This window comes from Coturnix japonica, chromosome 1 (genome assembly GCF_001577835.2).
Source record: "Coturnix japonica isolate 7356 chromosome 1, Coturnix japonica 2.1, whole genome shotgun sequence".
NCBI lineage: Eukaryota > Metazoa > Chordata > Aves > Galliformes > Phasianidae > Coturnix > Coturnix japonica.
This window is the reverse complement of record NC_029516.1, coordinates 39,090,516-39,162,604: the sequence shown is the minus strand read 5'-3', so window position 1 is coordinate 39,162,604 and position 72,089 is coordinate 39,090,516. Positions and strand designations below refer to the sequence as shown.

General features: G+C 37.0%; 1 protein-coding gene across 2 annotated transcripts; it reads left to right on the top strand.

Moving 5' to 3' along the window:
• Window positions 1-14,297: 14,297 nt before the first annotated feature.
• Window positions 14,298-71,787, top strand: KITLG (KIT ligand). Of its 2 annotated transcripts, XM_015857837.2 has the most exons (10): window positions 14,302-14,556; window positions 39,966-40,079; window positions 49,331-49,393; window positions 53,284-53,463; window positions 55,531-55,693; window positions 56,579-56,680; window positions 64,796-64,905; window positions 65,395-65,471; window positions 66,667-66,750; window positions 67,587-71,787. In XM_015857837.2, the coding sequence occupies exons 1-9, from the start codon at window positions 14,542-14,544 to the stop codon at window positions 66,704-66,706; spliced, it is 864 nt and encodes a 287-aa protein (XP_015713323.1). In that variant the 5' UTR covers window positions 14,302-14,541; the 3' UTR covers window positions 66,707-66,750; window positions 67,587-71,787. The 2 variants fall into 2 exon arrangements, with proteins under 2 accessions (XP_015713325.1, XP_015713323.1); XM_015857839.2 differs by lacking the exon at window positions 56,579-56,680 and having other exon boundaries at window positions 14,298-14,556.
• Window positions 71,788-72,089: the final 302 nt, after the last annotated feature.

Sequence of the window (72,089 nt, the reverse complement as noted above, 5' to 3'; positions counted from 1 at the left end):
AGTTGCCGTAATAGATCGTGTGGAAGGGCGATTAATTTTATTATCAGTATGATGAGGATGGGAAAATTCCGTTTTGCGCTGCCCAAGATGTAGGTGTATGAGCCAAGGTTTTTTACCAACGATAATGGTTTTTAATGTTATGCTCTAAGACAGATGATTAAGGATCGACTGCCACTGGAGGGGCTGACGGCTGGAAACTATAGGCCTTCATGAGTAGAGATGTAGTTTTGAATAGTGAAGTAGATGTCTGGTAATTTTGTCAAAGTGCTTAGCAGTGGACTAAACTATTTTTAAAGCACTTGTTTAAATTTTAAAGCAGTAAGGGATCAAGAACAAACACAGGCATTTCTTGTTTTTTTTTTTTAAGTTAAACAACATAGGCCAGGTAATCAACTAATGTAAATTAGCAGAGCTCTTTCATTGTCAATACAGGAGGCCAATTTACACTGGCTGAGGTTCTTGCTGCAGATTTGTAAAATTCCAGGGAAAAAAGATTACAGTACTTTAAATTAATATATCTTGAAAGAGGAGATGTGGATTTCCCTGTGTGAGTCTCTGCCAGAGGAAATGAACTCCTAGGTGCCATAAATCAAGACAATCAAAACTGGCAGTTAAAGTCGAGCTTTTGTGAAGGCAAAGTGTACTTTTTATCTAAGTTTGCAATGGAAAGGCAGACTGGGTGTGCATCCACGTAGGAGTTCTCTACTGAGAGAAAAGAGCATTATAACTTTAGGACTATGAAAGGGAGTGGAATGCTTTTATAGAGTTTTCCTTCTAGATCTGCAGCTAATACGGATCCAAAAGCTGAATAAGACCTGATCTGGAGGATGGTCAGATCAGTAATGTACTTGACCACCTAAGGAAACAAAATCAGTATAACCAGCCTTATCCTTCTTTCATGGAAGTTAAGGAAATTAATTTTCAACTAGAACACCTATTTTTCTTGTTAGTCCTCAGTTACTGAGTATCTTTTAGTGATGTTAGTAGGTGCTATTTAACTAAAAATTCCTCATGAATAAAGCATCTTGAAAGACTTGGCAGAAACAAAATAAATAGCTCCTTATGAAATGTTGATATTAAAATCAGGCTCTTAATCATTTTCCCAGTGCTTCACAAGAAGGTATTTGCAGATCTAGGGGGATTTCTGAATCCATCTTTTACAGTCCTGCACTGTAATCAGTGCAGAGTTTAAAGAGCATATTCATGTGAGAACATTTATTTTCTAACTATGGACAACTGGTATGATCAGGTGGTTGCTTTTCAAAGCGAGCTTCTGAAAAGGCGTGATCCTTCTTAGCAGGTCAGGTACTGTAGGTTTAAGCCACAAGTGACAAGTTTTCCTTCACTTTTACTTTCCTATTTTAGTGCACGCAGAGATAACAGTTAACTCATAAAAAGCTTTTAACTAACTTCTGTATCAGAAATATCTTATAAATACACATGAAGGATCTAACACAATAAATGCTTATATGAGTACTTTTAACAGAAGCATACTTAAATAAAGATCACTGATAATAACTGTAGTTAAAAAGAACAGACACAAATACCCACTCCGCAAACATGGTGGTCTGAGAGGTTTCTAATTCCACACTGAACAGCAAAAAGGACTCTGTATAACTTGGTTTTCCTGGTGGATAAGTATTCTGAAGCATAAGATGCAAAGGCTGGGTACTGGGAATTAGGTCACCACAGTATAAGCTCTCAGATGAAATTTTTAAAATGTCAGTTTTTATCACATTGCATCTCTTAAAATTCAAAATTCAAGCAGTTTCTACACAAGGAGAAAAAATCCTTGTGTATTTTAAATATAATATCGACACACAGTCAAAATTTTCAGTGCACTATTTTTTTTTATTTTTTTTTTCAAAGAACACACTGAACTTCTTCCATGCTCAGAAGGTGTTTCAAACTGTGTTTAACATTCAAAACAGTTTCTCCCTTTTGGTGTGATTATGTTATATTCTATCCCACAACATCCAGTGCGGTAAAAATGTTGCTTACTTCAAAACTTATAAAATGATGAGGTTTTGATTTGCTTCCAGAAGATTCCCTTTCTAAGGCAACTATCCTCCTCCTCCTGTTCAAAAACACTAATATTTTTATCTATCTGTGTATTTTTATCTATCTATCTATCTATCTATCTATCTATCTATCTATCTATCTATCTATCTATCTATCTATTTTGTGAGTGATATTTAGACACTGCATTAAATATTGTAATTCTACACACAGGGAGGGAAACTATGTTCTGGGTGAAGCATCTTTATAACCTCTGCTCCCTTAGGAAACACAAATATGCAGTGCCACTATATAAGGAACCTCCAGTAAAACAAAGCTTGAGTTATCTTTTTAAAACACTTGCAGAGATTACAGCTGTTCTGGTATGTGTTATCCAGTCTGTGAAATACTAAAACCAATACTCCCCTACTTTCATTAAAATATTTTTATGAGGCAAATGGAAGCACTGAGAATTTGAGGAAATACCAAATTAATGGTTAGTTTGTTGTGCAAGTTTGTTATTCAGGACAATTAATGTCTTAATGCAGCACCACATGTATTAAATGAAAGGGAATGTGTAATCAGGTGTTCTATAAAATTAATCAGACACATAGCTGTGGTTTCAACAGACAAGTATACGAACCATTTATCAATTCTGGAATATTCGGGGGGGGGGGGGGGGGGGGGGGGGGGAGGGGCGGATGGAATTTCCCACTTCTAAGTGAGAAATCTAGGAAAAGCCCACTAAATTCAGTTCTTCAGCATAAACACAAGTCTGAACTTGAGCTGCCAGTCTCATTTGAATAGCTAGCAGCCAAGGTTGGCTTCCATTCCTCAGCAGAAAATGAGCCACCACCATTCCAGAAAGCCAAGTCCATCCTGCCTCCTTTCCTTTCCCATCATTAGGAGGCTGTGCAGTGTCTATAAAGCAGAGACAGTATGCTCGTCTTTCTCCTTCACTTTCCACTTCTGCATTGATGGCTCTGAAAGCTTTATGGCGTTCACAGTTCTGCAAGTACCTCTATGGAGCAATGAGGTGCACTCTCATGTTGTTCATGCTCAGCTAGTATTTTTGCAGACTGCTGAAGTTTTACTGAAGTTTTCCTGGGAAACAAGCCATGGAGAAGAAACAGCAATTTTTGCAATTTTTATTTTAAACTCAAAGCAATATTCATGGGATAGAGGGGAAAAAAAAATCTAGACTCAATTGTTTACTTGTACCAGCCTTAGAGGAGGTATTAAAACACTTAGTACAGATACAAGAAAAATGTAAAATGAAAATGGAACATACTAAGCAACCAGACTGTTTCCAGCTCCATGTATAATTACTATAAACCTGTTTCTACTCATCCTGTAGATATTCTTTATGTCTGGAGACAGAGTGGAGCCTCCTTCCAGTATGCAAGTTTCCCTTGTATATAATTCCTTTTCTGCCAAGTAAGAAACCAAAAGACCTAAAGTGATTACAAGACACGTATGTGGGCCCAGAATTCCACAAGTGAATGCTGCCATTTGTCTCTTCCTAATTACCATGAATTCTTCCTTTGTGCATTCAATGGAGATGGGATTAACACAGCTATTCTGTTTAGAAATCAAACCTCAGCATCATCACTTGCAGTGCTGTTGCAGCTAAATTTATGGTATCTTATCTTGCAGAAGAATCTCTGCTGTGTTCCAAGCCCATTTGCTAATGTCAGCATAGCTATTGAAATAGCACAAGTTCATTATATTGTTATTGTACATACAGCATAGCAAAAAGCCAAACAGAAGGTCAAATTCTGATCATGTGACTATGTATATAAATCAAGACAGTTTCCACCAAGTGAAATGAAATTGCTGGAATAGTTGGTTAAAGAGAAAATTTATTACTGTGGCACTCACTGAAACAGTGATTATAAATAACTACACAGAGACATACAAAGGGTAGAATATGTAATATTGTACTTTTACATGCTTGGATTTAAAACAACAACAACAAAACCAACACCAAAACAAATCAAAACAAAATAAAACAAAGCAAAACAAAATAAAATAAAACAAAACAAAAAACACAAAAACCCTCAAATGGGAAAAATCAAGAATACACAGAGATTTTCCATTACTTTACTGTTCAGTACATCATGGAGTCTGAACTGCTTGAAACAGTATCTTCAAAGGAATATTTCAATAAGGAACTCATTAGTTTTGTAACCTTTTTCACCACTCCACGTACCTTAAGAATATACAATTGTGAAAACAGATTTCTTAAAATTGGCTGCAGACATTTGCAATCCCCTTGATCTACAGTTAGTGTAGTCTTTGTAAAACTAGCAGAAATGAAACCTGTTACCAAATCTGTCCTGTCACACTTCTCTCCATGTCAGAGAAAGAACCATTTTTCAACATCATTCTTAGTTCTTCTGTTTTTTAGAGCACTGAATCAGGAAGAGCTGCATGAGATTGTGTGAATATGAGTCTGAAAGATCCAAAGCATCAAACATGTTATTTCTCCCCCAGATTAAAGGAAAACAGAAAGAGTTTTAGCCTGCTGAGGATCTAGCCTGTGTCACAGCATTGTCAAGGGGTAATTTTCTGTTATTAGAAATGTATGGGCACATTCACATACATTTTGAAATATCACATATTTTCAGCATTATTCTCCTGCATAAGAAAATTTTAATTCATTCTCAGTTCTCTCCAGTATAATTTATTCAATTTTTAGCCTACCTTTACCGTGTAATTAGGTCTTTTCCCTGAATCTTGGCACAGTAACATATGATTTATGAAGTCCTTACCACACCTATGGATCCTTACAGCAATGAACTGATGTGCCACTATGCTGTATCTCATTATTGCAGAGAAGCATCACATACCAGTCTATAGGGAAATACCTAGATATTCACTTGTTGGGAAAATGCTAAATTAAAGGATGCAACGCACTCTGTTCATTAGCATATTAGGATGAAGTGATTCCTTCCATTATTCCCATGCTGACAGGCTGAGGTGCAGCCTCAGCCTCACACTCCTGTCACCTGTTATTCTCTTCCGAAAGCACTGCATATCCTTGTAGTATGCTGATTAAGCTCCTCTTAGGAATGATTTCTTCCCACTGCTTCATTTGGAAGATGGCTTCAGAACAACAACCTCGTATTCTGTAATTCTCTTGTTTTCAGCTCAAACAGATTATTGACCTGCCAGTATTTACTTATTTTTGTGTGAATACTACTAGCTTCTTGATTCTGCTTACACTATTAATTTCCTCAACCTCCACAGAAACAAACAACTTCTTTCCACAAAATAGACTCTTCATTCTCCTTCATGATCAAAATTGAATATCCTTTTCTTAAGGAGGAGTTAACATCTTCATCCATATGCATCCAGAAGTGATAGACATATAATATCACCTCTAATAGTATTAGAGACCTTATGGGGGTCATGATTCAATACTTCCCGGTTGTTGCAGGGTACATGGTGGACCAGCTATAATATCTGCCTTTTCCACAGCTAACAGTGTCTCTGAAATATTAAAAACATAGCTAATCTTGCTCTAATTTACTTACAAAGATTCTTTTCACTGAAAATTGTTAATCTCCCCATTTGTGATTCCTGTCTTCTAGAAGTGGATGCAATATTTTATTTTGCAAGATGAATGTTTCAAGAAAGTAAACAAGCTGCAGAAAATGAAGAAGGCAGATTGAATATTTCTACTTGTTGCTAGCAGCAGTGTACTGCTGCAGAGCTACAGGATCATGTACTGCCAAGGAAACAGCAACTAATTTCAGGGCCAGGTCGAGTTGGCAAGGATGTGCTTCTCCTTCCCCTATAAACGTCCAGGTCTTGGTTTAAGAGAGGAGGAGGAGGAAGGGCCATTCTAGAACAAAGCACCAAAGATCCCAGGGAAAGAATACCACTATGTGCAACAGAATTTGTTGGTGGCAATTTCTAGCAGCTGGCTCCAGTCAAATTTAACCAAATCATTTCCGGTACTGGCCTGAAATGTTTGGTTCTCATCTCTAGATAAGCTCTGTTTCTGTCTTTCAGAATAAATATGTCTTTTTCCAGTCTATTTTAATAGGGTAAGCTGTGATAAAAGGTAGAGAACAGACTTTATCAAAGTAATGCTATTTTTTCCCCTATAAAAGTCATTTGAAAGCTTAAATGACTTGTTTACAGAGAAACAGATATGTTAGATATAAGACAAATAACAAAGAACAAAAATATATTGTGCTCTTTTGTAAATTATGCGATGATTAAAGTACACAAAGGAATTAAGTATGATTTCAGGGCAGCTTGTTTGGAATAAAAAAAATAGCATTAAGATGTAAATCTTATTGAATTGATCAAAATACAGTTGAAGTACAATCTAAAAAAGTTAAATATGTCTAGAAAAGTGGAGAATAAAAATATCTGCTTTAGATTTTCTCTTTTTCTCTTTCGCTATCCAAGTGCTTTCTTAAAACATAAAAAACAACAACATTTACTAAGCTTGAAATTTAGCTAGAAGGTATGGCAAATCATCCATCTGAAGCAGCTGACAAGGACAGTTAGATAATATTGCATGATACAGAGTGAAATGAAGAATATGAAAGTCATCAAACACAGTCCCCCACAGCTTGAAACTATGGGGAAGGAGCTGTCACATGAGTCTGTTCCTCTTGAAACAATACTTTAAATTCATTTTACCTCATAAAGGAAAAAAGTAAACTGAACTACATTTCCTTTCTAGAAACACTCTTTCAAATTAGTGAGTGACTTAATAGGTTGACTGTATTAGACGGAAATTATTACTGTTTAAAAAGTCTTAAGAAAAAGGAATAGGAAAATACATCATCCTTTCACCACACAGGTGGCACATTTTTCACATCTAGTAGAAGTGCAATATTGTGGCTAACCACACATGAAACAAGTCCGAGAAGTGACTCAGACTTACATGTGACATTGCACTACATTTTGGACTATTTCCAAAACAGTGTGGGGAAAAAATATGTATTTCATCTTTGCACTTTCTGATTATCTATCGTGACAGAGCTCAGAGCTAGTGAGCAGGTCAGTAGTATTATTTTAGCAAAAGTGAAAATCAAAATAGTTTAATTCTGTATTTTCTTATTCACGTCAGTTTGAAAGTATTGCTCAAACCCAATTTCAAACATTTCTCATAATTCCAGCTGGAATCCCCACTTTTGAACATGGCCTCTCTCCCCCACTGCACTGAAAACATAATCACAGATAAAATAGGGAAAAAACATTAAATCTCAGCTTTTCCTTCTCTCTATTATTTTCAAAGGAATACCTAAAGCAAATTCATCATCTCCCAAAAAGGTTTGGACAGTGACTGATCATCACATCCTTGCTTCTCCAGCAGTTGAAAAGCTACAGCTTAGTGTTCCCCTGTAGGAACACATGGGGATAATAAGCACAGAAAATCTGTCACTGTACCTCTTGTTGACACTCAAATCTCACTTGGTGAGATCCAATAGGAGTGAACCTTCAAGTCAAGAAGACAACACTATGAGGTAATTTCTGCATTTTCTCTTTTCTTCATAACAATAGAATGCTTTGATTGCAATTCCAAACCTCAAAAGAGAGGAAATTTCAGAATTAAGGTTGACTTTTACTGCACAGGTGTTGTGGTTGGACATTTCCTGAACACCTGCTTTTGCAATTTTTTGTAAAATATAATTTGCAAATACTATTTTTAGTGAGTGTGTCAAAAGAGGTAATCCAAACCACAGCTTTTAGCGCTGGACCCATTCTCTTGCCCTGGGGAAAGTGGAAGAGGATGGCTTGTGTCCATGTAGCCAAACTTTCTTCTTCCCCTAGAACAGCGGGAATTGTTAGAAGCAGTTCCTGGCTTACGCTCTTCTTCTGACTGAGCTCAGACTTGGAGAGTGCTGTATGGCTGGACCAGAAGTGTGCCAAACAGTGCTAAAAATTAAACACCACAGACCACTGCATGCCAGTACTTGAGCCCGTGCTTTGTTCTATTTTGTTTATTAGTGTACGTATTGCCAGTAGGTTGGGCAGGAGGATCAAAAAGCAGCATGGAAAGAATTGAGTTATTTATGGTAAAGCTTGTACAAATTTTGCCCGAGAACAAACATGTATAAATTAACCTTGAATATATTAAGCTTCAAATTAAAAGTAGGTTTCCAAGTATGAGATGAGTCAAATTCTAAAAACAACGTTCCCATAAAGCAGCAAGGGCAAGAGACTTAACTCATTTTATGCTGGAAATGGGTAAATCTTCAGATGGACTACATGATATTTCTTGTCTTGATGGCAAGTGACTGAACCTAGGATGCCCTTTTACTCCTATCTCCATTTTAGTCCTTCCTGCACTCTTAATGAAATCTGTCTACAAGGGAAAAAGTAATGACACAATATGGCTCTGAAGTAACTATTTTATACAGTACCTGCCTTTTTTCTTTTCTTTTTTTTTTTTTTTTCATACAGAGTGTACTATATGAAAAAAATTGTTCTTTTTCATTGAATAAGAATATTCTGTTTCCCATGTAAACAGTGCATATTTATGTCTAATCACACTTACACAGCTTTTTGTCTTCAAATGAACACTTCCTACCATGAAATTCCCCAGGGGCTGCAATTACTGTGACTAGGAGGACATAGACTAATGCAAATCAAGAGTTGCATGAAACAGATCTGGGAACACACAGATTTCATACATTTGTCACCTCTAAATTACTGAAATCAAAATAGGAATATATTGAAGAAGCGCTTAATCATAGTACAGATGCTAAATGTTAGTATTACTTTTTTAATGGAATTGTACAAGCATAATAACATGTACTTTTTCTGATAATGCATAACTATAATTAGTGCATTTAGTTTCATAAATTAATCTCATGACAGGGAAACAACAGAATTTTAGACATAATAAGCAATAGTTGTCTTATTCTGTAATAAACATCTAATTTTATTGTAGATGTCCAAGATGACGCATCAGCTTAGGATCTGCCTAGTTCCAACATTGCCTGGCTTGGTGACCATTCAGCATAATTGTCTTTTTTAAAATTATTATTATTTTTTTTAAATGTATGTATTTATGTATGTATATAAGCGAAAAATATGGTAAAAAAAGTGACATTTTGAATACATTACTTATAATACATTTTCATGTTGCAGATAGTGTGTATTACACTATGAATATGCTTTTTGGAAGCATGAGTTCCAGTACTTTGGTGTAGTCGTGCCAACACCTCCGAAAGTAGTGACAAAAATTATTGTACCTATATGACTGAAAGACTGAAGATACTAAAATATTCCCTACAAATCAATATCAATATTTCAACTCTAGAAGTCATACCTCCTAGGGCATCTTGAGGAAATAATTACCTATAGGATAAATAACTGTTCTTTTCATTCAGCACGTGAGAGGATACTGAAGGGTAGACAGATGTCAAACTTCAGGAAGAGCATTCTTCAGAATCTGGACTACTAACTGTATCTGTTCAATGGGACTGAGCAGTGTTCTCCAATCTTCTAATCAAATTCAATATAAATACCTTTGCAAAACCAAAGTAAATTGTCCTTGCTGGTTTGGTACTCTGTCATTGCAAAAGGATAATAAAGACACTGTTTGGACCCTGGTAAACAGAACCTTGCTGAACGCTTCAGAACGGATATTCACTAACAACTACCAGAGCATAGTGTACTATGGATACAAGGCACCCCAAGGCTTGGAAAGCAGCCAGTTTGCCATTCTTGATTCAAACTCTGTCCCCTTTGGGACTGAGCACTAAGACCAGAGATGGATAAGCACCATTTATCCCTGCACTCTCCATCAATGTAAAAGGAAACACAGGCATGCCATCAGAGTAATTGCAGTGGTCTCCACCAGGTCTCCTGGTCTAGATGAAAAAATAAATAACTTTCTAGATCACAATGTAATTAATTCCTCAAAAGCAGATGTAATGTTTTTGAGAGTGATGTTAGGTGAATCAGACCCATCTCAGAACAGATGTGGAAAAAAATACGAGTTAAAACTGAAAAAACAGTATCTTTCAGTTGCTGCCGTCCTCTGATCTTCTTGGAACCTAGTTCCAATAGTTTACAAGAGTTTCAAGAAGCCTCAGATTTCTGCGAATGCCTATAAACATCCGGAGGTCCATCAGAAGCCAAAGGGCTTCTGCCAAGGATTACAGAACTCTGGCAGCATCAGCTTTTCCTAAGTTGTGTACTCCATGTACCAGTGGTTTTTTTTTTGTTGTTTGTTTGTTTTTGTTTTTTTTCTAGATGAGAATTCCCCACACAAGTGAGCTCTTCAGATTACCATTTGTGACTGCTTTAAAACATTTGTATATAGGACACTCATGTAAGTCAGGAAATGGCCATTTACTTTTCAGTAGCTAAAACTATACTTTTACAGGCTCTGATCAAGTTTTAACAATGTCAGTGTAGCTTCCTATTCTGGACTTAAACTCACTGAAAAAAAAAAAAATAAAAAAATCAGAAACATTTCTTAGTTAAACAGAATATCTTTGGCATGCTAATTAACCTGCTGTAAAATCCTACTGGTAATAAAACTGCCGCTTTATGGAAAGAAAACCAGCAAAGACAGCAATGGGCAGAAGTAATTTTAGGCTTTCATTGTAAACCCATCATTTTTTCTCTTCTCTAGTATTCCAGATCAGGATGTCAGTCAGTGAAAAAAAGTCAACAAATGAAAACAAAGTTTTCTCTCTAAGAAAACTGCTCTAAGTTTCTTAACGTGCTCCATATGCTAACTCCATAGCTCCTCTGGGCAAAGTGGTCTTATATAACATCATACAGCTTCAACCTTCTTCATCAGCATTTCTTAAACAGATTTCATAGAATCATAGAATCATTAAGGATGGGGAAATCACTGTGCTCATCTAGTCCAACCAACAACACATTATTACCATGCCCAATAAACCACGCTCCTTAGTTCTGCATCTACACCTTTTTTGAAAACCTCCAGGAACAGTGACTCAACCAGCTCCCTGGAAATCTTGTTCCAATGCATCACTATTCTTTCTGAGAAAAAAAATTTTCCTAATATGCAACCTGAACCTCTTCTGAAGCAATATGAGGCCATTCCCTTTAGTCCTATCACTAGTTATGTGGAAGTAGAGGCTGATACCCGCCTTAATACAACCTCTTTTCAGGTAGTTGTAGAGAGCAATGAGGTCTCCCTTCAGCCTCTTTTCTCCAGACTAAACAAACCCAGTTCCCTCAGCCACTCCCCGTAAGGCTTGTGCTCCAGTCCACTCACAAGCTTCATTGCCCTTCTCTGAACATAAATAATTGTGCTAACCCCCTTCCACCATCTCCCTTCTCCCCTCCCCTCAATCTCCCCCTAGTTATTATTTATATATTTATTTATTTTAATTTGGAGATATCTCTATTCATCTAGAAAATCACATTTATTTCCACTCAGTCTCTCAACTAGTTTGCCAGAAGAACTACTTAAGTAGTGATTTTACCTCAAAACTACATAATTATCTCCAATTCCCAGTCCATACTAATATATTATGGACAGTTACGTGAAAATTGCAATCCTCAGATTCATATTTAGAACAAAATTATATTATGGAAAAAAAATGCACCTGCACCCTCTGCACCTTCAGTGTGAACTGAAATAAAAGTGGCTTCATAGTGGTGTCATAGGGTCAGACTGCATACCTGGCATCTGTGCCAGCTAAAGTCCCAATGCACTCAGGGCGTGTAACAGATTAGATGAGATTAGTGTGTTATCTTTGTAATATGCACCGTTGTTGCTTGTCCTCATTCTTTCATAGGAGAAATCTTTCAATTTTCCAAACTGTTGTAGTTTTTTTCTAACTCCACACCACCATTAGTTGAAAGTGGATCTGTTTTTGCTTATTTCCCAGTTCTGGCTGCTTCAATGGTCAGGCTTTTGACACACCACATAAACTCATTCACAGGGGTAAGCTCATTCTGTTGAGCCTCAGCTCCTTCTCATGGCTGGAGCTGTATAAAATGCAGCAGATATTCTCGAAAATTCTAGCATAAAAAGCAGTTAGCAGCCATTTTCACCTGCAGAAGATGGTGAGACTTCTAGGTAAATGGGAAAGCTTCATTTGTGCTTCAGTTGTCGCTATTTCCATACATGCAGAACAGAACCTCTTGGGAAGGACAGTCCTGTTCAGTGGGTGGAACCAAGTCCTATGAAGAGCTCGGATGGCCGGCGCCATTTCCATAGCTTCCCTGTGAAGAAACAGGTTTTCACAGAGCTGTGAGAGGAGTCTGTACTCGCCCCTAGGCATTTAGAACTGCAAATGAGGTAAACCTTAAAAGGCTGTGTGCGGTTTGCAGTTGTACTTTGGAAACCTACCACACAATGCTTTAACAGTCCTCGGCTAACCTGCACGTACCTGGAAAGTCAACAGCCAGTCCTGTGTTGAAAAAGGGCAAGAGTAATAAAAACATGCTTTCTAATGGGTTACGGACATAAGTAATTAATGCGTTTAAACTATTAAACTCTGAATTTCAGGGAAAAGAATTACCAAATTGCACTGAGGCCAAAGACAACAGTCATATGCATGTGAGTTGTCAGCTTAAAGGATGGGATGAAAAGGGCATTTGTCCTTCATACCTGGGCTTGGATAAACACAGCGGCAAGTTCAATAACTCATCCTAGGGATGGACAGAAGAGATGCAGGATGAGCAGCTGGTAAAGGAGCCTGTAGGGCTCAGAAGTCTTGCCCTGTTTGCATGGCAGCATTGTGTGGGGCAGCCATTTCAGCCTTCTTGCTTTGAATAATGGTGGACAGATCTCCAGTAAGAGAGAAACCAGAAGTATTCTCCATAAGGTAGGTGACTGCTACCCTGGGCTGCTCTTTCACACTTCCCAGGGATTCTCACCAGGAGACTAAACCTGACATCTGTTCTGAGGAGGAAATATGCTGTAACATTTTAATTTCCTGGCCCTGTTTGTTAAAGGGCATTATGGCGTAAGTAATATTGGCTAATCACCGCTAGGTGAGATACAAAATATCTTTTCACACAGTTCTTAAGAGCTTCCTCCCTTTCACTGCTTGTCTAGTGCTTGAATCACAGCCGCGTAGAGATACAAGGGAACACGTAACAGTCTGATAAAGCTGTGAAAGCAACACAAAAAGTACAAGGTAATTCACCATAGCAATCAGTACGAAAGGGGAAAAGTACAGAATTCACCTACAGCCTGATGCTCTAAATGAAGGCTATTATCGCAATATTCTGGATTTGATGAAGAAGCACAAAGAGACGTCTCTCTGTCTGCACTGACACCTAAATATGTAGTGGAGCTGAGCCTTAACAGCACATCTTTACTTTTATCCTTTGAAAACTTATCATTCATTCCGTGTTAAAACCAGTGGAGCTTTTCTAGTGAAAATCTCGCTGTGCATTCTGATAGCAGTCTGATCTTTAAGAGATAATCGTCCCTATGGGCATACTGTCCCTTCTTCATTCAATCTCTGATCCTCACTAGGTGTTGCTCTCAGGAAGTGGCAGTTCATCACCTGCTCTTCTGAGTGTCATGCATGCTCACACTTCAGTCTGTGCTGACAGTGTTTTCCCACAGCCAACGCTACTGTGTATTTACACATTACACACATTCTAATAGCACAGCACCTGCAGGACCACCTTTACGCAAGCATTAGGAGGCACTGCTCAACAACTTTTGTGGCTGGCGCAGGTAGAAAGCATCCTGATGCTTTCCTTTCGTTCAAGTGATCGGTGCTTGGCTTGTGTCACAGCAGGAAGTACCGCAAAGGGAATTGCCGGCCCGGAGTCGCTGCCGGGAGCTGCAGCGCGGTACCCTGGCACGGAGCCGCAGGGAGCTCTGCCAGTCCTGCGGGGCCTCCGCCGCCTTGCCCTGCCCGCCCCACCGCGGGGCTGCAGCCCGACTCCAGAGCCCAGTTCACCGTGCGCGGCCGGACGGCGCCGGGCTCTCCTAACGACCGCCGTCGGGGTCTCCTTTAGCGGCGGGTCGAGCCCCCCGCGCTCCCGTGCCGGCTCCGGGCGCCGCTCTCCCCTGCGGCCGCCACCACCGCGGGGCGCCCGGAGGCGGCGGGCGAATCCCTGCGGCTCCGCCCGCAGCCCTGCCCGCCGCTCTCCCTCCAACCCTCGGCGGCCGGGCCGGGCGCGCTTCGCTCCCTCCCGCGGCGGGAAGGGGCAGGCTGGGCCGGTTCCTGCCTCCAACTTCCCCCGAGTTTGCTCGGGTTTCCCCCTCCCCGTGGGACCCGCCTCGGCTCCAAGTGTTCCAGGAGGGAGGGAAGGGAACGAAGGGAGGGACGGTGGGAGGGAGGGAAAAGGCGTGTCTTGCCGGGGCTGCCGCCGCCGCCGCTGCCGCTGCTGCCAGAGGCAGATCCGAGATATAAAAGACCTGGCCGGCCGCCGGCCGCCGCTTTAGTCCGTGCCGTGGCGAGAGGCCCGCAGCGGAGCGACAGCAGCTCGGGGCTGGCCGAGGGCAACCCCAATGCGTGGACTATCCGCCGCTGCAGCATGCTGGAGCTACAGTTCAGCTGAAGGGAGTTTGCACACGGCCGGCTGGGCTGGACTGCAGCGCTGCCTTTCCTTATGAAGAAGGCACAAGTGAGTGCGGCCGGGGGGCGGCCGGGAGCGGGGCTGCCGGGCGGGGGCCGACGGAGGTACCTGCGGGCGGGGCGCGGTGAGCGCTGCCGGCTGTGCCCGCGGCTCGGGGCGGCTATCAGCCATCCGGAGGCTGCGGCCGCCGGGCGTGGGGCGGGAGGGAGAACACGGCGCCCGGCCTCCAGGTGAGCCGCTGCGTTGCGAAGCGGACCGGAGGAGGATAATAATAATAATAATAATAGTAAGAAAATAAATAAATATTGTCGGGTCTTGTCCTTGGCTCTCGCAGAGCGTGGAAAAGTTCCAACAAGCGGGTCGGATAGGTTCCTTTGCTTTTGGGAATTTTGGGAGGCACTCGGAAAAATAATAAATCAGTTGCTTGTGTTAACGCGTGGGCTACGAGGACCGGGTGTGAAAACGCGGAATGATCGGAGGCAGGAGCGCTGAAGCCGCGTCGGGTCCGTGCTGGAGGTTGCCTCCGGCATTCCTCCCTCACCCTCCTCCTCACTCTGCACAGAAGAACTGCTCTGTGCCCTTGCAGCGTTTGTGCCACTATTTATTTATCCAGGTTCTGTGCAGATTGCAACTGCTGCGAGTATTTTAAAAGCGAGGCTAGGGGCAGGAGACAGTGGAAAAGAGTGGAAAAATCATCTCGTAACAAGAAGCGGTTGAGGGGAAGTCTAAAAAGTTTATTGCATCACTCTGCAAGGTGCCCGTGTCCGGGCCCATCTCGCTGGGAGTCGGGTCCCCTCGGTGCTGCGGCGGAGCTCGGAGGGTGCTGTGCAGACGTGCACTCGGCGCAGATCCGGCTGTGGGGCTTCTGCCTCCCCGCCCTCCGTTCTTTAGAAGCAAGATGTGCCTTCCCTGTCTCTTGGCGATTGCCGCATCCCCCCCACACCGGCAACCCAAGGACTTAAGCGTGCAGCCACTGGAAGAGGCATAAGCATTTAAAACGGAGAAGCACCTTGCTAAAGTCTTTTCGGCAGTTAAATGCTTTTTCAAGAAGTGACAGGAGCTAGAAATAATTATTTTTGAAGTGTTTAAATGTCATCTGACCAAAGCACTGGAGAATGGACCTGTACCTAAGGAGGTATTAGTTGCTGACTGGTAGTTTTTGTGATGCTGAAATACAATGAGGTATTATCTGAAACGTTCATTTCTGAATTCTAACAGCGTATCTCCAGTGTTGATGTTCCATTTAGATGACTAAAGGTGCCTTAAACCTCCAAATTGTTGTTTCAGACCTACAGAAACTTGGTTCAATATGCCGAGTAGATTAATGATTGGGATCTCTCACTGAACTGTAAGAGATATGCGTGCAGAGTTGTACGCATTCTGTTGATACTGGAGTAGATAGCAATGAAGTTGTAACACAGCCCACAGAAGCGTGTGCTGGGCTGTTCCTTCAGAGAAGGAAAAAGCTGTTCAGCAATCAAGCAGGGATTTACAAGTGCAAGCAGTCAAGCGTTTCATTTCCTATGAAAGGTAAACTACTAAAAGCAGCAGAGTACTGGAACAACTTCTCGTCATGGTGGTGAAGCATCTGTCAGCCTTCAAGCAGTTACGCTTCCTGCTTTTTGGAGACACTATCAGACTCTCAGCTTTCCAAAGGACCATTTCTTTCGTTTTAAGGATTAGCAAGCAAACGTGATACCAAATCATTAATCATTCCAGGGGATCAGAACAAGATACTTCAAGAAGACTTTAAATTAAAACCATGAAGACCCTCGTGCAAAGAGAGAGCAAGTGGTGTGGATACAAGTAGCAGAACTTAAGCACATTGTGGCATTCAGCGCATTAAAGTGAACTGTAATCTTTACCCTCTCCTATGGCTACTTTTCCAATTGTCTGGACTGTTAGCTGTCATAGATAAGAGAATAGGATTGGAAAGCAAGAAAAAGAAGTTAACGTTTCTTAACATAAAAATATGTATTTGACCTGATAGAGAAAGTAAGAACTGCTACCTTGTTAAGCCTTGAAAAAATCAATACCTGGGTAGTGCTGGAAATAAGTCGGGCATTTGATGTTTAATGATGTGTTTTACGGGCACAGTATGTAAATAGTGCAGCTGTAGGAGCAACTGAGTCACATGTCAGTGCAGCTGAAGTGCTGAAAGAGAGGAGTCATGCTTAACATTGGAAGTAAATAGGTTGGTCAGTTTATTTACACCAGACTCAGCCTGAAAGACATGGGGAACTGCAGAAGCACGTTCCCCAATAATGTCAGTCCCAGAAGGATCATTTCTGAAACTGCACAGTTTAAGTTAATAAACCCTTGATTTAAATATACCAGCATCTCCTACATATATATTAAAGTGGTAATACTCTTAGAAATATGATTAAACATTTAGGGTCCAGTCACACAAATCCTTTTTCAATGGGACTGTTTCCATGAATTAATCTTATTGAAGGATTACTTGTATGAGAGGATTTGCAGGGTATATACTTAGTAATTAAAACTATTATCGGAAGTACGTTTGTCATTTTGCATGCCAGTATTGCAGCACATAAAATACCACTGATGTCTGGATAGCTTTTTATGTTTGAAGTAAGAAAAGGTGACGGAAGCTGCTGTGATACAATCTTGTAAAAACATGTAGCAGGTTTCTGATTTCCCTGTTCTTTGTTTTACTTGAAGTCAATCTAAATAAGATTAAGTTGCTGAGAAATATGCTGTGAGGAGGGGTCAAGCATGGGGCTAACTCAGGCAGCTTTCATTGCTATGAATTGCTTGATATTTGGTTTGGGCACTTGATCTTTAGCCATGAGTTAGATGTACAACTCTCAGAAACCTTACTATTAGAAGAGCCTTAGACCCGAGTTCAGCTTTTTACCTCTGAATGTGTGCTATTCCAGAAGATAAATAACCTCCTAAGTTGTCCTGTCCAGAGCACATTTGTGTCATGAACTGGGAGCCTCTGTAGTGTTTATTATAAAACAGTACCTGAAAGAAGTGTTAATACGCAAATTACTTATTCCTGTCTGATATCAGCAAGCTACGATAGAAATGCAAGGCAGATATTGATTCATTTGTGCAAGCTTATGGAAACATTATTTTAGTGGAAAGTATCAATTCTGGTCTCCAGTCTTTCTTGCTCATTCTATAAGAAAACACGAGGCTCTGTAAGACACTTGCAGCTCATGGTAGGCATAGATCTGCTGCTCATCGGATAGGTCAAGAAGTTTGCTGGAGCCAGGAATATGTTGTGCTATTCACTTTGAGTAATAGACTAAGTAAAGGCTCCTTCCCCTTTTCCCTGGTTTTCATTCTGTTTATGGGAGGCTGTTTTGTGAATACGGCAGCTGGAGAGAACATCTTGGATGGTTTATTCACCATGAACTGTCATCTGGAAAATAAACAGCTGATAACCCGTAAGACTTAAAGCTAGAGGAATATTTTGTGAGGCATTTGGTGGTTTGTTTCTTTTCCTTTGCCTTCTTGCATCATGTGTCTGCTAGCTTTTATCCCTGTGAACTATGCGGCACTTGGCTTTGTAGACTGAGGCCTCTAGCCCAGTCCATTCCAGACTCAGTACTGCTATTGCACAAAAATACAATTTCTCTCCTTTTGTGCAAGAAATTTCAGGCTTTCAGGTACAGCTCTGCTAGCTGACAGTGTCATTCTCCAAATTTTGTTATGCGACTTAATGGTATGCTGGCTCATGTAATCGCCATATTGTACGCGAGTTAAGAGTTGGCAAGGCACAGCCCTTGGCTTAGGGTGGGCAATGCTCAGTATGCAGTATATAAACACAACGCCCATTTATTTGAAGCAAGGAAAGAAAAATCTCCCTACGTAATTCCATTTGAGTGGTGTGGGAGCTGACAGATGAAAACGAAAGCATTTGTTCTCTCCCTGGTCTTCAGTATGCCAAGCCTGAAACTCATCAGCTTTTTAAACACATTGCAAATCCTTGTTTCTCTTTCCCACGCGCTTGTGGACAAAGGAGATGGAACAATGTAAGGTGAGTGAAGAGGTGTTAGTACTCCTCTTTGTTTTGGTGGATCGTCCATTGTTTGCATTGTGCATGGCCTCATATGGGAATCTACAAAGGCAATGTTCAGAAGTACTATCAGTGCTGAAATGAGTGATGGCTGGAAGGTCATAAAATAAGGACTTTTTGCTGGATGATTTTAATTCTTTGCAGTTGTAAATAGTATCAAAGGCTTATTAGTATGAGACTGAAAACTAAAAGTATGTTACAGTTAAAAAGAAAAAGTAGTGTTAGGTATTTTATTTGATTAAAATAAATAGCATGCATAGTAACTTTGGTTGATGAAAGTGGGTATGCTAATGAAGACATTGTTTCTTCCTTACATCTAAATAAAAGTCAGCTAAGGATTTCAGATTAATGACAGCTTTGGATTAAAATAATGCAGGAAATAAATGATCCTCTAGTTTCATATTCTTATCTAATAATCACTAAATGATACATTGTTTTTGTTTGTTGTTTTTTTCGTTGTTTTTGGTTTTTTTTTCTGTTTAAACAATATTTAAAACATACAAGGTAGTTGGATGGGATAACCATTTTAATTTGTTTAGGAATTTTCTTCTTTATACATATTCTTGCACAGTTGCTGTGCTGAGCAGAATTAAGTTTAGTTGCAAGGTAAAAATAGCATCAAGTTTATGTTGTTACTGCTGGTATTTCCTAATGGAGGCCCTTGTGGTACTCACTCCCAGTACCATAGCTTGGAGTACACTGGTTTGCAAAGTGGCAAGTCCTGAGCTTCCAGATATTCTGTTAACAATTGAAACCATGCTAGACATGAGACATAGTAGTGCAAGGGTAAGGAGCTGCAGAATGGCCTTGCAGGCCCAGTTCAGTGCTCTCTCAATAATCAGAACTCCTGAAGGGTTCTTTCAGTCAGGTCTACCGCAGTCCTGCTAGGCCTACATCTTCACTACTGTTAAGGAGCACCTGTAAATATGTATGAATTTTTTTATTTTTATTTTATTTTTCCTCCTCCTCTCTCTCATCTTTGTTGCTGCAAAACTTGATGAACGGAAAAGGTCAGTTTCAGGAAATACCTTCAAAGTCACATTTAGCTCAAGCCCGAAGAACTACCTCTTCTCCTGTTTGTGGTCCAGTACTGGTATAAGAGTTATTCACATGGTAATATTCTATTGAAGATTTTCTTGGTAACAGGCCAGGTATCTTGGAATTCCCTTACCCATACTGTCTAGGTTTTAGGCTGCAGAGAGAGGGAAATCAGGCAGAGGTGAATGCTGGCAGCCTTGGAGCTGAGGCAGAGCTGAGTTGCAGACTTCAGCATAAACTGATGGGTTATGTTTAGGATGGACTGTCCCAAGAGGGTGAATACGTGGTCTACAGAGATTAACTCTGGGTTTGTGAGCGGTTTTGTTTCAATTTAGATAGTGAAAAAGCTATTTAAAAGAATTTACCTGAACACACCTACTGGAGTGAGATGGACCCAGGTTCACATCATTTCTTGGGTAGGAGCTCAAGTCTTTAAGATGGATCTAACTATCCAGTATATCTTGTTCAAGCTGTTCTATTTTGTATAAGCAATTATGCACCATGCCAGAGGAGAAGAAGAAAAAAGTTCAAACTCTGAATCTGAAGTGTAAGTTACATTTTGCTCCAAATCTGAATTAGTCCATGCAATGAAGATTTTAATTCTGATGGTCTAAGTCATACTTTAAGACCAAATTAAGTGAGCTGCTAGGTTTATTCCTTCAGTCTCAAAGGTGGCTGACAGATGAGCTAGGAATGTAGGATGGATTACCTTTTAGGCCATAAGGCTAAAATCACAGTTTGTGAATTATGCCAGCCTCTAGACCTCCATTCAGAACAATTTAGGAGTCCACAAATCAAAGTCTGTAAACATCAGTTTTCAGTCCTATCTCTATTTACAGCTTGGTGTTTCTAAGGGTGGCTATCCCTGTACCTGAACCTAACCTCAGCACAATCTTGTTAGCTGTCACAGGGACAATAAATTCTTATCTAGTATTTTCAGCTGGTATGTTGCTTCTCATTCATCCTGCTGCTGGGCTCTATGGACTTCAGCTCACTGACAGCTTAGCTCACAAGCAAATTAAATCCAGTCTTCTCTACCATCTCTTCTATGAAGTATCTAAAATAGTTTTTAGAAGAACCCCAAGCACAGTTTAAGAATTACCTTACATATAAGAAGACTATTTATTGTATGATGGGACCTAAACCCTGCATTTCTTTGTCTGGGATGTTGATAGCTCTACTTGCTGTGAGCAGGATCACATGCAGTGATGGTGCTTTCCTCCAAAATGAACACCCTCCCTCCCCCCCCCCCCCTTTTTTTTTTCTTTTTTTCTTCTTTTTCTTCACTTGTAACTTTTAGAAGTTGGTAAGGAGTCCAAATATCTCACCCCATTTAACCCACATACTCATATACACAGGGGAGCTCACACTGTACAGAAGCAGCTGTACATATTAAGTATTCCTTATCCAGATGTCAGTTTACATAAGCACAAACGTACTTGCAGTGCAGATCTAAGGGGGATGTGAACATCTTCTGCATAAGATATTTGAAATTCTGCATGTAATGTGGGCACAGATGAAACTGGGGAATGTCCAGGTTCAGCCTAGTATGATTTGTTCAGAAATACATGTGTATTTCTTTTACAGTAGAGATATAACCTGTGTGTGAACTCACACCATACTTTGACAGAAGAAATGCAGAGGATAAATGAGTATTTTAATGCAACAGAACCTCATCAGAATAATGATTTATCTGAGCCCTACACTGGATAATCTTAACAGTTTTTGTCAACTGGACCTATGATTTTTTCTTTGTGTGCTATTGTTATCGATTATGGAAAGTGGAATTCACTGACAGATAAAGTTAGTTCTTCATTTTCTGAGGAAGAAACTAATAATTTGTTTTCCCCTTCAAAAAGGGGTTTGAAAAAATAAGTATATTTTATTTCAATGTGGAAGGATGAGGAAAATAATAAACATTTTTCTTTGCTACCTTCTAGTTGTTAAAAAGCAGAAAACTAATATCTTCCATTTTTGCTTGCAGTGTCATGCATTATCTCTGATGGATTCATAGGTCTCTTTGCTAACACTCTAATTACTTTTGATTTTTTTTTTCTTGGCAGTATAAGCCAGATTGTAAAACTGATTTTTGCATGTCCTGACAACGTATTTCCATTTAAAACAGAAAATGAACCCTGTGCGATTCATACAGCAACTGTCTTTGTAAGAGTTGCTCTTTACAAAACAATTTACTTGCAATATGTACAGTACATTCTGAAAACTCAGAGTAATGCATTTATGTACAAGGCTCATTATTTCAAAATGTACCTGTAAATTTGGAAGTTTTGGGCTGTGCAGGGAACTGGGCATTTTACTTCCTCCATTTCACATTGATATAAAGAAATTCCTCACATTTCATAGAGATTTCATAATTGCACATAAAATGGGAGTACTTTGTCAGGATGCTGACATTTTTGTTTGAGCTGAAGTGATCTGAAGGCAGCAGGGATTTGGTTGAGGACAAGGCATGACGCATTTAATTTAACAATATGCTGCATGTATGCATAGAACTTCACTACTGAAAAGAAGTGCTTAGAAATTTAGAGAGGTTAAAATGTACACATGCTAACAGTTTATGGTTAAAAAAAAATAAAAAATCCTAAGCTCAGACCTCAAATTTCCAGCTTCTATTTGTCAGCTAATTAAGTGAAAGATTTGTCTCTCACATTAAATGTCAGGCAGACAATATTAAGCATTATGTCTTTAAACTGATATAGATCTACACATTGGTTGTTCTTGAAATTTGTTTTTCTTGTACAACACTGAAACACGCAGGAATAGGAACATTAGTCAGCCAAATGAATTTAGGAAGCTTGTATAACACTGCTTGGCACCCTCTTTCGTTTGGATTAAAAAATATGTTCTTGAATAAACAGAGCTTTTTGGTGGTTATTTTAAAAGGGTAAAAAGATTCTCCAATATTCGTAATTGCTGTCTTTTTGAAATTACAGTGTTTCAGCAGTGTGTGGATTGCATTTCCATTCTAATGGCAAAAACTATCAGTGCTGCACTTGATGCAAATTTAAATAGCTCTGATGTGTATTATATTCTTTATTTTCAAGGTAATACGAACCTTATTTATAAACTGTAAGTTTAAATGCTGTCACTGAAACTACTTTGATCTTCTTTATTATAATCCCTGGAAAAGAATGTGCCCTAGATGTGCCATGCAGTCTCTAAATCTGTGTCTTTTAAAAATTCTGGCCGTGAACATACTCTGCCCCAAACTGTTTTGATACATTCCTTCACTATTTTTTTCCTTTAATAGTGTAAAACAGGACAGCAGGAGTCCTCTTTTCATGCTACCAAAATAAGAGAAAAACTTGTCTTCTAAAAATCAAGGAGGGGTAGATTCCATTGCCAAGCAAGGTGGTGTACATAATTCCCTGACAATTCACTTCTGCCACAGAAGGAAAAAGAATTTGTCCATTTCCACATATGCAACCAACATTTCTGGAATTACTTTTCTATCATCACGTATTACTACAATTCCAGCTTCTCTCTCCATTCAGACAGAGAACAGTGCTATCCTAATATCTTCAGGCATTTTGACTGGTCTCTGAATGTAAGTCACACAGTCTTAAGCTATATTAAGAACTTAACATAAAAGTTCTGCACTTCTGGAATCCAAAATCCAGAAGTTTTCTCTTTGACTGTACTGTTACCTTCCATTCACTCTAAGCTTCATCTCTAGTAAATGTTTTCTACAAGTTCCTGGCAGTCTGTCAAGTGGTCATTTTTATATCCTATCAGCTTTCTGAGGCCCACTTCAAATATTAATCTTTGAAATAATATCTTTTTACTGTATTTTATTTTGTCTATGAAAATTTAGGATCTCAGGATTAGAATGAATTCCCTGTTCTGTGCTATATACATATATATATACACACTGATCTGCTGCTTCTGGAAGTGACACTACTTCTTCCTCCACAAGTTCAAACATTTCCTTAGCATATTAAAAAAATCTTTACTTTTTTTGGAAGAGTCTTATATTTACTGAGATCAAAGGAAATTCCTGTAAACAAACTTGTTATCACTTTCTGATCAACCTCTTAGCTTTATTATGTAACAATATAGGAAATAACTGATTTAGCGTTTTAATGTGACATTTACATCAACTGGAGTGAAATTCTATTCACTTTTTTTTTTTTTTTTTTTTCTCTCATCAGCATATTATTTAAAAGAATCTCTTCTCACATATGGTCTTTAGTGATCAACTAGAGATTTATCGGAAATGATTGTCTGCAGTACTTTTGTTCATTTCACACTGCAAGAGAAAGCTATTGACACCTACAAATGGTCTGAGACATATGTAATGTTAATTTGATTGTAGCCTGCTGGTTGATTTATATTGAAACTAACCCCTTGCACTTTGCACCCAAGAATATTATTTCAGTTTCTGCTGAACTGTATTTATTTGAAGTGCTAATTGCCAAACTATTGTGTGCTTTTTGTCTTTATTTTCTGTGACAGGTTCCTTTTCTTAGTATGTAGGCTCTATTACTTATTTCAGAGTAAATAGCTCAATTCCTGCAAAACTGTGACAATTGCTTTTTTTTCTTGTCCATGTTGACAAGTATCTCTTAAGCATACTTGTTGGAAAACTGCATCATCACTTGTGAAAACATCTAACTCAAGTCTTACCCTGGAATTTTAGAGAATAGGAATTGTAGAATTTATATTCTGAAAAGATATCCATTATCTCAATGATGAGATCTTTTCTGTAGGACTCATTGTAGAAGCCAATGAAATTTTGTGGTAGATAAAGTAAATTGATGTCTGTTCTTCAAAAAACACAATTCTAGGAAACATCTAAGAATTGGGTATATAAATAATATAAAATATCATATTAGATCATTTCAATATTCACAGGAGTTTTCTTACAAGAACATCCGTAGGAGATTGCAGCTCAATGTGCTTCACAATTGTTTTACTGTTGAATGTGGATCTCTTTCATTCCCATGAATGATTTTGGCCAAGTGTAAAGCTCTATAACAAGTAAACCTAGACAACTGCACTTTTTTTCTTTTTTTTTTTTTTTTTTGTAACCCTTCTGAAAATCATCTCTAAAATTAAATAGCTATTCTGTTCCATCATTGCAAATGTTGTGAGAAGACCTACATTTCATCAGTTACTTGCTAAATTCAGAGGTTTGTATTACTGATGTCTTAATTATATATAAAAATTAACGTTAATTGCATGTTGGAAGCATACACGTTTAGTAGACATTTATATTTCTCCAAAATTGTAGAGACATAATGAGTACCAAGTTCTTTTTTTTTCTCAGATTATTTTTCCTCCAGGTATATATGCATTGCCATAGCCCTACCAAGCCACAGACTGACTGACTCAAACTCTTATTTTGTGTGTTTTACTGTACAGGTTTTGTAATTTAAGGAAAGCTTCAAGTGAATCTTCAGGCTTTTGCTTGGGTATTTGTAGTTCTCTCTTGTTAGCATGGTTCAGACAAAAACATCATGGCAATCACTGAATGGCATTTATATTAATTCTGTAGACATAATTCCGTGACAGTGAAGTTATTTGGTATATTCATTGTGTCTCTTTGCTCTAAATGGAAAGGTTCTACCTGCATATAAATATATATCGGAGGAATGTGTCTGGTCTGACTGGAAACATAGGAGACTGTGGATTTAGCAGTTAGACTGTACAACATAATTGCTGCCCCAATGTCTCTTCACCTGCCTCACTCCACAAAACAAAACCAAGAAGTACCTCCAAAAAACCAAACATGCATACACACAAAACCCAAACACATCAAACCACTTGAATACTTGAATATTAGTTATAGTTTGTGTGGAAGGCTCTAGGATTTGGGTCAGGCTATAACTTACAATTTGTGTAAATTTTTCAGTAAAGGCAAGAAGTTCATAACTTGGTACAAATAAGTAATCCTGGTTTTTGTGTTTTTGTTTTTTTTTTTGGTTGTTGATGTTTGTTTGTTTCTCAATTTTCTTAAATATACAAAAACTCTTAACTCATTTTCTCATTTTTCATTTCCTCAGAGTTAATGAATATGTCCAGATCTTAAAAAAGATTTTTTTTCTTAACAGCTTGACTCTATTGTTGTGTTGTCAGTAGCTTTGTATTTAGATCAGTCAATAGTAGGAAGGTAGGAACTCTATATTAAGAGCTCAATAAAAAGAATAGAAAATCATAGCTCCTGTAAAATAATTGATTTTAATGTACGAAGATTCATTGTGTTTCAAAATAGGCGAATAATGAGAAAGTACTGAAGCAAATTACTTAGATTTTCTCTCCGAGAAAAGGTTTAGGAAGAAAACTAACAATCCCTACGTTGTGTCTCTCTGATCATAACACTGAGGAAAAAATCATACAGGGATATAAACCAAGGTGTATTGTTAATTTGATGCAGGGCAAAAATTTAAGAGTTAATGTTCTTTAATTGTTAACAGCCTCATATTGTTCAGTCTGGAAGAAGGGTTCACAGATTGATGACAACATGTGCAGACTACATAAATTACTCAGGTTAATTGATATTGAAAGAGATTCTGAGGAACTTTTAAAAGGTTTAGAGAAGATAGAAGAACAGATGGCATGATGGCAAGTGGAGTTCATTGTGTTGAAGTGTAAGGGGGATGCATTTTGGAAAGAATATTTTGAAATAACTGTAAGTACATTAATAATAGTAGTTTTCATTAGATGCAAAAAATACTTGCAAGCTCTCTCCTAATGTATCTGTAGTTACACTTGATCAGGGGGAAAAGCAACAACAACAACAACAACAACAAAAAAAAAAAGGATGAAAATTCTCTTTATTTTACCTGTTGTAGAAGAAATCAGCCAAGGTACTGGAATGTAATGGAAGCAAAAAGAAAAAAATAAGCGTAATATTTTTATGATAGTGAGGGACAGCCACCTTAAACAAAGCCCTGGTTGTGCACTGTATAAATAACCAATAGTACTGAAATGGTAGTCCTAAAACGGACAAAAATATTATATGGAAACAATATATATGAGGAGGGGAACAGAAAGCTGAGGGCAAATAACTACTGAGAGAGATGTCTAGAAAGAGTAATATGCGAGAAGTAGTGGACAGTGATTACTGAATGCAACTGATCTTTTCATTATTGCAGAAGCAAAGAAATACTTAATATAGTGGGAAGTCAGAAGATACTATAACAGGCTATGCTACCTTCACACTTGTCTGGAAAGCTTTTTGATGGCAGATGTAATGTAACTTGAAGTGCAGCTTGATAGAAGTCAGCCCAAAAGGGTCACTAGTAACAAAAGGAGTAGTTCCAGACTTCTCATCCTTGCACATCTTTTATGCCTCCACTCATTCCTCAGGGATTAGTTTTCTGTCTCTGAGCTGAACTGGCCGGTCACTGATTCTGAATTTACGGACATGGTGAAGGGTCGGATGAATGTCAGAGCAAGGGAAGCTACAGAAAAGGAAATGCTTACAGCTCTCTTACAGCAACAGGGCAGAGCTGTAATATTGCTTCAAACCATCTCATTATCTCCCACTGAATTAAAAATTTTATACACTTAAGTAGGTTAAAAGATGTGGTTACATTAGTTTACACTGTGACTATGAAAGCTTTGTATATTCTAATTCATGCAATTAGGGCGATATTTCTCATACATGCAATATATTCTGTAACTGTGACTGCAAGACTGATTGTGCACAAATCTGACACCTCTTAGTTTCCAAATCTTCCCTCCTTCAATTGTACAAGTCAGTTTTGGCCTAATTTTAAACTCAGTTTCATATAAAACCATCTGCCAAAATTACCATCTGTAACAATTCAGTCTGTAGTTTTGGGAAAAGGAAACCCTTTGAAATATATTGTAAATGAACTCCAATTACTGAAGTAATGACAACTGAGACATTTATACTGAAAGATTTTCTTTCAGTGTGTGACTATGAATGGTTAGAACTCACAAAATTTAATGCAATGCTGACATGTTGCATTGATCTAGCTACTGAGTTTCCACTGAACATCCCTGATAAATACAGGAATGTACAATATTTCATAATAATTAGGAGAAACACTTAAATCAGTGGGAAATATTACAAAGTATTTCCTCCACTAATTCATAATGAAGAGGAAATGAAAATATACTTGAGTTTTTGATTCAGTGCTGCAGACATTGGCTCCTCACATTACAGGGAAAAAAAAAAAAAAAAAAAGATCAGTCCCATCCCCTTACTTTTTGCCATTTTCAATTTACATTCTGAAGTTCTGAAGTGACTTTATATAGTGCTTTGAATTCCTAAGAGGGTCATTTGGGAAATTTGCTTTCTGTAAAACAAATATGTCTCATGGAAGTAATGTAAGAAAACTTTTAAAATTAACAGTGTCACAATACATTTTAATAAACCTTGAGAAAGGAATTGATGATCATTTTATGTGATAAGAAAATGTGCAGTTGGAGAAATAATTGCTTAGATATTTTTGACATATGGAAGTGTTTTCAATTTAGATTGAAAAAAGAAAAAAAAAAAAAAAGAAAAAAAAGCAATTGATCTTACTAATGTCCAAGTTAATGGCTTTAAGACAGGGCATAATGTATTTGTAATTCCAGCTTGCTGAGGTAAATGGCTTATTGCCTTCCCAGTACTTAAATTGTCTTACAAGCATACTTAAATGTTTTGAAGATTAGTTTCTAATTTGATGTGTCAGTTGTCTACAGTCACAGAAGCTGTAACTTCAAGGCATTTGAGATTAACCTCATCCATTGGTGTAGTACTTTAGGTAAATATTCTTTTCCCGAAAAATAGGTACTTAATTTCCTTGTATTCTAATAGCAGTATAAATGTAAGTTTGTGCTATTCGTTCATAGATCACTACCTTAACGCTAGATCTTTCAGTATGGTTTTGATTATGCATAGAAAAGCACCTGATTAAAGTTACACAGGTATTAAAAAGCTGTGTAAGAACTTAATTGTTTGTTTGTTTGTTTTCAAAGTAGAATGATTTGCTAGTAGCATTCATGAGTAAGAGAAATTTGAGTTGAATTCAAGATCTGAAGTTTAAAAAGTTTATTTTCTTTTCTTCTCTCTCTCTTTCTCTCTCTTCTGCTTCTCTTCTCTTCTCTTCTCTTCTCTTCTCTCTCTTTCTTCTCTTCTCTCTCTTCTCTTCTCTTCTCTTCTTTCTCCTTTCTCATTATTCTTCTCTTCTCTATCTCCGTTCCTCTTCTCTTCTCTTCTCTTCTCTTCTCTTCTCATTCTCTTCTCTCTCTTCTCTTCTCTTGCTTTTCTTCCTCTTCTCTCTCTTCTCTTCTCCTTTTGTCTTTCTTCTCTTCTTTTTTTTCTTTTTTTTTCCTTTTTTTTTTCTTTTTTTTTCTTTTTTTCCAGCAAGAAGATGACTTTCTGGTTTTGTTTTGCTCAGTTTTTTTTGGAAACAGCTGAGATAAATTTGCATGAATCTCTTAAACGTTTCTCGGAACATTCCTAATGAATACAGCTTAGTTTGTCAGGTTCAGTGATAGGAAGAAGCACAAAACCAAGATCTACTAGAAACTTGAAAATGAATAGATTTAAATAGGTCCAGGGAGAGCATAAGCCTGGCAGTGTCATTTCTGATGGGCTCACTGAAAGTTCATTTGATGAATTTTGACAAATGTGGAATCATATGTTCCAAGTTTTTGAATGATAAAGTTTAAACTTAGACATTTCCCTGGGTGGTATCATGACAGATCTTCTGTTTTGCTAACTACCACATCAAGAAACACTACGTAAATGGAGAAACAACAATAGGATTTTTGTCATGACAAATAAATTCAACATGTTTAAAGTCCGCAGGGTTTTTACTGCCTCTTCTGATAGTTTTAGAAATTTAGCAGCAAAGCTAAATGATGCTGCTTCCATTTTTCACATTTGTTGATTTTTAGCATACTGGCTTTTAAATGTCTTGCCTGCAGGGGCTTTTAATTTTTCTTTCTGAAACATTATCTTCTGGAAACCTCCTGGAGTTTTTGTAAAACAAAAACAAAAACAAAACCCACAATAACTAAAAAAATTATAAAATTGCTATAGATTTCTGTTTAAAAGTCTGCAGTGGCTGATTTTGGGGCCACGGGCCTACTTCATTTTCTAACAACAGGTGGTTTGTTGCAAACAGAACATGAAGTGGAAAGAGTTATTTATTAGTTTTAAAACTCAAGTAATATCTAATATACATTACTACATTAAATTGTCCTCTTGTTATTCACATTTGTAGCATGCTATGTCTTTTTTTGATGTAATGTAGCATCAATTTTACAACCACTCAAGATTGTAAAAGACTATAAAATCCATAAAACTGCTTTTCTAAATTATGAACCATATAGGTACATCATGAATGGGCATTATGGTAAATTTATTGATTAAAAATAATTAGAAAATAATAATAATAAAGTAGAGTAGAAACTAAAGTTTCACTGCAGAAGAACATGACCTGAGCCCAGTTCCTACAGCTGAGATTTGTAATGATACTCCTTCATCCTGCAGTAGAATGTTGCAAGAATACTTTTCAGCCTTGTTACATGCTCCAAAGTAATCATGTAGGTTTAGGGTACTACTTGTTAAAGTATATTTTGAATTCTGAAAGAGTTTCAGTTTTCATTACTTACATACGTTCAAATGCTTAAGTATCACTGATTATGATGGAAGAAAACAAACAAACAAAGAAACAAAAACAGCAACAAAAGGTGGGAAAAATATTCCCCCAAAGATCCGGATTTGTTGTAATTGCTGTTGGAACATTTCACCACAGGTTTGCCCAAATGTATGATTTATTTATTTATTTATTTATTTTAACTAAATATCTTCTAAATGCAAGTTTAGCTTCTTCAACAACATTTTCCATGGGAGAAATGTATTACATAGTAATTTAAAGTTAGCAACTAAGTCTTTAACTAAGTTCAAAATGAACACTCAATTCTAGTGCACAGGCCTTTTCCAGGCCTTTTTAAATTGTTGCAGGGGCTATTGCCTTGGAATATATCCAAAGAAACTAGCTTTTGTATGAGTAAATTAGGAATACATTTTATGTCAGCTGCTGTTATCAATAGAAGAAACTGCTCTGACTAACAAGGAAAAATCCCATTTAAAAGTTACATGACATAAAGTGTTGATTTTAAGTTGTTAGATCTTCTTCATAAGTAATCACCTGGCTGGGTAGTGCAATTGTAGCAATGATGCTCTGTGAGAGGTAGAATAATTTGCTATTCACATCTGCTGTAGAGAAGAGCCCATGAAACTAAGGCATTATACAGAATAAATCAATACATTTTGTGATCTTGGAGAAGGTACGATGAAGTGAGTCACATGTTTGTTTTCCAAGAGTCTGGTTTTTTGAAGTTAGGCAGAATAGGGACTCAGAGAATGTTGATCAGAAGAAATAGATCAAGGGAACAAATCAAATAGATACAGGTATAACTGTGTAAGCAAAGCAGCAGTGTTGCTGTGAGAACATACTGATACAAACTGCCATTGGTACGTGCTAACTGGACAGTACAAGAGTCACCAGAATAGTGAAGATCTGGAACAAATTCAGACAAAAATAGTTTTATAATTGCTTCCATTCCCACTTCTCCACACTTTCTATTTGATATTATCCAGAAAGAACTGTCCTGCTCTGCTCTTTGCTGCCATATCTTCATCTTGAGCTCTGTGTCAAGTATTGGGCACCACAACATAAGAAGGTCAGAAAAATATTAGTGTCTAAAGGAGGATTATAAAGATCGTGAAGGGTCTAGAGGGCAGAATGTGTGAACAGTGGTTATCATCCCTTCATTTGTTCAGCTCAGAGAAATGAGAGTGATGGGAGGTCCCAAGGCAGCATATATTTCCTCATGAGGGGAGGAGAGGGACAGCATTAAGCTCTGCTCTCTGGTGACAGTGAAAGGATTTGAGGGAACAGCATGGAGCCATTTCAAGGAACATTCAGGTTGGAAGTAAGGGAAGGGTCCTTCAGGCAATGGGATGAGCTCTGCAATGCACCAAGCTTGCTAGAGTTGGAAAAGAGAATTTTCAGTGGTCCTGTGTGGAGCCCGGATCTGGACTTGATGACCCTTGTGTCAGGGTCCCTTCCCTGATTTGATTACAAACGTCAGCTGTTTGTGATATCAAATGAATGAGGCATCACAGCATTCTACTAGAGTAGTGCCTACCCCAGGAGTTACCTGAGGCACACAGGTGCTTTGATAGCTGACAACTGCCCTGGGGCTATTGCACTCCAGGAGTGCTATTATTATTATTATTATTATTATTATTATTATTATTATTATTATTATTATTATTATTATTATTACCTGTTGAGAAGGACTGTCTAGATCTTTCCCTGTATCTTAGAATACAGGTAACCTATTATGATATGCTTGGGCTAACTGGGTGGACTGCAAACTGAACGGATCTGCCTGAAGTTGGTCACAAGATCTTCACAAAGTTACAGGGACTGAGATAAGCTGCTGGAACTCAGTCCTGTGATAAAAACCATATAATTTATGCAAACAGCTTTCACTGACCCAAACAGTGTTCTTTAATCACATTTAGGCTTGTAATTTTAAGGAAGTAGTACAATTAAGGTAGGTAGATCAAACACACAATCTTAACTGTATTGACATCTAACTTTCTGTCTCTGTTGAACTATAATTATTTCTATTACATTTCTATTAAACTATTTAAGTTTGTGTAAGAATTTTTTTTTTGTTCCCAATTTTCACTTTTCACAAGTTCATACCCTTCAAATTTGTAGTTCACTTCAGTTTCTGACAGTTTGTGTGCACAAAATACTTGTAATCTTTTTTATCTGATATAACTAATTAGCCATTAGGGAGGACAGAGACATTTTAATTATGTACATGAGTTTCATTTTATGCCATGTTTCAAAATCATTAACACTTTCTCTGTACTTGTTTACTACTACCTTACTGTTCTTGAACCACTCACTACTCCTGTAGTAGTTATGCTGATCCAAATTCATTGCACTTTGTAGCAGAGAGTAAGAATTAAAGATCCTGTAGAAAATGCCTGCAACAGCTCTTCTTTCACTTGCTTTGCTGGAGCTTGAATGTCTAAGGTTAAAATGGATTGTCCTGTATATATTTTCATTATAATGCCATAGAATATTCAAGACAGTGGATTTATTATTTTTTTTAATAGATTTTAAAAACAATCTTTAAGTATTTTAATTAGGAGAATGACTTTTAATTCCTCTAGAAAGTCTTACAATTCACCCCTGTGTGCATCTTGTCCTCCATGTCAAGAAAAGCTTGTATTTCACTTTGCTTTCCTTGTACGTCACTTAATAATACCTGCGGATTTGTGCTGGAAAACTCTTTCATAATTTTTCCAAGGAATAAATTAAAAAAAAATATATATATATATATATATATATTTTATTTTTAAACCAACTTCCTATTTTAAGTTTGTGGGAGGTTTTGTTGAGTCTTCTGTTATTTCTTGTTGGATTCTGCAAGTATTTTGCATCTTGGTGTCTTTCTTCTTTAATATAATAAATAAATATTGGGTTTTATCACACTTCAGTGGGACAGAAAAATTTCAGATTTCAAGGCTGATCAGTGATGAATGTAATGGAAATTCATGAGAAAGAAAGGAAAATTTCTCTCTGGTACTTGAGGCCTAATATGGTCTTCTGTGCTGTGTGTGGGACCCATGGACTCCTCTTATTTACTGATTTTGACTTAAAAAGGAAGAATTCTTAAAAAATATTATTTTTTATTGTTATTATTATTTTATTTTATTTATTAAACCCTTTCTTCCCTTTTAAGCTTTCTTGTCTGCAGAACTTCTGGTACTTAGCAGAACTAGAATGCCATCTGATGGGAGAAAATCAGTAAATCTTTATATGGACACTGTTAACATAAGCTTCAAAGGCAAAATCCATTTATCATTACCTGTCTCTTGGTAAATTCACTTCCTAGTGTTTGGGAACTAAAGAAAGTGGCTGTCATCCAGGACAGATTTAGGATACAAGGGAACTGCCTGAGTCCCTGATTGTTAAGTGAGATTAAAGAGTGGACAAAATTTGTTATGGAACAGATAATACCTTTTTAAGAGTTAAAGCCAACATTTTTGGAACAGTGAAATATTTTACATTGGTATCCTCAGAGGGATAGGAAACAAATAGTTCACACATTAGAAACACTATCTAATAGTCTGACAAATGTAATTACAAAATACTTGGATTAAACTGATTTTCAGTGGAAACTCTGTAACAATCTTCACTTTTTGCTTATAATGTCCATCTCAGCTCTAGTTGAAACACACAAACCAAAGCACAGCAGGACAGTGCCTTACTAAGTGCAACAACAGCATATTGACTGGAGTAGCCTGCTGCTTCTGCATCTGTCAAGGAGAGATGGAAAGGATAGAGGATGATAGCAATAGGCCTGAGGTTGCAGGAAATCAAGTCTACATCATTCATCATTTTCTCAGAGGAGTAAGACAGCATAACTTAAATATGTCTATCTCAGGAAAAAAGATGTGCAGAAAGTGCAGAACTTGGGAAAACTTTATCTTCCTGGATGAAGATAGTATATAATGAACAAAAAGTAATCCTATGCTAGCATTTAGGAGGTTTACAACTAGTTTTGTCCCTTGACCTGATTAGTGATTTCTAATTCACTAACAATAACTTTCTAAGTTATTAGAAAGGAACGAGATTTGTAAGCATCTGGATACAGAAAATGGCATTTTCTTTTTGCATGTGACTAGTAGAGTCCAGCAATGCCACCTTGGTTTTCTGCCACAACATGGACCAGAGATACCAGTTTTGTCAGTTGCCATTTCCAGAAGTCACCCACTGGAAAGCCAACAGTCCTGCAAAGGTTAGGGAAAGAGCTTAATGGTTTTAAAAGCTGTGGAAATTCAAATACAGGATGCTGGACAGATGAAATAACTGTGAGAGCATGTGACCCGTTCAGCTCATCTGAGTGTAGAGGGCACCAGTGCTTGCTTACTTTTGTAACACCGAATCATTATTTTCCTTCATATTTACACTGAAATACATTTATATTGCACATTTTAGACATTAGTCAAAATTCTGTAGAAAAGTATTCTGTATTTTGTATGTAACTGAATACATATTCAAATATTTCACATCTAAAATGCTCCACAGCTTACTCTGCAAAAGTAACTGTCCTTCACAAGCTGCTGTTTAAATCAGAATAAAAGTAAGTTGCATTGATGTTCCCTGATGAATTTTGTTTACTTTTGTCATCATTCTCCCTACTACATCATTGTTGAAACAATGAAGATTAATATCAGTTACTAGAAAAGTATGTATCTGCTTTTTGTAATAATAACAAAGCATTTAGTGTGTGATCCAGAGAACTGTAGTTGTCTCACCCCAGCAGGGTGACTCACTTGGCTGGAGAAAGGCTCCATTTTGTTCAATGGACTGCCAAAAGGTTGTTCAAGAAAACTCACATATTGACTGCAGAGCTTCCCAGAAGTCAGGGTACCCAGATGGAGGAGCATGTGCCAGACAAGGATACACATAAACGTTCTGATGCCTGCGTGCCGAACGTCTTTTTTTTTTCCCTCAGAGTAATGGCTTGCTAGTATAAATGTATAAATCTTCTGAATAGTAAATGTCAGAAATATTGGTCCATCTAACAACAAAGATATCACAGGTGGGAAAGTACCTCCTGTAGTAATTAGGAGGTAGGTACCATAGGAACAGATCACAGCTCCCGTGAGTTGGAATTACCCTGTCTGGTGGAAATTTAACCTACATCTGTCACTCACTAGTTACCACTCTAATCTGTAGGCTATAATATTCAGTCTTCTGAAGGACAGTGGTGGTTGCATGGTGGACTTGGTGCATGGACTTCGTGCAGTGGTCCTTCTAATTACACTGAAGCTGATTTCTGGAAATCTGAAAACTCATCATAGGAAGCTTTCACTTCAAAGGTTCTTCCCAAAATACTTAACTGCTTTCAGAACTAGGCGTTCCTGGGTAGATGACATTTTTTTCACCCCTTATGAATTGTTTTGAGCCTTGAGCAACACCTAGCAACAACTTTTAGCACACCCACTTAAAGTGATTTACTTAGTGCTACCATTTGCATGGGTGGAGATACCACTGAATACTATGGAAATGGGAAGTGGGATTATACAAATGCTCTTCATTCACTTCCCTGTGTTTTCATACTGACTCAAAATTCGTAATTGTTTAAAGACATTTTTTTCCTATTTTTATGTCTTAGAAATAACTAAGTAGATCATCAGACATGTGAAGTAATTATTTTACTCATGATTCTGGACACTCTATTTTCATTTTCTCTTTGGACATTATTACAAAAACTTGTTAAGATGTAAATATGAACATTAAGTTAGTTATTTAGTTCATGACTTACAAACCAATATGTCTGTAGCAGAGGTTCACAAGCAGCAAAATGGCATGCAAACACTGTATGAGGAGGTAATGAGAGATATTCTACCCTAGAAATAAAAAGAAATTTTAGAAAGCTTGGCTTAGAGTGAATTTTGTTCCACACCATCAGATACCTCTGCTGCAGCTGTGTCTTCTTTGTGGTTAATTGGATGGTTTGCTCAAGAAACTGAGTGAAAAGTTCCATGGCTAACTTGATCTTAATGAAAAAAATGTATAATGAAGAATCTGTTCATCCACACAGTTATTCTCTCTTGTGCTCAATTATTTTTGCTTTTAGTTATTTCTATTCATGTTTGATGATTTCTTATCTGTTATAATTATTTTCAGTATGAACTAGATATTTGGAAATATCCAGACTTTCCAGTGCTTTGCTTATTTAATAATAGGGCTTTCCTCTTGCTGCTTTTCCACTTCAGGAGTCTGCTGACCATTAATCAGAGTAATTGAGTATCTTTGATAACATATTGTGAAAAGCTACAAGAGAACTCATTCTTCAGCCTTTGTCAATGCTCAGAAGTGAATTACAGTATCACTGAACAACCAAAAAGGAAATATTATTGATTTACAACTAAAAGCTTCAACACTCTAGACTGCAATCTAGGTCTCTAAAATGCTTTAAATTGAGTTATGGATTGTGGCATATAAGAAATAATAAAAATCATTTGCAGAATGATCAAAAGTGTGTAAGATAAGTGTTTCATTTGAATTATTCTCACTGGTCTAATCATTATTTTTCCGTTTTCTAAAGGCAACTTAAATATTTAGCTTATTTAAGAGATTTCAGAACATGAAAACAATTGGAAAAACTCATTTTTGAGCCTAAAATAGAGCAAAGCCCTTTAGTGTACAGATGCCTCCTGCTTACTATATATCTTCATCTTAATTTTAGTAGATGCTGTGTGCGTAAATTCTGTGGCCAGCTTTGAAAGTTCCATTTTAGCTTGGAAGCAATTTTATATGGAAATGTTATGACTGCTGTGTGGGTAACTCTCATTTATGCTTAGTAAAGTGTAAAACTGGAATCTCTGTTTATGAAGCTGTTTGAGCTTCCCTTTTATTCTGTCCTTGATTTAATTCAGTCTATTCAAGTTTTGCACAAACAGCAGGTTTGGTCATTAGTAAATAACGCAAAAATGGCCTTGCTCTTTGATCTGCACAATCTAGCTCTTTGATCTATACAGCCCTTACACACAGTATGCCTACAGGCATGTATAATATAAATATTTTCTACTAAGTGCAAATAATGAAAAGATTTTGGATAATAGATGTGTTGAAACTAGGAGTATTTATCAGATTTTCTGTTGCTGTTGGATGACATAGGGCAAACAAACAAGAAAAGCCTCAAATCATCTCTAAATTTGCAAAGCATTTGTTTCTAAGAGCAATTACAAAAATAACTATGTTTTTAATTCATTTTGCTTACATAAGCCAAAATGTGTTGTATTCTTATTGTTTTGCATAATTATAAAATTTGTACTGATTTTAAATTTCATGTACAGGCTGTCCTTTTTGATCAAAAAGTATGAAAACTGACCAGATACATCAGAGCTCTGATTTTATTTAGAATGTGCTCTGCTTGTTTTCATGTTACTTGGTAGAACTGGCAAAATAAAATAAATATTAAAAACGCCATTGAATGAATTTCGTTCTTTTCTGATTTTTAAATTGTTACATCAAATTCTGTCTTTTGACACTGATGCAAGTCATAGAACAAATTCCAAATTCTTTTTGCTACTTAGTTTTGAGGAAGAAAATAAAGAAATCAGTGATTTTTGGTATGAACTTTATCTTCCAACACTATATAAGAGAAATTTTCCTGATACTCAGCAAGTGTTGTTGGTGGTGACTATTTAATTCTGAAGATAAAAGAATATATTTTTTTACATTAAAATGGTATATAGACAGTCCATTTTTGGAGCTAGCTGTCCTGAATTTTTGTCTTTCTCATAACAGTTTTGTTTCAAAAATTGCAGTGGGAAAGTAGTTTCTTAGCTGAGGTCACCTTCAGTTTTTTTCTCTGATTCTGTGGTTTCTGTGAATAGAAAATGTTTCCTTGACCACTTAAGAGTTTGTCTTGCTGAGATTCACGCTCTTACAGAGTAATTTTGCAAGATCTCCAAGGTCTTTTCAGAGACTGCCTATCACTGCTAGATGCAAAACATGAAACAGTTACAAAGTGCGCTTGGCCAGATTACTCAAAAGGAGGAAAATCAGCAGAACCAGGCACCAATATTTCAGGTCTCACTACCCTTTCATCAGAAAGCCAGGAACAGACATAGAGTCTGTGACTGCTTCATAGCATCTCCTGAGAGCTTGGATAGTTTATATGTGTATAACTGCAAAGCATATATTATATAGTGGTTTTGCAAGAGTATTAAGTATCTAATTTCACATGACTTCTAATATATTCTTGTAGTGTTATTTGTGCCAATATAACCAGCATTTCTGCTGTTTCTCTACATGGGTAGTAGCAGTCCCATGGCTTTAGAGCTGACTGAATCAGAAGTTGCCCTACCTGCAGGTTAGTGCAGGAGAACAGAGACAACAGCTGACTCCCTTGATAGGACTGGTGTAACCATCTTGCCAGTGATGGGAGAGAAGAAGGTGGGAGGACCAACCATTTTTACCAGCAGCAGCCCACACGGAAGTTTTGCCTAAACAAGTCAGGAAGATGTAATCTAATGAAACAAATGATCGGTTTTACTTGAGATATATTTAAGATCTAAGAGAGGGAAGAGAGATTTCCTTATCATTTAACAGCTCTGAGGTGATCATAATCTTCAAGCTTCCTCAGTCCCTCCAGGTTACTCTAATGATGCTTGATCTTTAAGTCTAATTTTCTCTCTTTGCTTTCCTAGAAAGCTTCAACCATGCTGTTTATTTGCTCTGGTTTTAAACTGAAGAGTAAGGTACCATGTGAAGGCCAGGCTGATAGAAGTGGGTCTTCTGCCTGACCCAGAGGGAAGATGGACCTGAGTCGTATCACGGTTCATGCAGAAGCAAATACTGGTCCCAGTCTTGCCCTTGTGGAGGCCTGAGAGCCTGCACAGGCAAATTCTCTGCTTGCAGTAAATGTACACCATCATCACTTCTTGCTGACAGTTTCAGTCAGCTGGCACAAGCAGCTTCATAGCCCGAGGCAACTTTTGATTATCCATAACTTAAATGCTTTAACATTCTGGAAATAAAGATCTACAGCTTAAACTTGGCACAGGGCTCTGTGGAAAACCAGCAAAGCAAAAGGAACAGCAGAAGGCAGGGAAGTTCAAGAGATGTAGCCAAGGAGATACCCAGGTGCATCACAGATATTTCTAGTTAGCTTGCATTCTAGCTGAATCTCACAAGCCTGTGAGTATTGCATTACTCTTCCTAATAGGATTTAGGGAGGGAAGGTAGCACCAAAGCCAGGCTGCTGTTCCCGATAGGCGAGGGCATGTCACCTATCATTTTGCTGCTTGAGATCTTGGAGTTCAGCTGTGGTTTTGCATACAATTTATGTATGCAAATGTAATGGCTGTGATTACTGACTTTGACCTTTTATCTGTTATCAATTTTTTCCTTATCATCCACTATCACATTAGAGGCATACGTTTATTTCATATCTAATCAGGTGAAAGACGAACATTTAGATATATTTATTCTGATGATGAAGAACATAGGAAAGTTTAACTCTTCTTTGAAATCTATTGACCTTGTAGAAGCTTACCTAGGTAAGTCCAGAAGGATTCCCTGCAAGCAATCTGATGGCTCAATGTCAGGTTTTCCATTATTACTCTAAAGGCACTTATTCCAGAATTGATCAATTAAGTGCATTTGCGTGGAGTCTTGCCATACTATAGTACTATAAGTACATGCTTATGAAAGCTGATAAGTATTGTTGCATTTAGACTTCATATACTAAAATAATTATTACTGTTTTTTATTTCATGTTTGGAGATTGTTCAATTTTTTAAAAATTTGTTTCTTTTTATTGAATACAGACTTGGATTATCACTTGCTTTTGTCTTCAACTACTCTTACTTAATCCTCTTGTCAAAACCCAGAATTCCTGCGGGAATCCAGTGACAGATGACGTAAATGATATTGCAAAATTGGTAAGTAACAGTTATTTTAAGTTATTCTTCAAGTTATACAATAATCATGGGATACTGGTGCTTAGGTTGTTAAGGAAAGTTAACAAATCTTGATTAGAATCACAGGAATACTTAAAAATACGCGTATCCATTAACAACTGTCAATTTATCAAAATAAAAAACTTCGTTGCAGAGAATGGAGAATAGTTTCAAGAGTTCATTGACCAAGTTGAAGTAGATAGGCATGTGTGTTGTTTAGTCTCCAAACTTACATAAAAACTGGCAAAAGTCTTGATTTCTTAAACATCCATGGGAACAAATGGTTTCCTATGCAGATGAAAGATTACTATCTTTATGTTGCTGATATGTGAGAAGAAGATTGGTGGCAAATTAAACTAAACCAGAAGTCTTTACCTTAGGTTCATGAAAAATTGTGTCATATATAAAAAATATTATGATATTAGGTATTTTTTGGCAATCTGGCCATAATGATTGAACAGCTCTTGCATTCTTAGGGGTAAATGGGCTGCACAGAATATCCTGTATTTCTGTCTCTACTTTTTCATACCTAGAATCTAAAGTACTGTCAGCTTCTTGTGAGAATCAGACTAATTTAAGTACATTTTGAACGTAACTTAGTTAAACAATGCATTCTCCAGAAAAACTGCTTCTTTTTGTGTGAAGTCAGTTGTGTTTAGCTCCACTGTAGGCACGGATTATGCTGACTTAAAGTACTGCAGGATCTAACTCAAAAGATTTTAAGAAATAATATGCAATGAACACTTAAAAAGAATAGTTGCATTTACATATTGTCTTCAGCTGAAAATTAAGTCTTTGTTGTGGAGAAACAGTTGCAAGACCGGAGTTCATGTTATCAGACACTGAATTTAGCGTCTCTTGCATTTGTTTCGAGTGTAGTGCTCCTAATTTGTTTTCTTTGGGTGTTGTTATGTGCCTTGGCTCATAGTGCAAGTCTCTAGGGGTCTTCTACAGCCCTTGTCAAATGTTTAGTGTTTCACATTAGTTCCTTTAGGCATAAGTCTGAAGTATTGGCATGTTTATTCAAAATAATAATTCATCTCTTGAAAGAACATTAAGCTTTGATTCAAAACTGTTGAAAGCACTACAGAACAGCAAAACTCCTCTGAGTGCTGGTGAAACTGTCTGGGACATGATTGGCAATAACTCTGTCAATTATGTATCTCCAGAACACATGCTTTAACTTTCCCTTTAGAGCAATTTAAACTAGAAGAATGTAAAAATACAGACAGAAGAAAAAAAAATTGAATGCAGCTTGAGCAATCACACTTGCCTTTTGAGGTAAAGTATATCAAAATCCTAATACCATAAAAATCAAGTTATTTTTTGTTTTGACTATGGTTTTCTTTATTATATTCCTCCAATCTTATCCAGCAGCTGCAGTTCTTGCACATATCTGTGCAACGCTCTGTTTTCATATCCAACCCTCCTCCTTGTCCCCTCACCCCTCTTCACATGCATCTTTGTTGCTAGCTGTCACATAACCCCTGGGCATGTTGGCTCCCTGAGCAGTGTACTGTGCTGCTGCCAGATTTATATCAAATCCCCTTTTACTTGGGCTAGGAAGGAGTACACCTAGTTTTGGTGCATGTGCACTGCATGTCCTGGAAGAAAACTCCCGATTACTGCCCAGGTCACACTGCTCTTTTGCTGCTGCCAAGACTGAGCAGAATATGATAGGACTGAACTCCTCTGCCTCTCCACGGTGAGGATGCTGAATTGTCCTCCTGACTAGTATAACTTCCAGATCTTCCCCACTGAATGCAAAACTTGGGTGAAACTTAACTAACAGGTTCAAAGGTGTTTTGGTTGGGAGAATTAGCAGACAGATGCAGAGAATGCCAAGGTTGAAAAGAAGACACCTGGGTTTTCTTTGTTTTGAACTGTGCATTTGAGAATGTCTTTCCTGAGGAACTTCTGTTTTGTCTGTGTATGTTAATTTTAGCACAGATTTTTCATTTAGAAATCATTTCTATGAACCCTGAATTGAAAGAATAATGTTGAAATAACTTCAGTATCTTAAACTGATTAGAAGAACTCTTGATTTTAATTAAAATAATGATGCGAGCATTTCTTTTGGAAGTGCTATACCATGACAAGGTGACACTGAGAGAAAATAAAAAGAAAGGAATATATATAAACAGGTTAAAAGAATACATAAAATACTTTTAAAACAAAATACCATTACATGACAGTTTCATAACAGAAAGCAGAAAGTAGCAGAGAATGCTGACTAGCCACATTATTTGGCTAAAAAGCACACTGTTATTCCTATTATTAAGGCTGTTAAAACTATATTTGGTACAAATTTCCTTTGAAATTTCTGTTATAAAATCATTGCTGTATCATGCAAGTTTCATCACTGAAAGCAACAATTCCCACCTGAATTCCTAAGTGATATTTTTCCCTCATCTCACCACCTTCCACTTCCATTAGTGTCTGGAAAATATCTACATAAGCCACTGTGTATATGCTGTGGTGGAGTTCCTGAATTACTTTTAAAATTTTCTAGCTGAGGTACTGGCTTGGCTTTCTCAACAGTGATGCTTACATTCAGTACAAGTAAGAGCCTATAGTTTCTTCTAATACTTGGACAAGACCACCCATAGACAACAGTAACTTTTGAGCATTCTTTAAATTTATTTATTTATTTATTTATTTATTTATTTTTACTATATGTCTATTTGGATTAATTAAGATAAAATATTGCTTCCAGAATGGATGGATAGCAATATTTTTTTAAACATGATTCTAAGGACTATTTGGTTTACATTTATGTCTTTCATATGCTATATGAAATATATCCTTAGTGTATACAATATGGAATCTGTGATTTCAAATTTATGATTGCTGAAGAATTTAGGTTTGGCAGAGCTTATGACTCTTGTAAATAACTATAAATATTTTGTGCCACTTCTGTGTTTTGAAAATATATATATATATATTGAATTGAGAAATGTTATTCTGAAGATTTAGATCTTCAAAATCAGGAATAACCACCATGGTTGTCATCATGGTTTTATGATCATCGGTATTCCACATCATCACATCATGTAGTGTACTGGGAATTAAAGTGTTAATGCCCCAGTACACTACTTGATGTGATGATGTAGAATACCAATGATCATAAAACCATGACAGTTGTCTTTATTCTTTATTGGTCTTTCTGGTTCTTATTTCTTCAGTGATCCAAAAAGTCTGTGCCAGTGTCTTACACAGATTTCTTCCCATTCCACATTGAGAACAAACTGTAGGATTTCCCAGAGTGAGCTGGGGATTTCACAGGAGTTAATGGTATACGTACAGTCATTACCCTTAGTTATTGTGATATTGTTATACAAAGGCTTTTAGTAGATCTTTATCACATTTGCTGTGAGCGATATGGCAGGCATTTCTAAAGGCTTTATTCTTGGCCGCACCAACACGTTCTTTAGACTCTCTTGTTTACAGTCATTTGTCTAGTCCAGTATTTGTGTAATTTACTGTTCAGAAGCAATACACAAGTCTCATCTTTTACCTTAGGATATTGACCTTTCTCCTGTCTCATCACAAATACTCAAAAATCAACTTAGATTCAATATAGCATGAATACTCCACTCAGCAGTGTTAAAAGCTCTTCATTTCCCCAGAATGTTATCTTTTCCTGGGCCTTTTCTCCTCATTGTTTAGGAATGATACAGGATCTCTCCAGGAACTCAGGTCTGCGATAAAGGTGTCTGTTTTAGTTCTTGTCATTTCACAAACTCTTATTAAGTCCACTCTTAATACCTTCATTGTTTTTTTCCTGTCCTAGTAGGAACAAATGTTTTTGTAGCTCTCTATCCATACAAATAAACCTATCCTTAAGACCATTTGTGAATTAAAATACAATCTACTGAAAAGTCTTTTTGGACTTCAGCCTCTAATTTCTTCCTTCTGTCTGTTCATTTTACTGCTTTTACCACATATCTTCTACTTACTTCCTTAAAGCTGTTCCTCTGTTGTTTGATTACAATGGCAAGCTTCTTAATTTGGTCTTCAAAAGCTCTATTAAATCAGCTTTTGAAGTTCTAATACATCTGGCTTTGCCCTCTTGTTGTAGCATCTCCTCAATATTTGCTTGCTTTCTGTTAAGCTGTTCGAGGCTACAGGAAGGGTACTCCTTGATGAGCTCTTGGTAGATTCTCATCCTCTTCATATCTCATACTAAGACTATTTGCAGCATAAATCCATGTCCTTTTTTCATCTTCCTTCTCTGTTCTGTACTACTTCTGCATTTTCCCTATAATTAGCAAAATGGTGCCACAGTTCCCTACAAAACTGTACTGCCTGCAGCTTGATCCAAGCTATTTATTTGCTTCTCAGATTTTTGCTATAATTACTGTCTACTTTTGGGCTGGGCTTGACTCCTTGAAAGAGCATACGGAGTCCAACAGAAGGTGGTTTGATCCTGAAGGGATATAAGCATAATATAAATGTATAGTAGTGATTAAGGTAACAAAAGAACTGGTTCTGCAAAACTAGACACATAGGTCTGTAGAATGATAGAAATCCCTTGAGCACAGCTGTAGATGTGTTCAGTTAATATTCTGCATTTTCAGAACATGAGAGAAATATGCTTCAGTCAACACTTGCTTTGAAAATAGGTCAGGTTAGTCTGCTGAACTTATGCTAGTGAAGAATAGTGCAGTATCTGAAAATGTGGGTCATTAGCCTAATCAACTTTATGTTGAAAAATAATCTGTGGACAGATGTATGTAACTTGTTTCCAGAAGTGTTAAAATGAATTTTCACTAGCATCATACTGGACTCTTAGCAAAAACTAGAATAAAAAAGAAAGAGCTTCAATAAAATCAAGGCTTCTGAGCTGTAACTAGCTTAAGATCAAACAGACAAAAATAATTTGTAATATTTTCTGTAAGGTTATATCTATTAAAATCTTTATAATGTAATTTTGTAGAATGAAAAATGTTTCCCTAGTAAAAACTGTTTTAAGAAGCAAAGAATAATTCAGCACTCTTTTAATTCATGCATTTATTTATTAAGTAGGGGGAACTTTAAAAGAGCAGAGTTACATACCTATAGAGAATGAAGGTATGTAGAGAGTATTCCTTCTTTACCAGTAATCACTTTAACTCCTGCATCTTTTCTTTTAATGAAGGTGTCTGAAGGAAAACACAATACTTGATGAATAAATGTTCTCTATTATGAAATGATAATTGCAGCATCTGTCAGTAAAACTTGTCCCCATTGTTCTTTTCAGCATAGTAAGTCAACAGAAAGCTAAGGCACTGTGTTGCTGTAATTGTGCTTTTGCACAAGAATTAAGAAGCTGCTCAGTGTATAATATATTCTCAATAAACATGAATATCAAGACTAAATATAAGTAAAATTTTAATTGAGCTATGCAGCATGTATACAATGAACCTATGAATTTTGTGTTCCTTCATTAACAAAGTTTAAGATATCTATTAAACAAATAACATAAATCAGTGACGTAAACAAAGTATAAATGATCCACTTTCCTAAAGCACTTATTAGTTTTGAATTTTTGAAGCCTAAACAATAGTCAACATGTATCAACCAGACTTTTTGATAAGTCATTTCAAACAACTTGATTTTACATTGCATCTTTTCTGTAAGTTTGGACTTTGTCATAAGCTTCTTTTTAAATGAATAAAACTGTACTGAGTGAAAGGGTTATAAGAAAATGATCCAATGTTGTTTTTCTGCAGATAATCTGCCACTATGACTGTAGAAAGTGTGAACGGTAATTGTTAACATGCTGTCTTAAGCCCAATGATAAAAAATTCATTAACTGCTTCATTAGCGGATGAATTAGAGTGGATTGCAGGGATGATAGAAAGTGCAAGACTGGGCAGAAAAAGAAAAGCTGAGGACACAAAGAATGGAGTTGCAGAGGTATTTAAGAGAAGCAAAAGGGAATGAGGAAGAGAAAAATGAGAGGTAGAAATGCTAGCCAAATGAAAAGTATGTTTTTTCCATTGTATGCCTCTGAATAAAAAAGGAATCATTATCAAATGGTAATATTTACTTTAATGACTTTATCTTTGATTTGTGCATAAAAAATATTTATATGTATGCTTGTTTCCTTAAAATTTTCAAAACAACCATATAAAGAGAAATTCCAAGGGCTGTAGCCCTCAAATCAAAACCCTTGACTTCAGATGTAGGTCATCTCTCCTCTGTTCTGTTGTTACACCAGCAGAGTAGTTTACGAAACCTAAACCATTTTCACAATATAATCTTTTATCTCCCATTTATGCTATCATGATCATATTTCAAAAAGTGCATTTTGGTTATGCAGTGTTAACAGTGCTGTGTTAATTATTCAAACTTCTGCATGTCATTCAAACATACATTTCCTCATCTGGGATTTTGTTACAAATGGGAACGTAGCAGTTAATATTGCTGTTATATGAACTTGAAGACAAAAATCCAGATTCCCTGTTCTTCATGTTGTGAAAGAGTTTTGTTTTTTTCCCTCAGTGCCTGGTAGGATTTCTACAACCACAGCCACCCACTAAATCAGAGAACTTTTTTTGTGGCATTTTAATTGCAAAGCAGGGTTATTTTAGTTGTACACATTACTTTCCAAGATTATCACTAGATGTTCTCTATAATTAACAAAAATATTACCCTTTTCTAAGCTCATAACCATCTTCTTGTCAGAAACCTCTCTCAGAGCTGGTGTGCAGAGAACTTTCTGCAATTTTGCACAGGTAGGAAACTCAGTGCAGCCAGGCTTGTCCCTTCTTCTAGCTTCCACTTTAATTACTGCATGAAGAAAATTCAACAGTTAAAAAGCAAGTAATTGGTTCTGGGCTGTACTGTTGGCAGTTGTTCTTCAACAAAATGTGACTCATGTCAGCAAAGCAAGACAATATGAAATGTACAGTGTTGGTACAAGCATGTTCTCACTCCTGCATCAGGATCTCTACAATATTTTCTGTGAGTAAATTGGTAGGCCAAGCTTGGACATAAATAGAATTCTCTCAGTTTGAATGAGCTCCAACTTTTAACTTCAGCGGGGCATCTGGAATGTGGAGTTTAATCAATAAAACTTTAATAAGTTTTTTTGTCTTGAGGCAGGGCATTTGACAACTTCCCCCCCTCACTGATCTTCATTTTTATTAGTAAGTTCATTCTAAAATATATTTTCTGATTCAAAGTCTGTCAAGGAGTATCTCTTCAAGACTGAGCTGTATTCTCTATTTATGTTGGGGGAGCTGTAAGACCTCTTGGGCTGTTACCTTTTTTAAATGTGTACGAAAAGTGCTTGACAGACTCTGATGCCAGTAAAGTAGATTGTATACATAATGCATATCAGTTCTTGTAGTGTTCATTGATTTGGAACAAATTTAATCTTCCAGTGACCTTTCTTCAAGAATGGTACTTTTGCTGACATTGCTAAGTGCTGAATCCCACTAGAGTGAGTAGAGGAAACTTTGCACATGCAGTAACATCTTCAATATCTTTGCTGCTTGAAGTGCTTCTAATCCTACTTCTCTAGGCACGCAAAGGAAGTTGCATAGAAACTGTATTATCTATTAATGTGTTACAATCTCAGAGTGGTTTTAGAGCAAGAAAAGATTATTTTAAAAGTGGATGAGGATTTAGAATAGATCAGTCAATTTCAAGAAGCTCTAAAGAAGCAGTAAATGCATTGTGATAATTTTCACAATTTTTTTTTTTTTTTTGTATCTTGAATCAATTACCCAAAACCCCAGGTAAATAGAAATTGACAGAGATTTTAGAGGCAATTTTGCTTCTGCTTTATGAAAGCAAGGTTATAAAATTTTAAATAATAATAATAATTTAAAAAGAAGTTATCCTAAAGAATGGAATTAATGAGGATCATCTGTAGAAAACTTGTTTTTTATTGCTGTAGGAAGAAGGTAGAGGTCATTGAACAGAGGGTCCATGTTTCAATGCATGTTGAAAATAATAAAAAAAAAGATTGGAATTTGCTAGTGACTGCTGAATAAATTCATCCAAAAACCTGGAAATTTTTAAACTGTTGTTTCAATTTTTAATTGAAACTTATTTTTAATTAACAAATATAACATTCTGTTGTGCCAAACAAAATATTACCTAAAAGCTACACAGAAGTCACTTTGATTGTTGCTATAGCAGCAGATTCAAAACAGCTATGAGGAAAATAATCTTTAACCCAAAGAAGTAGGAATGCTCTGTTGAATGAAGTGTAGATTTTACTTCAAGAAGTAAACTATGTATGTGCTTGTCATCTTTTGTCTGAATGGATATCAAATAATGATGAAAAATATCTATTGAATTTCTCTAACAAAAATGGAAATAGATTTGCTCTATCACTAAGTATTGAAGTACTGGTGGACCTTTTGGAAAAGCTCCTTCCAGAGGCCGTGGATTATGGCAGCATCTCCCTTGCTTTATCTCCTCAGTCAACACATTCCCCAGATGATCAAGCATTTTTCAATGTAGAGTTAGATTCTGTCTGTAGAAGAGTCAGTTGTATAGCTCAGTAAGACCCATTCCTCCACTCATAACCTTGCTTCAGCATGCCAGATGCTTACCCACAACTGCAGAGCTGTGCTCAGTTTATGTGTGTGGAAGCCCTCCATTGCCCTAGGACATTGCTATGACATGATTATATTGCTCATTGTTAGTAGGAAATTCAGCTTCAAAGTTAAAGCCACGTTTAAATGTTTTTGGTTTGGTTTTTTTTTGACCAGGTGCAACAGTGAGCACAAGGCAGGCAGGTATTTCTTAAGTTTAAATGCTTGTTCAAGTTCTAAGTTATTTGACAAGAAAAGGCTTAGTCAGAGACTACTGGGTACGCTTGTTTTGGGAGGTTTAGGTTAAGTACAAATTGTCACGTAAATTCTCCAAACAGTTCAAGTCTTGCCATTGAAAAATGGAAATGCAGTGGAATTTCTGCTGTAATGAATAACCTCAGACCATTGTTTCTTCTCACCACATCACTGACTTTAATTCTGCTGAGAGGTGGTAGTGTTAGACATGACTGGATCAAGTCTGGAAGCATTAGGGAAAGGTGGAAAGATACTTCACTTCTGAGCAAATAAGAGTCAGTAGCAGTTCCACTGGAGAATAAGTATGCAGGCTTTTGCAGCTTGCATTTAGGTTGCCTAAAATCTTCATTTGATACTTGATATATTTTGTTGAACATAGTGACATAAAATATCTTGATTTGTGTAGTGAGTAATAATGTTTTTGTTATCTATTTATTGTAGGTTGGAAATCTCCCAAATGATTATCTGATAACCCTTAAATATGTCCCGAAGATGGATAGCCTGGTATGTACAACAACTTTATGTTAACGCTAGTAAAACTGCCACTGGAAACAGTGGTGTTGATAACATTTTGTAGCTAGTCCTATGGCTTAATATGTTACAGTTAAAGGATGATTATTTCCCTTGTCATATGTATTGCAATTATACATTTTAAAAACAAGAATGTAGAAAGATTCCTACTGTAACTTAAAATGTTAATAATTGTAGGAATTTGAAAAAAAATTTCTTCATCTTCAGTATTTTAATATTTTTTTCTGGAAAGGAATCGAACTATGGTGACAGTGGAAAATTTTCCCTTTCTTAAACAGCCTATATCTTTTTAATTTTACTTTGCAATATCCTCCAGAGTACCATTCTAGTTTAAAGTTGTGGAAATGCCATTAAAGCACAGCAAATATGCACTAGCCAATGGGAAGAAGCTCAGGTTCAGAAAGTGGCAATGTCAGTAACTAAATAACCAGAGAAATTTGGGACACAGTTTCATTCAAACACTCTTTCTATATTGTCACATATATAGTGATGCTTTTAAATAAATGTCTTCTGTCTTCTTTACAGTTTTTTAGTCTTTAATCTTAAAACCCTTTTTGCGCTATATTATTGTTTTGTTCTACCAAACAGTTTTTATTTTTTTCCTTAATTTTTGTAATACATTTAAGTAGGATTTGTTGCAAATGTTCTGTTTGCTGCTGCATGCACTGCAAAAATAAATAAATGAATAAATAAACAAAAATAGAAGTTATGCTGAGTGCATATTTCTTGAACTTTATACCTTAAGCAGAAAAACTCAGCAGGGAAAAAAAAAAAAAAAAAAAAAGGCTATAGAATTCCTGTGCTAGGTCATACGTAATACAATTAAAACTGATGGAAAAAAAAAAAATTGAATTTCTGAAAATAGCAATTACCCAGTAAGTCTGGCTGCCTACCATCCCCTGGCTGCAGTGCATTTTAAAATCCAGCTATTTGGATGCTTGCTGCTCTAAGCATTGCTTCAGTGGTGGGCAGCCCTAGCCTAGGTTCTGCTCCCTTCTGAGGGCACTGCAGCTGACCTGTGTAGGCCCTGCTGTGTTATAGCTGTTCTCTCTGCTGCTCTCTTGGGAAGTGTTTACATTCTGGATGAAGAAGACCAGGGAGCCCGCCTGAGCAATAGACTCCTGGTCGTTCTCACTGCTTACTTCTTACCTCCCTCCGTGGTTCAGTTTTGGCTGACAGTAAGCAGTTTCTGCTTCTTTAGTTTAAATGCCATTTCATCTTGCTGCATCACATCCAGAAACTTAGATTCAGTTTACATTTACGATGAGCAGCCAAGAATTAAATAGGAAGAAGAGAAGTTTAGAGCTGGGATTTCCATATTCGCTTTGCTTGTATATCACATTCAGTAGTGATGAGGGAAGGTGCAGCTCTTGGCCTTGTGCCTTCCCAGGAGGAAGTATTCAGTGGTATTCACGTCCCACTTTGCCAAATTCCTCTCTGGGGATTTCAGGTTGTGTTGCACATACCACACCAAAGGCTGGCTGAATAAGTAGGTTTTACTCCGGGATCTAAAAGTCCCTGCAAGCTGGGAAAACCATGGCTTTGAATAAGTCAGATGTCTTTTGTTCAGCTTTTGAAATAGCTCTCTCTGCAGTTTTTTTTTTTTTCCTCCTTTTCAACAGACTTCAGTCTTCACTGTATGCACAAAGTGAGAAATGTACCCAAGGTAGCAAATTTTGAATGTAGATGACTAAAGGTGGTAAGTCAGAGTGAATGCAAAGCAAATGGAAAGCCAGTGTAGTGCACGTAACAGGAACAGACTGACCTGATCCATTAAATAGAGGGCTGTTGCATTATGCACTAACTCAATGCATCTGAGTGGAGTTAAAAGTAGTTCTGAATACAGTGAAGTGCATAGTTTAACCTAAAGATTAAAAGGCAAAGACAGTAGTATCAGGGGCCAATTTCCATGGAAGGGAGAAATTCCAAACTTTTGAATACAAAAATGAAAGTGCCATGAGTACCTGAATGTACAGAGGAAGTCAGATTTGTAAGTAGACCGGGATGTGAATGCTGGTCCAAATTTACATGCAAAAAGCAGTTAGTTCTCCATTTCTTCATGGCAAACAGTATTGTATTTGCTGGGTTTAACAGTTTGATATTTAGAAAACAAGCACTTGCACAGCTTGATGTTACTGAAAAGAAAACTAAAATTTCTGTGAAATAGAACTTTGCAGGGCAGAATAGTTATTTTGGAGGACATTCTCATGCATTTGCAAAACCACAGGAACAGCAAAGCAGAATCTCTACTGGAATTGCCATATCAACTCCTTACGCACTAGGAGAAACAAAGAGCTTCTGCTCATCTGTACCACTGTAGAACACACATCCGCAAAACCTCAGAAAGGTTTGGAGGTTTACAGCTCAGAGAAGCACTGTGTTGATGTTCCTACACCAAATGTAATTATACATTTCCTGAATGCAGTAATAGTTTTCTCTTGTTAGAAGTGCATGAGACAGCTTCAGTACTGAAAACTGAGAGTTATTTCAGAAATTGACAAAAAAGAGATAAGGAGTAGAAGCAGATTCAGCATCAGATGCTTTCTGTGTGTAGTAAAACATATATTCAGTTGATAATACCATCACCATCCTACATGCCATAGAGTATTAGTTTTAAAAACTATTTTGGATCTTGGGTGCATCTTACGGGTTGCTGGACCAAAATCTTTGTAGCTTACAGACCTGAGTCATCCTGATACATTTTTAACAATTGAAAAAAATATCTCCATATATGGAAGTATGACGTAAATTCCCATATCATTTACTGTTGATAACATAACATTTAAGGGTAAGAGATTTCCTTACAAACATTGCAATGTGACTAATACATAAGGGTATTTTTTTCTTTTCCTTAAGAGTTAATTGAAGGACTTGAAGTCTGTTCCAGTGGGCAGAGATCATAGTATCATAGTATCATAGTCTCGTGCGGGTTGGAAGGGACCTTAGAGATCATCGAGTCCAGCCCCCGGGATTCGAGCCTCTGTGTAGCAGAGCGGCACTTCTACCACTTGCGCCACAGGGGGGATTCGAACTCTGGGCCCCAGTGTTGCAAGGCGGCGTCCTAAGCCACTGCACCACCAAGATGTGACAAATACCATCATAGACTGTATAAAAAATAAAATAAAGTAATAAAATAAAATAAAATAAAATAAAATAAAATAAAATAAAATAAAATAAAATAAAATAAAATAAAATAAAATAAAATAAAATAAAATAAAATAAAATAAAATAAAATGGTGACAACTCAGAAAAATAAAGACTTCTGGGTATTGAACCTTCCTATCAGAAAATGCCTTTCAGTGAAGATGCTAAGAGGAGTTGACTGAGCTGATTTCCTCAGAGGTGGATAAATGTACACGTTAATTTGGACAGCAAAACTTTTCTGGAATCATTCTTCAAAAGAGATTTAAATCAAGGATCTTGGGGATTAACTCAGTTATGCAGAGTAACAATAATAAAATGAGAACAGTGCATGGTTTAAAAGTCTGTAGAAAGTAGCTAAAGCAGTAGTTATTAAAGAAAATAAAATAAAATAGGTTAATGAGAGCATGTAAGAGTGTTCATAGTAGTATGTCCTAGGGCTCAAATTCTCAACAGTCTGCTGCTTAGCATTCATTAAGAATTTAATGAAGGGACGGTGTTTAACAACCATAAATATGTCAGTATCAGTGAGAATAGAAATGTTACCAAAAGGGCAAAAGTTGGCTGACACCAAAGAAAGTGAATTTTAATTTAGATATTCAGGATAATTTAAATTGGACAGAGCAGTGTGATCTACTTTTGTGCACTGAGTTGCTTAACAAGTTTTTGCAAAAGTCTGATGTTTAATCTACCTTTCTGTCTTTCTTTTTATCCCCTGACAGCCTAATCACTGTTGGTTGCATTTGATGGTGCCTGAATTTTCAAGGAGTCTACATAATCTTCTCCAGAAATTTGTGGATATTTCTGATATGTCTGATGTTTTAAGCAATTATTCAATCATTAATAACCTCACAAGAATAATCAATGATCTTATGGCATGTCTAGCTTTTGATAAAAATAAGGTAATCTAACATGGAGATTCTACTTTCATGCTGAATATTTTTACTTGAACTTTCTGTTGCACAGTACTTAGTATTTACTTTAAAAGATCCAAAGTTTCATTAAATGTTTTTTTTTTTTCATTCCTACTCCTGTACCTATGAAATCCTGCTATGTTCAGAGATATGCTGAGTACACTCTGCTAACATCGGCTTGTCATCATCAGTTGTTTCAAAGCAAAATGGCTTACTTGGGATTACAGTATATGTAGAGACTTGTATACACTTATTTAAGAAGTCAGAAATATAACCTTCATCCTTAAGATAGTTAATTCATTTAGGTTTGTCTCAGACAGGCAGAAACCTTCTCTGTACACCCAAAATTACTCATTTTGCTAGAGTTTCTAACATAAATTATGTTATAAGATTATGTGGTTGAAGCTATTAATAAACTCTAACAGTGTGTGAGACTCAAACTACTTCACCGTGATTTAATGTAGTTTTTTTGTATAAAAAGATACAGGAAAGACTGGTAAATAATGCCTCATTTCCATATTTTTTTGTATGCCAACAACCGCTGGAAGGCTTCCAGGAGTCTTCCTTAAGAGTTGTCTGATTTTCTAGGGTGAAAATGATAGGAATAAATTAATTTTCTAATCCCTTACTCAGCCCTAACAAGTCTATCAGTAGTTTCTGTAGTCAGAGGTTTTGTACCACTGAAAAGCGTCCATCATATTTTATTGGACTAAGTTTTCATCTTCCTTATACATTTATTTTTGTGCTGTAAGGATTTATATTTCTGTAATCCACAGAATCTAATTGCTATTCATTTCCTTACAAAGTAGTCTATGATCTAGTACTGTCGGCACTAAAGAGAAAATATTTTAGAACCAAGCTGTAGGAAGTTTTCCTTAGTACCTGTTTAACCTCTATTCTCACCACTCCTGGGCATAATAAGTCCAGACCAATTCTGAACTGCTGGCATAAGAAACAACTGTTGTGTGAAAACCAGTCTGTTCCAAAGAAGAAAGCAATCATCAATGATCTTAACATGGGCTTTAACTTCTTGTTTAGTCTGACATAACTGTTAGATCTCAGAGAGACTGGGCTTCCTTGTTTATAACCCTGCTCTTATTTTTAGTTACATTATCAAAGATCTCAGCCTGCTTTGCCACAGCTATTGTATTCTGTTCCCTGTACTCTTACAACAATAGCTATGATTGTGTTGTGTTCCTGTATCCAGGTTGAAAGAAACATGCAGAGCATAACAAAGTAATGTGAAATCAAGGTGTATTTTTCTTTTTATCTCTTCTTGTTCTTTCCTTTCCTTTCCTTTCCTCCTTTTCTTTCCTTTCCTTGGTCCTTTTCTTCCTTTTCTTTCCTTTCCTTTTCTTTCCTTTTCTTCTTCCTTCCTTTCTTTCCTTTTCGCTGTTCCTTTTCGCTTGTTCCTTATGGACATGTTCTCACTTTTCTCGTTTCGCTGATTTACCTTTTCCTTTGCCTTCTCCTTTCCTGATTCGGCTCTCGTTCACTTTCCTTTCCTTTCCTTTCCTTTCCTTTCCTTTCCTTTCGCTTCCTTTCCTTTCCTTTCCCTTTCCTTTCCTTTCCTTTTCCTTTCCTTTCTTTTCCTTTCTTTCCTTTTCCTTCCTTTATACTTACCTTTGCTTCCTTTCTTTTATACTTTCCTTTATACTTTCCATTCCTTTCCTTGTCCTTTCCTTGTCTGTGTCTCGCGTTTCCGTTTTCTTTTCTTTTCTTTTCTTTTCTTTTCTTCTTTTTTTGTCATTGTTGTTTGCCAAGGGAACTCATCAAAGAATCAAAAATCTCTGTTTTAAGCATAGGATGGGATAGTGCTTTTTGTTTCTTCACATTTTTAGAACAGTGGAATAATATTTTATTTCTATCTGCAAATTTAATTTGAAAGCATCAAACAGTCTGTTGTGAGGGTTGTGCACAAAAGATCTGGTCTTTTACAGGATAAAAATTTAAGCTATTTTATTTCATCTTTGGATATTTTTATCATCTGTTGAGGTGCTGATATGTACATCTCTCCCGATCTTCTTTCAAGTTGAATTTTATATTTTATCCTAGGATTTTATAAAAGAAAATGGTCACCTTTATGAAGAAGATCGCTTCATTCCTGAGAATTTTTTTAGGCTCTTTAATAGGACCATTGAGGTCTACAAGGAGTTTGCAGACTCACTAGATAAGAATGACTGCATTATGCCTTCAACTGTAGAAACTCCAGAGAATGGTAAGATGGCTTTTATTTGGGAGAACAGAGTCTAAATATAGAGAAATGTGTGATTTTCCTTTGTTTTCAAGATGCTAAGAATCCAGTGATATATCTCAATGTTTCCATTTTACTGCCAGTTAAAATTACCACCAACACCAAGGTTTGTATTTCTGTTTGAAGGAGAATAATTTCTGGCAGTAAAACTACTGCCATCACTTCTAGTGACATCGTTCCTTAATATAATCCAGACAACTCCACAATGCTCTTCTCTGTTTCTTTTCATCCTAAATACATCCTGGATCATTTTTATACATTGTTCTTATTCTTCATCTTATCTTCTATTGGTGCTCTATTTAGCTTTTATAAGGCAGTAAAGAAGCCTAAGATTGCACTATTTAAAGGATAGGAAGCTAACACAAGTTGTAAACTGGAGTTGCCTCAAGTCACCTCCATATTTGCCTCACTCCTCCAGAAAAGGGCCATGTTTACTTGATGTGAAAGATTTAACACACTCAGGTCAGACTCCTGCAGCTGATTCTCATCCTTCCAGTAAACTAAGGTTTTGTATTCTCTTTTCTTTTACTCTCTCTAGTGACAGCTATTAGCTGTTTTAATTAGGGCAACATATCCATTTGCACAATTACACCAGTAATAACTAGAAGCAGATCAGTGCCACAACCTAAGAACTTGTTTAAAGCAATTGCTTTTCCAGAATAGCTATTCAGCAGCAGCTCAGTGTGTGGACTCATCTGTCTCTTAATAAGGATGCCTTTTTCGGCCTATTAAGAAGAAAGCCTTGTAGCTGAATTTTAGAAGAGCCAAATAGCCCTATAGCCCTTTATTACATATAGAGGGAACTGTATTTTAAGTTACGTAATGCTGACACACTCATTTTCTATTTAGATTCCAGAGTCGCTGTCACAAAAACAATTTCGTTTCCTCCTGTTGCTGCCAGCTCCCTTAGGAATGACAGCATTGGCAGTAATACTAGCAGTAACAGTAACAGTAAGTATTGAATTAATATATGTGTCTACATTTTGTTCTGGAAGCTGGTTGTTATGAGAGTTCAGAGGAAAAGAATGTCTTAATTGTGCAAATTAATGGGAAGTTACTTGTGCCTGATGGTGCACCATGTGTTTCTCAGCTGTCACACCAAAATGCAATGAATCAAAATTTAGAAATGCTGTAAATTTGCAATGCTGTGACAGCTCTCTGCCACTTGGAGAGGGCAGGTTTTCTCCTTTTGGCTTACTGTAGTTGTGAGGCCTCACTAGTCACATGGCCTCAGAAAACTCAGCAATCCCAGGCATACCATTTTCAGCACTAGAAAAACAGAATAGATATCCTGAATTGAGCTTAGGATACTTGTTTGGGTGGAGAGTTTCTATGTACATTGTGTTTTGAGAGCACTCTGGTTGTCAAAGTTGATATCAAATCAGAAGACAGTCCCTACTGTATATTTACTGTAGTTGCAGTAGGGCCAGCTGTATGCTGAGGGAGTTTTTGGTTGAGATCAAGGACTTGGTTGCTACGGTTTTGGAAGATGGTAATCTTCTCCCCAGCATAGCCTTCTCTGTGTTTTTTATCTATCTTGATCAGCGTACCACATGACTGGTCACTGACATATAAGACAGCCTGGAGCTGATTCTGTAAGAGCCTCAGTGTTACCTGTCATGGGTTAGAAAGATTGTAGGAAGATGAAGTGAAGAGTAACAAAGTACCAGGGGGTTTTAATGACTTAGTATTCACCTTGCATATTCTCTGGAGATCTCTATGTGAGCAAATGGAGATTTTCCTTAAAGATTCCTGAACTGATGCATAAAGCTTATTGTGCTGCAGTTTTCCTTCTTCCTTTTTCCCAGACACATCAGGATGACAGCATGCATTTCATTTTACTATTTTATATTTTACAAACATCAGCATTATCTGGATGCGTGATGTTGAAGTGTATGGCTGGTACTCCTTGTGCTTAAGAAAGTGCTGGCACACAGCCAGCCTGGTGGGCACTGGTGGGAAGTTCCTGATGGTAGGACAGATCCCAGTAGGTGTTTATTTCTTCTCTTCTTCCTTCACTTGCAAATGTGTAATGTAGTTATTTCCTGGATTTTCAACACCATGCCAGATACCTCATAGATAGTTCACAACTGTTGTCAGCTTGGATTGTTTTGTAGGTAACAGAATATCTTATGACACCCCAGAGTCATCTGAGAAGGCTGGAACAAAATTGTAGTATCATAGAATGGTTTGGGTTGGAAGGGTCCTTTAAGATCTAGTTCTAAACCCTCTGCTATAGGCAGGGACACCTGCCACTAGACAGGTTACTCAAAGTACCATCCAGTCTGGCCTTGAACACCTCCAGGGAAGACCATCCACAACTTCTCTGGCAACCTGTTCCAATGTCTCACCTGGTAAAATTTCTTCACAGAATCACAGAATGACCCGGGTTGGAAGGGACCTCAAGGATCATGTAGTTCCAACCCCCCTGCCTAGCAGGGTCACCAAACATACACCTTTACTAGATCAGGTTGCCCAGGGCCCCGTCCAACCTGGTCTTGAACACCTCCAAGGACGGGGCATCCACAACCTCCCTGAGCAGCCTGTTCCAGGGCCTAACCACTCTCCTAGTGAAGAACTTCCCCCTAACATCCAACCTAAATCTTCCCTCTTTTAACTTAAAACCATTTCCCTGTGTCCTGCTATTGTCAGCCCTTCGAAGAGTTTACTCCCCTCCTGGGAGTAAGTTCCCTTCAGGTATTGAAAGGCTGCAATGAGGTCTTCCTAATATCTAATCTAAATCTACCCTCTTCTATTTGAAAGACATTTCCCCCTGTCCTTTCATTACATGCCCTTATAAAATTTCCCACCCCAGTTTTTCTGTAGGCCCCCTTCAGGCACTGGAAGGTCCTCCTGGAGCCTTCTCTTTATTGGGCTGAAAAGCCACAACTCTCTCAGCCTGTTCCCATAGGGGAGGTGCTCCAGCCCTCTGATCATCCTTGTAGCTCTCCTCTAGACCTGCTGCAACAACTCAGTGTCCTTCTTGTGTTGGAGGCCCAGAACTGGACGCAGTATTCCAGGCGTCTCATGAGAGCAGAGTAGAGGGGCAGAATCACCTCTCTTGATTTGTTGGCCGCAGTTTTCTTCATGCAGCCTGGGAAATGGCTGGCCTTCTGAGCTGCAGGGTCACACTACCAGCTCATGTTAAGTCTTTCATCAACTAACACCCCCAAATCCTTCTCAGGACTGCTCTCAAGCCATTCTCTGCCCAGAATGCATTTGTTCTTGGGTCCACCTTCAACTCCTTCCTGGTAGCTTTCCTCTCTGAAAGAGAGAAATCTCACTGCCATAAATTCCTATCCAGGAGGTCACAGAGCTGGCTGCAAATAACCTGATGAGCCTAGAGCCAACTGTGAGGCACCAGGAGGGGGCTAAAGAGTGCATACCTGTCTCTCTCAGGTCTGAGCATGTGATGATTTTTGATGTAACTGTGAGAGGAAGAATATTCAAATGCAGCCTGAAGCAATGGGAATGGATCAAGGAGCCAAAGAAAAAGACATACTACAGAAACAGTTTATTTGAAAGGAGTTTTGACCCAGCACAGTAACAGGAGGGACATCAGGCAGCGAAGCAGAGTCTAGAGCTCTGGCCAGAGCTCTGCTGGGTACAAGAGCACAGAAACAGTCACTTTAATCTTATTTTGTAACTGATAATCAAGTAGGAAAAAAGCCTAATTAAAATAATGCAGTAAGGCAAAGAAATTGCTTGGCTGGCCATATGCTGTACAGGTGTGCTCTAACTGATTATCATTCTCTTAAGCAACTTATTGGAAAATTGGATACCACAGCCTTATGTAGAAATGACAAGGTCTAAATGTCTAGGACTGGGGACAGTTTGAACTCTTAATCAGATTAAATTACATTAATTTGAAGATTGGATACTGGCTGGTTACACGCTATTCATTAGTTTGGAAAGGGAAGGACTTGTTACATTGTTATTGGCATCTCTCTCTTACTGTATGAAAATGATCTTCAGTACAGATTTTAGGTTGTCTTGGCTTTTTGTTTGTTTGTTTAGTTAATCCTTGCTTTCATAAAAGAAACAACAATGAATAAATGTTAAAACATTCACATGGAGAATCCTCAATGCAGAGAACCCAGTCTGCAGGCTGAAGGTTGTTCTTGGAACAGCACCACTAAATTCAAAGTTTAGAGGGTCAAACATTAGGAGCAGAAACCTGGAAAAACCTGAAAAATGCATCCCCAGACACAAACTACTGCAATATTTTTTTATAGGCGCTCTTTACTATTAAACTATTAAAAAGAGCAATTTAAATTAATAGTTATAGTAGACTACTGAGAAACATTCTTTGTTTAGAAATCAATCCTTCCAGACTAACAGCAAATACTGAATCTATTAATAATGTCTGCTTAGAAAATAAAATGACTTGAACTGCTCTTGATTCTAAATTCAACTTAGACAAACCTGAAAAAAAAATAAAATCTAATAAAATAATGCATGAAATAATTATTATAGAGATATCATACAATATGAATTAGGTAGATGACATTTTTCTAATGTTGTTGCTACCGTTATTCCATGTCATATCTCAAAACTTGATCATTATTACACAATGATAAAATTGAACTATTATGATAGAGTAGAGCCCTCACATGATCCAAACCAAGAATCTTATCCCATCTAAATGTAAACTGGAACAATTATCCTTCTCTAATACTTTTTCTGAATGACAGTAGTGTTGGTGTTTTCCTGATAATATTTAATATAGATCTTCAATGTGTTTCCACTCCATCTTTGGTCTCATAACATTGTTCTTCCTTCCCTTCATTTTTTTGATTCTACATGATGTAATCCAGTTTAAACATGAGTAACTGTTTACGTCCCAGTCCCACTGATATTGCCTGTGTTCTCTGGATCTTTAACTCCTGCATAGAACAGAGAATTCAAATGAATATTTCCTAAATAAGGAACTAATGTTAGGATATGAGGTCTTGAGTCTTGTTCTCTTTCAGTGCTTAAATCGAGAAAAGTATAGTAGTCCTTTTTTCTTTCCACCAGATGGATATCATCTTTCCCTCTTAAACTTGAACTTCCTAGCTGTTACTAACACTTAGCACTTTATTGTTACAGTGCAATTTATATTTTTATGGAAGCTTCTGTGTTGCTTTCTTCCATTTTTGCCTGTAACTTCCTCATAATAATTAAGCTTTATTATGAAGTACTGAACAACTCAAAGAACATGTGTGCACTGTAAACAGAGTGAGTGCTTTTAGGAAGAAGTTCAACTTTCATAATTAAGCAAAGAACACTGTAGTTTAATTCAGTAATTGCACAACAATTTAAAAATATTACCCATGGCTTAATGCAATTGGTGTTTCATTCTGCTTTTACAGTTAATGGAAAGCCCTAATGAACAGGTGAGAGCTGTTCTACATTTTTGTAGATAAGATCTTGTGGTAATTGTGTTGGAGCTGAGAAGAGGTAAAGTGAAAATTCCTTTGAGACATATAAGGCAATAAAATCTAGTTGGTGGTTTGAATCATAATTGCTTGCTAAACCTACACACAGGGCTCAAAGTGGAGAGCAGCTCAATAACTTCTTTGTGTAGCTGAGTGGCTCCCAATGTAAACGTATTTCATTCAGCTTAACATGTTGATGTCCATGAAGATTGTACATGAATCTACTTCATATGAGCTCACTTCCTAAGGGATTCTTCCACAGGGTGTTGAAGTGAGAGCTCAAAGAGGTGCTGGGCTGCTTCCACACCCCTTTAGCACATTGCAGAATAGAGTCAAGTAAATAAGCTACCAACTGCAGAGCCAGAAGTTCCTCTGGTGTTGCCCAAAGAGTTCATGAAGTTACCAAACTACCTGGTTCTATTTCAGTTTTCTAACAGAGGAAAAAGTCTCAATAAAAGGGATAAAAAAATTGGCAGCCAGCATGCCTTTCTTATTTCCCTTTTCTTCTCTGTGGCACAGGATCTGGGAGATTCTCCAGACTGAAAATTCTCCAACCTTTCTTAGCTATTTCGATAAATGGAAAGAACATGATAAAATCTGCCATGACTCATATAATTCTCTCCAAATTTTTCAAGAGATCTTTTTCCTGACTCAAAAACAAATCTAACTGATATTCTGTTATTTGTTTTTTAGACGTAGATGTAGGTTACTTAAATTTCAAATTAACTCAAACAGAATGAAATTATGAAAAATAATAATAATAATAATCTATTTTCATTTTTGAAAGTAGCTTTGTGCATTTTTGTTGTTTTGTTGGTTTTTTTTTTTGTTTTTGTTTTTGTTTTTTAAACAATTTGGTTGTATTTAGGTTCTGTCCCTGGATTGCAGGTCTCCACATGGGTAACTAAATGTAACTAAATGTGTGTCCCTTTCAGTGGATGCTGAAGAAAGTATCTGCATTGTAGTTATCATCCCAGAAATTGGATTTTCCTAGTTCTAGATATCTCATTGTAATGAAAACTCTTCTTTGCATAAGACTCTCTAGAGTCAGTAAAAATTTGTAAAAATGATCATGTCATACTATCACTGATCTCCCTGAATGTAGACTATTTCTTTAGATGTCGGCATAAAAGTCAACATGCTTGCCATATCATTCTAGAGGGCATTACAGAGCACATGGAGGATTTTTGAGTTTAAACACTCTGCAAAAACATCGAATGACTTGATCTTTGTGACCTGAGGAAGATTTTTTTCCCCACTATTTCTATTTTTCTGAAGTTTATAGGACAGAATCCAGGAAATGTGATCATCCCCATAGGTTCAGTATTATAACTAACCAGCCTCACACTGGGAAGAATGATTAATATAATTAGGCAAAGCAGTGTTTAATCGACTAGAACACAAGAACAGTATAGAAATTTTCTCATGAGAATACAAGTTGCATAAATTAATGATAGGATTTTTTGTTTCAGCTGCTCAGATATGTCACTCCTGTTAATTTCCACTCTTTTCAAGTGATGTTCATTTCTGTAGAACTTCTTCTCCTCTCTTTAGACAGACTACTGATGTAAATAAATAGAAGCCCTTATCATCAGAACCTAGACTTTGTAAATAGTATGTAACAAGGGATGTGGACTTGTTTTCTTATAGTTTTCTCTACAGTAACTCTAGAAATATGGCTGAATTTCCAAGAAATAATATTTGTGTAAAAGCTTATAACATGACACAGACTTGAAAGGTGAGCCCAGGTAATGAGGTTCAACACAACAAAGTGCGAGGTTTTGCAATTGGACTGGAGGAATCCCAGGTATTTATACAGACTGGAAGGAGCAGTTATTGAGAGTAGCCCTGCAGAGAAGGACCTGGAGATCCTGGTGGATTAAAAACTTAATGTGAGCCAGCAGTGTGTTTCTGCATCTTGGAAAGCCAATGGTATCCTGGACTTCACCAGCAGAGGGGTGGCCAGTAGTGACAGGGAGGTGATTGTCCCTCTCGACTCTGCTCTTGTGAGGCCCCATCTAGAGTACTGTGTCCAGGTCGGGAGTCCCTGGTACACGAAAGTTAGAGAACTGTTGGAGAGGGTCCAGAGGAGGGCCACAAAGATGATCATGGGGATGTAGCACCTCCCCTACAAAGACAGACTGAGGGAGCTGGGCTTGTTCAGTCTGGAGAAAAGATGAGCAGGGTGACCTAATTGCAGCCTTTCAGTACTTAAAGGGAGCCTATAAACAGGAGGGGAGTCAGCTCTTTGAAAGGGTAGATAGCAGGACAAAGGGAAATGGTTTTGAGGGAGGGAAGATTTAAGTTGGATGTCAGAGGGAACTTCTTTACTATGAAAATGGTGAGGTGCTGGAACAGGCTGCCCAGAGAAACTGTGGATGCCCCATCCCTGGAGGTGTTCAAGGGCAGGATGGATGGGGCCCCAGGCATCCTGGTCTAATATTAAATATGGAGGGTGGTGGCACTGCCTGTGGCTTGGGGGGTTGGAGATTCATGACCCTTGAGGTCCCTTCCAACCCAAGCCATAATGTGATTCTGTGACACTCAGAAAAACTCAGAGAGTGAAAGTGAGTTGCCAGTTAATTATGCTCCTTTCTAAACTAAAGTGTTTTCTCAGTAGCTGTTTAATAATGTACTAAATGCACATTGATTGACCCAGTATTTCACACCATATGTTCTTAGATGTTTTCTGTTTGTGTAAGTCACTTCCACAAATTTCTAGTCCTACAACTCCATTTTCATTTCTGTATCTAATTGCCTACACTTTTTCCATGCTTTCAGTTTTGCTCTTTTGCAATAATCTGACAATACACCTACCATTTGAGCAGCAGGCATCAAATTTTGAAATTAACTAAAGCTGGGCGTATGGTGTCAGAGTTGGCCGTCTCCTACAGCTCACTTTGCATTTCAGAATGTGGATCCCAGGGTGACTCCACAGGACTTTTCACATCCTGGTCTTGATCAAATAACTGGATAGCCTCATTTTAGTCTTGGTATGCATACAGCTCCCTGTAAGGAGAATGGAATTGCTTATGCACATAAAAGACTAGAATTGGGGCTACTCTGTATGAAATGCAAAAAGCTATCAAGAAATGGTAGCAACAAAATAGCACACAGCTAGATTTAAACTTACAAGGGTTTGATCTTATTGACATCAGCAGGACATTTCCAGGCAGACATTAGAAGTAAAGTCAGACTTATTTAGTTAAATCAGTCTCTGTTTCACATGTGTCTTACGGAACTTAAACAAATGCATGGAGTGTTTAGAAGTGACAAATATTTTATCTTCCAAGGAATTACTTTGTGATACAAGACCATTAAAAACTGATAATGAAACTTCTATGTGAGGGAAAAAGAATATGCTCTACAAATGACAATAAAGATCATTAGTCTTGGAACTATTAAACAGAACAATTTCATAAAGGGGAGGAGCATCCCTGTGGTAAAAAAATAAATAAATAAATAAAATTCTTATGATATTTTGGATGACATGCACCTCATGTACACAGCATTTTGAAATATCTGTTCTCCATCTTGATGTTATTATGTAGATAGTACCTAAAAGTGCTCTTGTTAATAGTGTTGCCCTGAAGATGGTTTTCTGCCATAAATCTGTCTTCACTAATGAGAACATCTGTAATTGCAGAAGAGGCACTTGGCTTCATTAGCAGCTCCAGCCTGCAAGGGATCAGCATAGCATTGACATCATTGCTATCTCTTCTCATTGGATTTATTTTGGGAGTGATATACTGGAAGGTAAGAAATATTTAATTTAGTTGTTTGCATAGTTATACTATATTTCATGGCTATAGAGAAGCTGGAAGAACAGAATAAATCTGCAAATGAAAGTCATAGATCTCTTTTTGATCTCTAAACTGTGTGACATGCAACCATAAATCTTGGTTGTCATATTCTTCAGTTCCATCCCCAAATTATAAAGCTTGTCTTATCAGTTTGATATCTCTCTAACTGGAAATTAAAAGCATGGGATTCCCCTAATTACCTAGTTCTTGAGATGGTTTCCTTTGATTTTAGCCATTGTGGCATTGTCCACGATACAAAATATTTAATTGTAAAACTATACAATTAGGAAATGTCTATTAGAAGGCAATATTTAATTTACTTACATTTTGCAAAATGGTTTCGATATTGAAAATCTGAAGCAAATTGTAAAATGCAACAACTGTGTTCAGATTTTTCAAATAAACATTTAGAATATTCACGTTTATTGCATTTTCTTTCTAGAAGACACATCCTAAATCCAGACCAGAAAGTAACGAAACTACACAGTGTCATGGTTGTCAAGAGGAAAATGAGATAAGGTACAAAGTTCCACTTCACACACTCACACATATATATAGAAATGTATTATCTTTGAGAAATTCTTTCTGAAGCGAGTTCCTCTCTAGATCTCACAATAAACAATTAAACAAAAACCCATGAACAACAATCAAACAAGAAAACTAAGCCACGCTACCAGAGTTTGCTGTAGATTTGAAAAGTATGCTTAAAATCTTTCCTTTGAATGAGGTTCAATATGAAATATAAGAATTAACACAGAGGACATTCCTGTGTACAAAATTATATTAACAGGACACCTGTGACTCATACAGTGAGTAAGAAATAGCGATTAAAAGAAGCAGGTTTGAAGAATGCAGCCAACACACAATGGTTGTGACCCATAGAGGGAGCAACAAAAAGAAGTGAAATTTATTATTTTCGGTGGAGAGAAAATTCTGTGTTTTGGGAGTATTATTTAACCTCCTATTTCAGAATCTTTTTTCACTTTTTAACTGTGAGGAATTAAAGAAAACATCTAAAGGAGATCTACCACAGTCTTCTCACATTGTATGAAATGACATTGTGCTACCCATTGTTGAAGACAGGAACAGGCGATGTTCTGATCTAGCAGTTTCTAGTTACATGGGCTACAGTTTTCAGAGTTCAAAACTTCTAGGGTAATACATTATTCAAACATTTTTTTCATCATGAACATTTCATATAGAAGAAAACTGTGTATTTACAAAATGTACAATTTGCTAATCCAGCACCTCAGCCTGGCAGGTGTTAAAACTTGTGAAGCCAAACATGAATCTTCCTTCTGACTTCACAGGAAATATGAAAAATGATTTTATAGGACAAAAAGGGGGTGGAGGAAATAATAGAACCATTAGGTAAATGCTGGAGATGACCCTAAGAGGAAAATGTAAGCAGGTTACATATTCATTGTGCAGTTGTCTGTGGGGTTTTTTTTAGTGTTTGTTTTGTTTGTTTGTTTGTTTGTTTGTTTTTTCTCCCTTTTCCCTGAAAAATTTTGAAAATTCATCAGCAAGTAGGAATAATCTGTTGATAAACATGTTTTAATACTTCTGGTTCAATTACGTATGTTTCTTTTGTTATATATAGATGCTTTTATATTAACTGATAAAGCCTTCCATTGCAGTTCCTTGAAACTGCAGTAATAGCACCAACAGTGCTAGTGCTGTAGTAATAAAGTACCTATATTTTTTATTTCAGTATGTTGCAGCAAAAAGAAAAAGAACATCTACAAGTGTAGCTGTTGCTTTTTTTCCCTCAACACTGTTACTGTTTCATGTACTGGTAAGTTCTTGGGGTTAAAATTCCTACCATACGATTAGCTTCTGTCTGCTGAAATGCGGAATCACTCAGAGTTAATTTGGGAGAAGAAAAAATAATGCAATAAAACATTAAAAAAAAAACAATAAAGTCAGAAGACTTACTTTGTGCCTAGGAACTTTAGTTGCTGATCTAACTAATCTTGTGTTATTAATTTTAGCTTTTGAATTTTAATGTAAGCATTACAAAATAAAAGATGCCAGAATTCAGAAATGAAGGACAACTACTGCTTCTCCTTTTTGGTGTGATGGCCAACATGGGAAATACTTCAGCTGTTTTCCCCACAGCTGTTTCAAAGCAGTTTAATCTAAAATCACAATCTCTCAAAAAGCAGGACAGTTCTGAAGTTCTTCCAGTTGTTTACTCAGCATTATTTGCAGTCTCCATAGTCCTATCAGATCCATCACTCTTGTTTGCATGTAAGAGGGACAAGCAAGAATGATGGAGGGAGCAGCAAATGTGAGCTTTCCTGTCCCAGCAGTTCTCTGCAAATGGAACGTTCCTCTGGCAAGGGGAGTCTGACCACAAGAGTTATGTAGTCACCATCAACTAGATGATATCAAAAATTTTTGCTGGCAAATGTGCTCTTGAATCAAGAAGTGCCATGAAGTTGAAATAAATCACGGTAGAAATATTCTTTTGTTTCTGAATTAGGGAATGCCATGCAAGTATCATGAATGTATCTACATCCATAATTATAGGAAAAAAAATGTCTGTGATACATCTGTGAAAAGCTCTACTGTTAAGTAGCATAGAGAGGAAACCTAACTAGTAAAATTGTAACTTCTCTTTTTCTTCAGGCAGGTAACAGTTCCATGTTTGCTTCATAAATGAAGCAGCTTTAAGCACATTCATATTCCTTCTGGAGTGACAGACTGAGTCTGCATCTGTTGTTGCTGCCCATGACTCCATAGACATGACATAGAAATAAGGACAACTTGTGTTTCTTACTGTGAAACCAACACTGAATTGAACAACAACAAGAAGAGTGTGCACTTAACAGGACTATATCATATGTGAATATCTACTTTGTCTGGCATTTGGGTTTTTTAATTGCATTAGTACTTGCGTCTGACTCTGACAAACAGAGTACATGTCCGGAACAAAGATCATCTTTCAAATGCCTCTAATCATATGGAATCATTGAAAATCATAAATACCTTTGCATCCTTAATTTAATTTCTGTGTCCTCTACTTTACCTTGGTGTCTTCAAATGGAGAACTTTGAACTGAGAGAAAATGCACAAATGGATACAGATATACTCTTCAATACTGTATATAAAACTTGAAAGTAAAGTCATGACTTGGACCAGTTTACTAGCCTTTTACTTATAAGGAACTGGCTTTGTTCCTGGCAAAAGTCATGTGTACAGTGATATGTGGCCTCTGTTGGATGCCAAGTGGCTACATGCCCACCATGAAAAGCCTCAATAATTCATCAGCTTTGGTGGTGTCTGCTCAGGAGAAGCAAATACTGGATGAAGACAAAGTAAACAGGACGTTGCAGTACATCATGGAGTTTTGAAGCATTAGGAGTAACTACTGGACATGTGAACACTGGTGAAATTTCCAGCCGTACCAAGAGGAGGGAGAGTAAAGAGTCTGAATTGCGTTCAAACATCATAGTAAAGACAAACCCATGAAATGCATTTCAAGCGGTGAAGATGCATGCCATTTATAACTTGTTTTCAAATGTATAGTGTACAAAATTTGAAAGATCCTGAGAGTGTATTTAGCTTTTACTTACGTCAGCTGTAATTAATATTTGCATTGTGTTTAAATGATTATTATGCTTTACTATCCTGACATTCTCCACTCCTAAGGTTGATTCTCTTGAAACAAAAGAGAAAGGCTTTAATTTCCACTTGTCTTCTACAACTACTGCTGCTGTAGCATCCATGAAATCTTGTACAGGTTTGATGTACAGGCATTTTCAAGAAAATCCTAAAAATACTGTGATAAAAGTTACAAGTACAGTTGTGCATTTTTTGTCCTGACTCTTTCTAGATAATGGATACAAATCATTGATCTGTATTAGAGGTTTCTACTTCAGAATGTAAGAGTGGTTCACTTCAAATGACAAACTGCCATACTTCATCAAACTGGCTATGTTAGTAAGAATTTCAGTTTGACCTACTTGAAAATGTTAAAAAAATAAAAATTAGCACAAGGAACACCTTAGCAATGTTTTGCAGAAAGTTGGAGTTCTCTCTGAAATATGGTCTAACTTAACTGTAAAATCATAAAATATCCTGAGTTGGAAGGGACCCCTGAGGATTATCAACTCCTGACTTCACACAGGGCAATTTAAGAGGTAAACAATATATCTAACACCATCCTCCAAAATATGCTGGTACGCTGACAGAATTAATTTTTAAATAATTTTTGTGGAATTTTTAATCATCCAATAATTTTTCTGAGAGCCATGCCTAGAAAGAAGATAACATCTGTATAATATAATGTGTGTGTGTGTGTGTCTGTGCGTGTGTTTGTGTGTATTATTGGTAAAACTGTTTTGATGAGAAAGTGAAACCTCAGGACTTTATTATGATGACAGAGCTTATATGTGCATTTAGCTACTTTGCTTGGAATTTTGACACTACTGAGGTCAATGGTGAATCTTCTTCCCAATTCACCCATACCAGGATTTGACCAAATAGATCTATTTTTTTCTTTTCTTATACTAAGGCCTGCCTGAGTGTCAGAAAACAATATTTTGCTCTCCCTGGGTGTCAAAAAAGTGTTTTCAAATTTTGTTCAGCTGGTGTAAATTAGCACTGTTGATTAACAGAGCTTTGATGTTTTTATCATCCAAGGAACATAGCTTAAAAAGAAGCTTGGTGAGAGAATCATACCCTCATTTTCATTCAGATGTTGCAGGAGCACTCACCATTTAATGAGAAATAATAAAAATTTCTCATCACTTCTACAAATAAGGCTCACTGCAAATTCTAGGTCTGCAAAAAATTTACCATTGTAGAGTTCTTTACTCATTAGACCTGCGAACCAAATTAGTTACCCTGAAACAAATGTAAGTATGACCAAATTTGTAGGAAATGTGCACCTTATTGGTATTGTGAAGAATAATTGTATGTATGTTTTGACAGACCTGAAAAGTATCAACCAGTGATAAGGGGAAGCCACTATCCTTACATATTTTACAAAAAAATATATTTCACGTTGCTACTTTGTATGTTCTCAAAGCTAGTTTATATATTCTAAGTTTTACAGTATTTTTCAAAGATTCTTTTAAACAAAAATTTGTATTTATTAACATTCTTTGTTCATGAGAATATTAGTTTTCCTATACACATATTTTCCAGAAAATCAAATACACAATACACAATAACATTACAAATTGTTGTGCCTTAAATTATACTCTGACATTCAAAACACATGGTGTTTTGGAGTCCTTAGTATACCACCTACCCACAAAACAGTAAAAGATAAAATGACAGCTTTAAATGGAAACACACATTAAACCTAGATAGATGGTGACAAAATATTCATGTTGCAAGAGTAAAATCTTAAAATAGTAGATATGTCACCTTCATATGTTGCATTCTTTAATTTCTGCTATGAAGTAAAACAAATTGAAGGCTACATGCAAACCAAAACAAAGTTCGTGTGTATAACTTCCAACTTGACAACATAATCTGTTCTGACTTTGAGTATGCACTGAACATAATACGACAGAGATCGGCAAAACTGTTGATCCTGAGTCCATGGTTTCCCTGTTCTTTGTAACCGTTTTTGAGAGATCTGAACAAAATATTAGGTGGTCTTGGCCATTTTGCAAGGCCAAAAGACATATTTATAAATATGAATGGATGGCAAATGGATGGCACGATACTTGAAAATGTGATCATAAAATTATTTCAACGTTTCTGTGCCCAATTTATCTATCCACCAAGGAGGACTGAAATTTTGAAAAAACACTGATTTGTGAGATACATTTAAAACCAATGGAAATGATATGTTACTATTCTGTAAAAAATAGTGGTGGCAGAAATAGTCCCTTAATTGCTTCTTTATCCAGCTGTAGCCTATCAGACTTCTGAATAGTGATCACTTCTTCAGATTTTTTGGGTAAACATGGTATTAGCTCAGAAATGAACACCCTTTCTCTTAAAATGAATTTTGTGGAAAAGTGAATGTTGGTTTCTTTTTGTTTTTGTTTTAATATATGAAAGTCAACCGAGTTTGGGTTTCAGATGTCTACCATTTTGTGTGGAACTAACATTTTTTAGGTTTCCTTTGGCATAGTTGAATTTTGCATGCAATTAATAGTGGCCTTGTGATAATAAAAAGCAGATAGTGATAAACTGAGTAACTCAATGTGCTATTTTAGATATGTGTTTACTTGAATAATTTAATGGTACTTATTTAATCACAAGGTCATTGTATAAGTAAGCTTATGGACAGCTAATGTGCTATACTATGGAGTATATGTACAACCTGCACATTTTTTAGATTCTGATCTTCACCAGCTCTATTTTCTCTGTTGCTCTCTCTTTGTAATACACTGAAACTATTCCGCACACACAGTACAAATACTAAATTGAAAAGCTAATCATATAGATAAAGTAAAGATATTTTGAGTTAGATTTACATTTAAGAATTATCCAGCATTCTTCAATTCAGGAATCTGATATCTATTGAATGCAGATTTACAGTGATGGTGGCATGTTGCTATTATGTTATTGAAGTGATAGAACGCGGTAACTTCAGACTCTTTAGTGATAGAGACACAGATGTTTGCTGGTTGAATCATGGGCAAATTCATTTATCTCAGTGTAAATGTCAGCACAGTCTTGCATAGCTACATTCTGACTGGCAGTAATAAAATTTATGTAATGTGGTGTGTATGTATATATGTGTCCTCTTAAAGATAGACGTTTTCCCTGATCCTTTTTTATACCAGTTCAAATTTGAAATTTACATTATATACATATACTTTATTGTTCTAAATAAAGATATTATGCACTGCCAAGCCATGAATATATTCCTCTGCTCCTCTGCGTCAGTCCTAAGACCTTCTGAACATCCTCCTGTCTTCTTGCAGAATTTTCTGCCACAATATCTGTTACCAGATGTGAGATTCTTCACAATCATTCATTTCTTCATTTAGAAGCTTTGTGCCACTAAAATGTATATCCTCATTATCAACCTCCAGTTCTAATCTGTAGGTGTATCTCTGATTATGCAAATTATTCCAGCTTCAGAAAGTTTGCTGTAACTCCTTAATGAGCATAAAATTGTTTGTGCCAAGCTTTAGGCAACATTTTTCATCCCAAATACTA

Excerpts from the sequence above, each read along its gene's own strand:
- KITLG (XM_015857837.2), top strand. Across the intron at positions 40,080-49,330 it reads TAAATGATATTGCAAAATTG|GTTGGAAATCTCCCAAATGA; the intron begins GTAAGTAACAGT and ends TATTTATTGTAG. Across the intron at positions 56,681-64,795 it reads TACTAGCAGTAACAGTAACA|AAGAGGCACTTGGCTTCATT; the intron begins GTAAGTATTGAA and ends CTGTAATTGCAG.